Below are 64,975 nucleotides of genomic sequence, written 5' to 3' on the forward strand. Positions count from 1 at the left end.
TGTAGGATATATATCTTGGAAGCTTGTGCCTGAGCCCTGGGTATTTGCACTCGAGGCTTCATGTTGTAGTTAACTCTTCTCCAGCCAACCTGGTTATGGTTCCCCTAGGAGCCTCTGAACACTGCTCCTTAACTGAGCACAATGGGTGCTGCTGACCCCTGCAAAAATGGCATACGCATCCCCAATTGACTGAAGCCCAGGGCCGGCTCTGGCTTTTTTGCCGCCCCAGGCGAAAAAGCCTCTGGCCGCCCCCCCCCCGGCGGGGGCTCGGCTCTCCCCCTGCGGCCAGAGCGCCTGGGGCAGGGCGGCGAGCCCCGGCGGGGGTTCGGCTCTCCCCCCGGCGGCCAGAGTGCCGGGGACAGGGCGGCGAGCCCGGCTGTGGCCCCGCTCTCCCAGGCGGCCAGAGCGCCGCGCCGCCCCCCTCCAGGAGCCGCCCCAAGCACCAGCTTGGGTGCCTGGTGCCTGGAGCCGGCCCTGCTGAAGCCACTGCTTCTTCCGAACTCCCACGCTGCCAACTCTCCACATGTTGTGAGCCACACAAGTGAAAAACCAAGCCTCAGATTTAGCAATGCAGAAAGCTACTTCGAGGCAACCGCTGCAGTATCAAGATTGGGCCCTGATTCAGCGAGGTGCTTAAGTATGTGCCTTACTTTAAGCACGTGAGTAGTCTCATTGACTTCAGTTGGACTCTCCACAGGCTTAATTATTTTGCTGAATTGGGACCTATAGCAGGAAGATACTTTTCCCTTTTAAGGTTTGAAAAGAAAACATCTTGTGCTCTGTCCAGAGTCTTATCTGTGGTCAGAGCTACCGCTGGGTATTATTTGAATTTCATTTACAGAAAATATATCCTAGTGTTGGAAGAAAGTGTCCTTCGTTGAAGTTCCTGTGAGGGGCACGGATAATGGCTCTGGCTGAAGGGTAATTTTTAGTAAAGAATCTTTAGCTTGAATATGAACTACCCATGGCTGAAGATTATATTGGTCTATGGCCAATGAAGCAATGTCTGCACTTGAAGCTACAGTATGAGTACAGTAGTTGTACTACTCTAATGGAACCCTTCTTGAAAGGTATTTCCTAAGATTCGTTTCCTTAGGGTTGGAAAAGCTGTTAGGAAGCTAAGAGGAAATCTGTTATCTAAGGCTAGTTCCTTTCTATGGGTGAACTATAATCCATTTAACAGCAGCTTTAGCTGTATCTTTGCATTTCAATAAGCCTTAGTTTTAGAGGAATTTTGTTCTGTTCAGAAATTTTAAATCCACTTATTGTTTTTTAACGGTTGTTATGGAGCTTGCAATATTGTGAGATACAATGGATATATAGAAGTTTGCATTATTATCTGGCTTATTAATTTTTCACTTATTTTGAAAACATTTTGGGGAAACAGAATATTAACTGTGATTTGAGAGTGCAAAATTCATTTAATGCTCAGGATATCTTTTTCAAAGGCACCAGCTGAGAACACATTCTCCTAGGACTTCATATTCAATAAGGAGCCTTCAGAAATCTTAGATAAAAGAAAATGCAATAACCTCTCACCCCATACACATATATGGAAATAACTGAAGATTACTTTTTAATAAAATTTCAAAGAGATCCTGGCACCTACCTTCTGTGCATTTCTTGACATAAACAGGATTGTCCCCAACAGCAACAATACATCTGTCTTGAAGTTTTAGTGAAATTACAGTAATCTCAATACTTTACTTATTTTCTTGTATAAACTACATGTATCACCACTTCTAGGCGCATGTATGTCGAACATAAAACACAACTCACTGTCACAGTATCAACTCCGGCTGCCTATATTGGTGGACATATTAGAAATGCCTATGACAGAGAGGGCAAAAGGATTAAAAAACCCCCACATATTAATGTAAATTTAAATTCAGATCCACCAACTCAAGCAAACTCCTGCTAGGATAGGATTTGAAACATGCCCTGAAGGATAACCACCACAGGCTGGATCAAGCCAATACAGAAAGTGAATTCCAGAGTAAGTGTGAGGCGTGATGTCTCAAGTAAGTTTTATATTCGTTTCTATCTTGTTTTTATTCACACGTGGGAGGGTCTAGACGGTATTTGTTTTTCAAAAGAATGTTTATGGGGGAAAATGTGTTCTTGTTTTCAATGAAATTATTTTTAAACATTTTGTTTAAATACCTGTTGGGGTATTTTATTTGTTGCCTATTAATGCAATAATAATACGTTGCACTCCTTTAGCGTGTCACAACCATTTAATAAGCCTAACTAAACCCATGTGATAGGGTATTATCCCATTTTAGTTAAACTGAAGCAGAAAAAAGTTGTGACTTATCCAAAGTGACACGGTGAATCAGTGACAGCCCTGGGAATGGATTCTGGGAGTCCTGACCAGTCCCATGCTTTAAGCGTGTGGACAACAGTGCCTCTTGTTTTTCACATGGGCTGCAGTTCTAGGTGATGAGTTACCGGTAGATGACAAATAACTTTGAATTTTTTAGTGTAATAGCTGCAGCAGTTCCTGCTATAGCTATATTTATTTCAGGTGCTATTCGTATACAGTACATTGGCAGCTGTGCTGTGTAAAAGCTGAACAATTTATAAAAGATGTCAAAGAAGGAACAAGACACTGTCCTTTTAAAATTGTCTTCCTTGTTGATATTTAAGGTCTCATGACTGCAACTCCTAATTTATAAAGTTTCAGTTTCAGTTGTTTGGACCTTTGTTACATTCAAGCTTAGTTGAGAAGAGGATTACGGATTTATATGATTTCCTGCATTCAGGACAATTAATCACCAATCCTATAAATCCAAGGATTTAATACTTTTGAGATTTCCAGTGAATTTATTCCAAATCTCTGTATACATATACAGAGCTATTCATTATTTTTTTTTGCCATAATGCTCTGATTGTACTGTTAATAGCTGTAGAATGGCTGAATTGTATTGATTGTCTGATTTAAAAAGCGACAAAGAGTCCTGTGGCACCTTATAGACTAACAGATGTGTTGGAGCATAAGCTTTCGTGGGTGAATACCCACTTTGTCAGTATTCACCCACGAAAGCTTATGCTCCAATACGTCTGTTAGTCTATAAGGTGCCACAGGACTCTTTGTCGCTTTTAACAGATCCAGACTAACACGGCTCCCCTCTGATACTTGTCTGATTTAAGTTGCTGCTCCTGCAATATGTTCCATACAGGTAGATCCCAGTGCCTGTTCAGAGCTCCATTGACTTCAGGGATCTGTCCATGCAGTGCCTAGCAGGGTGGAGGTAGTTAGATTGTAAACTCTTAAAGTGGAGGAAACTATAACTTCTATGTTTGAAAGCACCAAGCACACTGCTGTCACTCAGAAACAACAAATACACCCCTACGCCTATATAACGCTGTCCTTGGGAGCCAAAAAATCTTACCGCGTTATAGGTGAAACCGCGTTATATCGAACTTGCTTTGATCCGCCGGAGTGCGCAGCCCTGCCCGCCCGGAGCGCTGCTTTACCGCGTTATATCCGAATTCGTGTTATATCGGGGTAGAGGTGTATGTGAATATGACATTATTCAACGAAGTATATAGCTAATTAGTATTTCAGGTACTGGTATATGTTTAGCCACAGGATCAACTCCCACCGGTCGTGTAAGACATGTAAATGATCTGAAACCTCCTCCCTCAGTGAGGAGGATATTTCTTGCATCACTCAACCCTCCCTTATAACATCTCCCAGCTACTGTGATGTTTGGATCTGGCTCAGAACCTCATGGCTTAGGACCTCTGTACCATTGACAACTTTTATAAGACACTGTACCTGACTGCAGCTCACTTCTAACATGCACCCAGTGTTGAGGTTTTGAGTTGCTTACATTTGTTCTAGATTAGATGAATAATTCATCTGACTTTTTGGTTAAACAACTTTGGAGGTGTCCAAGGAATCAGTGCTCACTAGTGCATTTTGATTCCTTTTTGCACAGCAGGTGATCTTCTGAAAGAGCAGTATGTTGTTTACTAGATTAAAGTATTTAATTTTATAGGTAGAAATCCTGGAACCTTGTTTACAGAGAAGCTTGCAATCCTCTTTAGCTCACACCTAATCTAACTGGGTTGTCACGTAAAATCTCTGCCTGCACACGGTTTTTATATGCAACAATAGATCAAAGCCTACAGGAACAGGCTCTTACATATTTTCTTTATAGTCAATTTTTAACCTGAAAATAGTGTAGTAATAGGATTGTATTTAGACTTTAACAATATATATGCCTTGTCCATGAACACTAAAACTGATTTGTGAGCCTAGCTAGGTCAGTTAGTAGCACATCAGACTTTTAAGCTGAGGGTCCAGGGTTCAAGTCCCTGGTCAGGTGGTAAACTATTTACTAAGTTCTTAAAAATGTGTGTCTTTAGGGGGGAGGAATAGCTCAGTGGTTTGAGCATTAGCCTACTAAACCCAGGGTTGTGAGCTCAATCCTTGAGGGGACCATTTAGGGATGTAGGGCAAAAATCTGCCGGGGGAGTGGTCCTGCTTTGAGCAGGGGGTTGGACTAGATGACCTCCTGAGGTCCCTTCCAACCGGACATTCTATGATTTGTTAACGACAATGTATTTTAAATTGCTGTATTGTTTGCAAGAGAACAAAGAATCAGTCCCTATTTGAAGGAGAAAGTCTGACATTGAGCAATGAACTTGACTAATTCTAAATCCTTATTAATTTAACGTAACCATATAAAGGTGATGGCCGTTGTTGTACCCCAACAAACTTTCCAAGGCTTATACAGAAGAGTAAAGACAGTGTAGAAGGCAAAGGGCAAATTGAGGGTGGGGAAGGTGGTAATACTCTTGTAGTAGATGTTCCAAATCTTGATCACACATGGTCATTGGGTTCCTTGGATTTGGCTCCCACTCAGTGGGATCTGAATATATTGTGGGCTTTGCTAGGATTCTCAGGTATGGCTTCCCCACAATGCTGCTTGGATGGCCTGCTGGACTTTTAGTGCTTGGCTCCCCCTTGAAATGACTCAGATACCTTGCTGGGCTCAGTTCCTTTTTGGTCCAGGAGGGAAAAAAAACTGGTATGTTCCAGGACCACCTACTCATGGTGTCAAAATTTGAGGCTGCTATTAGTAAGTGGTACAGATCTTCATAATATGATTGCCTCTTTCCTTTCTTACGTGCTTTGAGGAGCAGGGAAACAGTTAATAATGTTGACATTTAAAGAATCCTCATTGCACACCTAAATTAATCCCTCATTGAGATGAAAATGGTAGTCCGCACCTCTTAAAGGTACAATATGGTCTTAGGGTCCCTGCTAGTTCAGGCAGACATAGCTGCATGGGTCACATTTTCAAGGTCACGTCAGCAGGCACAAGGGCTAAGAGAACAACAAGACAAATTTTTGTGCTCCCTTCTAATTTGAAAACAACTAGAACAAGTTTCCAGATTTTGTATGTGAATATTTGCTATGTTTAGAGTAATAAAACAAGCCAAACCACAAAACCCTACCATAAGTGACTGAAAAATTACTTCTCAACATACAGACGTCCCCCAACTTACGCAATTGTTCCGTTCCGGAAAGCCTTACATAACTCGAAAATCCTATTTCTGGCTTATGGAACTTTTTCCATAAGTGTGAATTTGCGTAAATTGGGTCTTGCGTAAGCTGGGGAGTGTCTGTAGTTAGTTACCATCTGCTAACATTGTTGTGGCATTGCAATACCATGTCACATATGGTTCAAAGGGCTGATTTGGGGATAGGAGTGAAATAGTACATGTCTCAGACTCGCTGTTTACAAGCCAACCCTAGAAACATTTGTACCTGCTTTCCAGAAACATTATAATTATACGAGTGCTAGTACAGATGCAAGTGTTAGCATGAAAAGGGCTCAAGTTTTCATGACGTGATAAATATGCCCAAACCCTGTTACGCTGGTGCTTATACCATTACCAGCACTGTTGGAGAAGAGGTATAAAATTTTCTTGTGTAGATAAGACAACTTGTCTTCAGAGTTTCTGAATAAAAACTGTGAGGACTTCAGGATCTGACCACCAGTTTGGGGTTTTTTTTGTCTCCAATAAAGAAAAGAAAAGGCAGAACTGTCTACTTATGTTTTTATTCTGTGAGTTCTGCTGTAATTTAAAACCATAAACAAATCAGAGGCAAGATGGTAAGGAAGCCCTTTTTCTGAACCTTGTAGAAAGCTGGATGTCCAGCCACAGTCACAAAGGCCTGGTCTATGATTTCTAGCAAAAAAAAAGTTTAAAACACATATTGCTCAGTAAAAGAGTGCTAGGTTCCAAACTTGGTGTAAAGAGGGCCAAATAAATAAGAGACAAGATTTATCGAGTGATGAACCCAACAAAATTGTATAAGATCTAGTTACAAGAAAAACTCAACAGGTGTATCAATTATAATATACAGACAGTTATGTAAAGGAGCCCGTCCTGTGTGACAATGATTTAAAAACTGTCCAACTATAGCAGCTAATACCATCGTAATTCAAAATTACGTTTTACTGGTTGACTGTTCTGAAGAGCTGCTGGTGTCTAGACTTTTAGAAGAATGTTCTCTTAAGACTTCCAAAGAACTAGTGATATCCAGACTTTCTGAAGAAATGGGTCTATACCCTTCTGTAGAACTGATGATATCCAAAGTTTTGGAAGAATGGGTGCTATAGCCTTTTGAACTGGCATCTCTTATGATTATCTCCTGCATGGATCCGAATGTTAATGGAACAAAGCCTTCACTGTCAGTTGTGAGAACAATCCAGGTTGAACCTATGAGGACATTAAAATATCTATTTATTAACAATACTTTTTTTTGCAACTCAGTATATTTTAGGCATAAATAATATTACCAAATACTGACCCTTTGATGCAACACAAAATCTGAACATTGACTTTAACAAGAAAAGAATGTTTACTGTTTTTTCTAGCTAAGCCTAGAGGTGAGATAAATTGGATTTTCTCTGAAAGAAAAAACATGTATGGTTGTGTAATATGCTACTGACTGAAAATCAGACAACAGCTGTGCAAAAGCCAGTTCTCTCAGACCAACTTTCCCACCAGAAGCCACAGCTACAACACATATATCTTGACACAATTTCAGATTAGGAATGGGAATGAAATTCTGAACAATGAGATGCAGACGTGCCTTTTTCTTCTTTTCTGGTCTCCTGTTCAAATGAAATATTCAGAGGTCAAGCCAATATTTAGTGCCAACAGAGCTAAATAAGATCAACTGCACACTATAGTCTTGACATTTGAGTTAATATTTTAAGTAAAACCCAACTCAACCCCCAATTTGGCATCAAAGCCCCATCCTGGATAAAGGGCTAGCCTTCTGGTCTCTCTGAGTGCAGCCCCTCTGTTGTCAGGCCTTTTGCATTTATCTGTCCCTGGGTGGAATTCTACAATTCTCCCACTCTTACACCAGGACATGAGCTATAGTACTCTCTGTATCAACTGTGGTTACCAAACAGGTCTGACCGGGTTTGGCACCTATAATTCCTCCCTTGGGGGTGTCTGTGCAGAGAAGGGCAACAAAAACTGCTTAAGGGTATGGAACAGCTTCCATTTGAACAGAGGTTAAAAAGACTGGGGCTGTTGAGCTTAGAAAGGAGACAACTAAGGGGGGATATGATAGAGGTCTATGAATATCATAAATAGTGTGGAGAAAGTGCATTAAGGAAGCATTATGTATCCCATCACGTAACACAAGAATCAGGGGTCGCCCAACGAAATTACTGGGCAGAAGGTTTAAAACATAAGGAAGTACTTCTTCACACAACGCATAGTCAACCTGTGGAACTCATTTATTCCTGAGCGAATTCTGTGCCAAAAAATTAAAAATTCTCTACCAAAAAATTTAAAAATCTGCAAAATTCTGTATATTTTATTTGTCTAAACAACACTATATAATCACACCCATTTCAATTATTTTGGTAATTTATTTCAAAATACCTGTCAGCAACTATGTCTGTAACAATACAGACAACAAAAAAAATCTCCCCTGGAGTAGAGAGTTAAAGAAACCCCTATGACAAGCCAGTTCCTGTTTCTCTGTCCCCTCCTCCCCAGAGCGCAGCTGATGGGCCAGACACCCACACTCCCTTCTCCAAGAGCCCACCTGTGGGACGCCCCCCCGCCCAAACACACACACCCCGTCCCCCCGAGCCCAGCTGCAGGGCACCCCCCAGCCCAGACATTCTCAACCCCTCCCCCACAGAGCCCAGCTGCGGGGCATCTCCAGCCAGACACCCACACCCCAAACTCCCCGGAGCCCAACTGCAGGGCACCGCCCCAGCCCAGACACTAGCACCCCCTACCACCCAGAAATCCAGAGAGAGAAACAGACTGATGCTGGGTCCTGGGCTTGTACTGCATTTCCTGCACGCTGCCTCCTTCCTCCAGGGCTTGCCAGGAACTGCAGCTGCCGGGAACTCTCCAGCTCCCCCTCCCCCGCCCCTCAGCAGTGTCTTCTATTTGCAAGCCAGGCTCTGCTCTGTCCAGCGGCTCCTAGTGGCAGCCAGCAGCACATTTCTATGAGGAAAAAAAAGGAAATTCTGCGCAGAACATTAATTCTGCGCAAACTGCGCAGTGGTGCAGAATTCCCCCGGGAGTAACTCATTCCTAGGGGATGTTGTGAAAGCCAAAAGTATAACTGGGTTAAAAAAAAACCAATGAGATAAGTCCATGAAGGACAGAGCCATCAATGGCTATTAGCCAAGATAGTCTTGGATGCAACCCCATGATCTGGGTCTTCCTAAAGCTCTGACTGCCAGATCCTGGGACTAGACTACAGGGGATGGTTCACTCGATAATTGCCCTGTTCTGTTCATTCCCTCTGAAGCATCTGGCGCTGTCCACTGTTGAAAGACAGGATAATGAGCTATATGAACCATTGGTCTGACCCAATATGGCCATTCTTATGTTCTTAAACAGCCTAGCAATCAGGTCAACAAACAGAATTCATAAATCTTTACAGAGCAATTTCATCACCCGCCCCATCCAATTCAAATTGGATATGGCAATACTAGGGAAACAATTATTTACTGTATGTAACTAGTGATTTTGAAAGCAATGTTAGTATTTAAACATGACTAAAGATTTCCCTACCTACACTGGCAGTGACAAATATGACCAGTAGCTCAAAGGTTCCACAAAGTATTTTTATTAGATACTATGATATGCTTAGACATTTCCATAAAGATTTATTTTATAAGGTGTTACATAAACACCCATAAAAGATGTGCACATAATGTACTAAGCTTTTCATTTCAGTTCTTAGGTTTAAAAGAAAATTTCAAATTAATGTAATAAAAACCAACAGAGAGCTTGTTTATGCGCGCACACACACACACACACACACACATATATGCTGCTTCTAGCCACATGGTTTCAATATAATGAATTTAAATAATTTTAGAAGGGAAAAATTCTTCAAGTCCTAAATCTCTGGGCCTGTTGCTATTTCATGTAGTATTCTTACTAGTGTTACACTACCTACATGCTTTCAAACTGTAAAAATGTTACTGGATTAGAGGTGTATACTTTTGCTAATTTTCACATCCAATAAGCAAGTCTTCTCATATTTTATCTCATCACTTTTGCAATCACAAAATAAAACTGGTTTGAAAAAAAAAAGTGAGTTCAGTAAGCACATTTCCCAGCTGCTCCATTTACTTCTATTATGTAACACATTGCAAGAAATGTCACAAGAAGATTATTAAAAGCAAATGAACTTTAATCTTATGCTTAATACCTCATTTGAACCTCACTTTACAATTCAGGCATTTGAAGATATTACTACTAGTATGAGTAATGTAGCCAGTAATATTACTTATGTTCATTTAAAAAAAATGACAAAACCCATGATTTTTTTCTACTAAAAAAAAAACTTTAGACAATATAACTAATCATGCCTTTTTGATAAGACATAAAAAACAGAGGCCCTAGCCACTGGTGGTCATTAAAGATTCCATGGGCCTTCTTGTAAAAGAAGTTATGTTAATCTCACTGTCCTGGACAAATTTCAGTTTAGTAATTAGATGCTGCATTTCCAAAATCTGTCTGCTTTTCCCTAGTGGACTTAGCATAAACGTCTGTGTGCGCCACTGTGTGCTGTTCACTAATCACCATGTTTCACCAGAGAGGTGGCTGCATTTCAGTGGTGGCTGAAGAAATAACTTTTTATACAGTATAAAGGTTTTTTTTAATCTCTGTATTAAAGGTGCTATATGCTGTAATAACAAAATTGTATTAATAATCTTTCCTAGAATGTAGGCACTAGTGAATGATGCACAATGATTTTATCTTGTCATAGGAATATAAAACATATCTGAACTCTAACCACCATGTATCTGAAAAGTCAGTACTTCTGAAAGTATGAAGCAGTAGCCTCTGTCTTTAAGAGCTGAGCACAGCGACATGCCAATGGACTTTTCCTGCAGGTGTTAAACTCTAGTTGTTGGGAAATACTGTACAGAACATTTCCAGCAGAGAAACATTTCATATCTCAAAGATGTATCTTTTATATCTTTGCCACAAACAAAACAGGTTGGATGGGGGGTATGTGTGAGGTGAGTGGATAATGGCAGGGAAGGTAAAAAAAACAATAATATAAGATTGACAATGGCTGGAGAAATCAATCAGAAAAATAAGCATAACAAAATCCCCAAATCTGCCTTTGCGGTGTTAAAAAAGAATGACAAAATTGGTTATATGAGAGTAGATGATGAACTTGACAGGTTAAAATACTGAACAGGGATTCTAAGAAATGATTAATTCAGACAACCAGACCTGTCAGTCAGAATTCTCTTTGTAAAAGCTACAAAGTCTGAATTAAAAAATGGGATAAATATGATTTTCCTGCACCTCCACCTGTTAGTTAAACAAAGGCAAATGAACACAACAAAGCTTTGGACAGGAAATCTAGATTTTAGGTAAAAAAGAACTAATTTTAATACAAGAACATAAATTGGGTATTTTTAATATCTTTTCATTGTTTTACACCTTGTCTTTTTTCTAAATAAGACTGTATTTGTTGCTAATGCAAATTGAGAACATCACATATCTGAACTTCATTGTATTGGATGAACAGAACTTACCATGTTGCATTTCAACAAGAGAGATACTGAAAATCTGCTGAACTATACTTAGACGGAGTTTACCATCACATAGAATAACAGCTCGCCTTTCATCTATCCCACTTCCAGAAAGCTGCTTCTGTAGATACAAGGAAGAAACCATTAGGTATAGCTGAGTGTGTTTTAGTTACAGAGCTATTAAAATAGGACAGTTTCATCAAAACACCATCACACAGATTTGTTTTCAACAATAGTACCACTTGCAAAAATCAAATACTACATTTGTCTGCACCAACTAGTTTGCAAGGGTTATGGTCTGAAATCCCTTTACTTATGATGAAAACATCAGTGAGCAATGGTATCAAAGTAACTACAATATAAGGTTAGTGCGCATGTGGATGGAGAATGAGAGATCATGCTACATGGCTGACATGGAACCAATGGTAAGAGTTCATCCTCACTTAGCCCAATTTTTTGTTGCTGTATTTGTTAATATTTGTTTATTGGCAACTTTCAATTTATTCCTTTTTGAAACTAAACTGACTTTATTTACAGTCAGTTTCCCTTTCTTCTTCAAATGCAACAAGGCTTGTGTAGTACATACCGTAGGGGAAAAAATGTTTACACCCAAACAATTGTTTTCACCGACTTTTTAAAAACCTCATGAATTTATTTCTGTTTATTAATGGAGTGTGTAAACGCCCCTTCCCCCCCCGCACTCTCTAAGACTGAATGTAGTCTAGTGCTAGTCTACCTTAAGTACCACTGCCCAAATACAGTCTTCAGAACATGTCTCCCACATGGCAGGTGAACGGGTTTTTAAATCTATCCAGAAGATAAGTCATTATCAAGGCTATGGAGAGTCCTGTGGCACCTTTAAGACTAACAGATGTTAGTCTTAAAGGTGCCACAGGACTCTCTGTTGCTTTTTACAGATCCAAACTAACACGGCTACCCCTCTGATACTATCACGGCTATATACTGTGAGCGAATGTAACTTTATCCTAAATAAAATAACCAGAGCACTTATAAGAATTCCCTGAGAACCCTTAATGTCTCTGTCAGGGCAAACATTACGAGGCAAATCTTGTCCCCTCTTCTGTGCTGTCGAAGGACCCATACTGAAAAAACAGTTCAGTTACATTTCATGGGGGAGCTTGGAGGTGCACAGGAGTTGTTTATCTAGCTACCACTGTCCCACAAAGCCATTTCATTGCCTGGGGTTAGACTCATAGACTCATAGACTCATAGACTTTAAGGTCAGAAGGGACCAATATGGTCATCTAGTCTGACCCCCCGCATGATGCAGGCCACAAAAGCTGACCCCCCCACTTTCCCTTAACTCTGCTGTTGAAGTCTCCAGATCGTGATCTAAAGACTTCAAGTCGCAGAGAATTTTCCAGCTTGCGACCCCGGCCCTATGCTGCGGAGGAAGGCGAAAAACCTCCAGGGCCACTGCCAATCTACCCTGGAGGAAAATTCCTTCCCAACCCCAAATATGGCGATCAGCAGAACCCCGAGCATACAGGCAAGATTCTCTAGCCAGACCCTCATTTTACCAGCGATGGCCGTTATTGCCTAATTGATTAGAATCCCGTAGTCCCATCAAACCATTCCCTCCATAAACTTATCTAGCCTAATCTTGAAGCCAGTGAGGTCTTTCGCCCCCACCGTTTCCCTCGGAAGTCTGTTCCAAAATTTCACCCCTCTGACGGTTAGAAACCTTCGTCTAATTTCAAGCCTAAATTTCCCCACGGCCAGTTTATATCCATTTGTTCTCGTGTCCACATTAGCACTGAGCTGAAATAATTCCTCTCCCTCCCTGGTATTTATGGGAAGAGGAAAGAAGAAAAAATCATTCCTTCATCGTTGGCATTCCTTAAACCTGCAATCTGGCAGTGCTCAGATAGCCTAGGTTTGGATGAATCTGAGTAGCAATTGATGCTAAACATGATATTGTGGTGATCCATGTTTATTGTGTCAATGATTTCCATAGTAAATATACTCATTTTACTGGTAAAAAGTTATATTTTCTAACTGTTAGGTTTCACACTAAACCTGTGATGTGAAGGGCAAACTAAGTTCTTTCCTTTTCACAAAATTATATGTGAAGAAGGATCTACAGGACACATTGTATACTTAGTTAAACTTGTGCAACCCCTTTGCATAGGTACAACTCAACTGGCTAGATTTCAATTTCAGATAGATACGGTAAATCTTTGGTCTCGGATTCCAACAATTGTTTAAACTCTTAAAAAATTAATGAGGGTAGCGACTAAAAGTGGGAGTAGGTTTAATTGCCTAGAATTTTTAGATACGAAAAGCGTTTCTTTTTAAATATGGAAAGAGCACTAGAACTTAATAGAACTTAATCAGAAGGCCCTGATCCTGTAACTGAATCGGTATATGCGGACCCATGCACTGAAGTAAATGGGAATCCACAAAGGTGCAGGGGCCTGGATCTGGCTGTAGGATATGAGCATAAGTGAGAAGATGGGGGTAATGAGTAGCAGATACTCATTAATAGGGAAATCATATAATTTACATTGTTTAAAATCTGCAGAATAATGGAACCATTGTTGGCATAAATTGAACCCTATTAATAGTTAAACGATAACATTATCTTCACTTCTTTTTTAAAATATGGCCCTATGTGCACTACGTGCACCAGTGATGAAAATAAAGTATGGGTGAAAAACACTGAAGCAATATACTTGTGAAATGGCAATATTTTTAGTTTAAAATCTCATGAGATATCAAATATTTTAATTTTTTTTTATTTCATATCAGCAAAATCTGACAATAGACAATTCTGTTAGCACCATGACCATAGATAGGGACTGGTATACAAGCTAGTAAAACATCTCTTCTGCATAGGAATTAAAGTCCCAATCCTTATTATACCACATAGAAATTAAGGCCCTAATTAAACCTAACTGAACGTAATGGGATTTCTCACATGTAAAGTCCAGCACATGAATAACTGTTTGCAGGATTGGGGCCTTACTGGGCATAATCTGGAACGAGACTCTTGCAGAGCTATACATTTTAAAGATATCTATAATCTTAAAATATATGGCCACAAGCAGATTTTACACTGAGCTTTCAGCATTAAACTTACCTGATAAGTGATGTTAATAAAAGAGGGCTCCTGAGAAGACGGGTACGCTGGAAGAAATTTCTTCCTGGATTTTAGAAGTTCTGTTAGCTCAGAAAGGTGATGCTGTACTTCTGTAAAATTGCCACATAATTTTTCTATGTTCTTAGATAAATAACTTGCTTCTTTTTCATCTAGCAGAATGTTATTTTTAGGAGAATTTGAAATTTCTGGAACTACATCCGCCTGCCCTTTTGGAGACGCTGGTCTGTTAGAAAATGCAGTAGGTGTTCTAAGCCCATGTAGGGCCAATGATCGATTAATTGGTTCAACATCCAAAGTTTCCAGAGCTGGAGGAAAATCCATGGAAATCTTTCTTTCTTCGACGTCTCTCACACTTGACAACAGGCGTTGCTCATAAGTAGGGCTTTTAATTTCTTCAATAAGTTTTCTTCTGCTACTAGGAGATTGAATAATAGCATGACCTGGTATCAGGAGTCCGCTGCTTAGAGGATGAACTTCTGTATAGAGAATTTCTGGTGGCTCTCTTTTCACAGGTATGTTCAAAAAGGCATTCAAACTGGAGTTACCACTTGTTCCTGCAGATGCTGAAGAACCCTCTTCAAATATTATTTCTTTGATCATCAAACGGATGACATACTTGTCTGACCTTGAAGATGGCAGAAATGCAGGGTCAGTGAATTTCTGCTTTCCAACTAAAATCAATAACAATTTATCGGTTAGGAAGCATAAGCCCTTTGGTCTTTCACTTTTCTCAAGCTGAATTTGTTGAATATTGGGTAAATGGGATGAAGTCAAAGAATAGACCAAAATAATGTTACAAGTATTGGAGGCTACTGACACAGTATGAGTTTTATGATCAAAAGCCATTATGTCGGGGACCAGAATGCCTGGGATGCTGACCTTTCTGGTAGTGGTAACCTTTCTTTCAAAAGTCACCAAGATCAGGTGTGAAGAGTCCTGGCCGCTTCCTGTTAGGTAGTCCTTGTGCCTAAGATGGATGAGAGGACTGGAACTAAGTCTTTGTTTGCTGGAAAGGATATGGGTTAGATCCACAGGAGCTGATGAAGGAGAAGGTACTGAAACAATGGGCACAGATTTTTCTGAGTCTAGTGATTTCCCCCCCACATCTATGGAGAACTCTTCATCACCACATAATACAGTAGACGGTGAAGGAAAAGAATTTGTTTCACCACCAGCTGGGACTTCAAATGCAATACCTGAATTTAAGCCACAGATCTTATCTAACGGAAGCTCAGTAGCAACAGCAACTTGGGAATCCAAAGTAGCTTCTACAGCACAGATGTAGCCTCCCACATCAAATACAGGGCAAAACACGCAAGAATTTAAAGTTTTCTGAGCATCATCCCATATATAGGAATGAAGTGCACTGCCTATAGCAACTACTAAGCGATTGCCTTCCTTAGTCCAACAAGCGCAGTGGATGAGACCACTACCTTTTATATCAGCTTTAATTCTGGAGTTGTTGCGACGAACCGAGTGTAAGACTGAGGCATCCCGTGTAGTAAGCACAGCCAAGATCTCTTTCTTTGGATGCCACACACAGCCCTGGGGAAGCACTGGAAATGGCTCACCAGTTTCACAAATCTGAGAAACCAAGAGTTTATTCCTTTCTGAAATGTTATAGTTCAGCTGCCAAATAGTGATGTGCTTTTTATGCTGAACAGCAAGCAGAGCCGTGGTGTCTGTAGCATATGGGCCCCAGTAAAGTCCATGAACATGTTCAAACTGACCAATAACACTCGAGTCACCAAACTTTGGTTCTCCATTATGAAGGTGTAAAGCAGTCAGTATCACTTGCTTCCCATCCGTCCAGGCAATACCATGCACAGGGTGGATTGCCTGATACAAAGCATTAAGGCCAGTTCTCAGAAGTTTTCCTTTTCCCAGCTCCATTTTTTTCTAGTGAGAGGCATCTATAAGTATTAAAAACAAGTGATACATTAGTCTAGAGACTTTGATCACAACTCTACAGTTAAATGAATTATATTGTATCAGGTAAGTCGGAGATGGGGAAAAAAACACTAAGTCATCTAATGTATATCATCGGGCCAATGCAGCATTGTTCCTTTCAGTACATTTTCTAGTATTTGTATCTGTCCTGGGGGCAGTGTTGATATTCTCATTAAACTCCACCTGTCATAGTTCAGGGCACCTGCACCTGTATTACCCTTCTGTGGTCCAGCAAGGCCACTCGCTCTCAGGCTTCCAGCCCCCAGTCTTCACCTCTCCTGGATGGAGACCCGCATCTCCCTCCTGATCAGGGTTTTCCCAGCCTGCACAATTCTCTTCCTACACTGTGAGTTCCCCTGCAAGTCAGACAGCCAAAGGAGGCCTGCTTTGCTTCCTCCTCAGAGGTTAAAAACAGTATAATTGCCCATGGTTTAACTAGAGCGGGGTCAGTCAATTGCGCCTGTTTGAATTCCAGTGTGGGAGCTGGAAGGCTGAACTCAGCTTGGTCATTGTGGCCCACTTTCCCCCAGCCTGAGGTCAGCACTCTGCATGGTGCCAGGCCATGCACTCACACTTTTAGACATCCAGCTAAGGGTCACTGCTCTTCCAGACAGCTGGGAGCACCATTCTCCACTCCAGCAAGCAAAGAAAGTTTGCTGAAGGGGTTGCTCAGCAACCACCCACCTTCCTCTTCCCTTTGCAGGGGCAGAAGTCAGTGACTCTCTTACACTGCTCCCCATAAGAGGAGAGGCAGCAGCAGAGATTCCTGGCTGGGCTCTCTGGTCCAGTCAGCTCTTGTCCTGGCTTTGTGCCTCAGCATAATTTTGAATTGGTCATAGCTGGCTCTGATTGGCTAGTAGTGCCAACATCACCCACAATACGGTTACTCCTATCAACAGACCAACTGTGTAAAGGAAAGTAGGGAGGCAAAAATATTGGGGTGTTGGCAAAAATATTGTGGTTCAACATACAGCTGTGAACACGACCAATAAAACACCATGTTTTAAACGTCTTCAAGAAACAAAAACAAAAATTAGCCTCTTTCTTGTGTGCAAGCTGAGTGGAATACAAAACTAATAAAAAGTGTTCAATTAACTCAGTTTTAATACTCTCATGTGTCACAAGTAAAGACACTTTTACAAACGTGATTGTTTGATAGTGTATATTAAAGTCATTGCAAGCTGTGTGACAAAATGCACTCAGTGTGCAGTCTTGGAGATTTTTCTACAAGGCGCTGCTTTTTTTTTTTTATTTTTACTTTTTTATTTGTCTACAGAGACCAACGCAAACAGGACAGTTAAACAAACCAGGAAAGATCTCTCAGGGTAAACCAATCCTCTATATAATAATTAATGGATTTAACCTCACGATAGCACTTCTGAGGTAGGCATTACAGTCTCCATCTTATAGATGAGGAAACAGGCTGTAAGGTTTGTGGCCTGATTTTCAGTGGTGCCAAGCATCTGCATTGCCCAAAGCAAGTAGGTGTTCATCATCTGTGAAAATCCATTAGTGCCTTGCACAAGGCCACAGCAGAAATCTGTGACAGAGATGGAAATGGAAACTAGTTCTTCTGTGCTTTAATAACAAAGCCATGCCCAAATAAACGTTAGTCTCTAAGATGCCACAAGGACTCCTTGTTATGTTTGACAGTGTCAGTCTTTACATCTCTCTGCCTCCATTTCCCCATGCATCTGTGAACAGCAGGCAATAACACACCTTCCCTGTCCTATGGCAAGGATCCTGGTCCATGTGCCTACAATGGGGCACGGTTATTATCTTGGGAACGAGCTGTCTGCTAGCAAGGAAGACTCTTTCCCACAAGCACTTTCTCAGACTGTAGGTGCTGGGGCGGTGGTGACAGAGCCCACGTGCTGAGTGAGATACACCCCTCGCCCTGGTACTGCATCGCGGGGCTACTGGCTGACCGGCTGTACCCTGAAGTAGGCCACCCCCACTGCGCCTATATCCCTTGCGGCATCAGGGGGAGTTGGCAGGGACGGACAGATTCGTAGCCCCCTCACCCCCCACAGCAGGGGGTGGGCAGGCAGCAGGAGGGGTTTCCTCTCTCCTGGCACCTCCCACCCAGAACTACACGCCCACACTATCCGGCCCGCCCACACGACTTTCTCCGCCCGCCCGGCTTCTGTTCCCCACCCCTTCGCGGGCCCGCCCGCACCGCTTTCCCTCCCATCATTTCCCTTCCGCCCCGCTTCCCTCCCACTCGGGCCCATTACCCCGTTTTCCTCCTCGCTCCTTCCTCCCCACGCGCTCACGCCGCACCCTCGGGACCGGTGGGACATCGGGGCACCTGCCCGCCAGCGGCTCCTCTTACCCGAGCGGCTGCTGGGCCCGGCTCCCAGCGGGTGAAATGGCGGCGCTGGCTCGCGCTGGCAGCCGCCGACCGAGGTCCCAGCCCCGGCCGGAGTGGGACTGAGTCGTAGCACCCGCTCTCTCGCCGCGGGGCTCTCAGACGCTCTACCCCACCCTTCGTCGTCCCTATGCCCCCTAGCGGCACTCTAGCCTCCTGCGTGAAGCTCTGTGATCTAGTAACGGACTCTCCGTAGTGGAAAACTACAGCGCCCAGAATGCAATGGGGCGGGCGCGTGCCTTCCCCCCACAGCCCCATAGACTCATAGAGGCGGAGCCGGAGTCAGTAACCCGCCCCCTGGCCCCTGAAGGGGGTGGGGCGGGACTACTCTCCATCTCACAAACAAGTCTCCTGGGTGTTGGGCTTGGCCAGTTCTCCTCTCCTGAAGCTCCCGCCCTGGGGACCACCTGACTGCCCCGTTGGATGGTGCGAGAGCCCAGGGCGGTGCCTCTTGACTCTTGTGTGGCCACGGGGTAGCAGGCCTTCCATGTGCTGACCAGGCCTAGCCCCGAATCACTCGTCCCCTGCCGAGGCGCCTGACCTCGCCACGGCCTGCCCCCCGCCTCACGCTTCCCTGTGTTTCCCGTGGGCGCTTCACGGGCTGCGTCGAGAGGAGGGCACTAAGGGTCCCTGCACGAAGGCCTTGGTGGTGCGGTATTGGGGGTTGAACACAACATCAGGACTCTGTTCTTGCATCTCACACAAGATAAAGGTGCAAGAAAGGACACACACCTGATTTATTTCTCCCCCTTTTTGGATCACCTTTAACTCAAAGTGGGGAATATAGGGAATGCAGTATCTTTGGTCCTGAATCCTCAGTCATAATATTACATAATACTTATATAGAGCCATCTGAGGTCTCTACAAAGACACTTAAGTCTTACCCACACTTCCTGCAGTTGTAAACTTTGCAACTTTGTCATCTCTTGACTGGACTGCTTCAATGCAGTCTAGAGCAGTGGTTCTCAAGCTAGGGCCGTCGCTTGTTCAGGGAAAGCCCCTGGCGGGCCGGGCCGGTTTGTTTATCTGCCGCGTCCGCAGGTTCGGCCAATCGTGGCTCCGACTGGCCACGGTTCGCTGCTCCAGGCCAATGGGGGCTGCAGGAAGGGCGGCCAGCACATCCCTTGGCCCGTGCCGCTTCCTGCAGCCCCCATTGGCCTGGAGCGGCGAACCGCGGCCAGTGGGAGCCGCAATCGGCCGAACCTGTGGACTCAGCAGGTAAACAAATGCCCAGCCCACCAGGGGCTTTCCCTGAACAAGCGACGGCCCTAGTTTGAGAACCACTGGTCTAGAGAATACACTTTGCAGCCTTTTGAAACTTGAAGCAAATCCAAAATGTGGCAACTTGATTGCTAAGTAATTTGCCAGAAGCATGTTACACCTTTGCTTTGGGATCTGTGCTGGCAGACATAAAAAGGTCTAAAATTCGCAACAGAAAAGAAGGATGCTAAGAAGGCAAATGTGGTACAAACTCAGCATATCGAGAACAAAGTGAAACAATATGGCAAAGAATGTTAAGAGAAGAAATGCTATACCAATGCTAGGAGTCTGAGTAACAAGGAAGACGAATTGGAAATTCTCATTGATGAGAAGAAATTTGGTACAATTGGCATTATTGAAACCTGGTGGGATGAGTTGCATGATTGGGATATTAAAATCACTGATTATCCCGTGTTTAGGAAGGAGAAAGTAGGTAAAGGGTGAAAGAGTGTCACTCTACATTAAAGACAATATTACTTATTTTAGAGTTACTGACAACTCAGAACCCCAGGATCTGGAATGTATGGATCAATGTGGTAACAGCCGAGGAGAGTGTTCTGGTGGGGGTCTGTTACCACCAAATCAAACTAGATAACAAAATGAATTACTCCTTAAGCACCTGTCTGTAATGTGTGGAAAGAAAAATAGTGTTAATATGTGGTTCTTCCACTTGGGAGGAAGACATATGCCAGAGGTCTCATGCAGCCAGTAGTAGAACATTATTAGAGCTTCTAAAAGTTATAGATGATAATTTTCTAAAACAAAAGGTATTGTGCCTACCATGAGGTAACTATTTTGGACCTCATTATGATGGATAAAAATTAATTAATCCTTGGACTGAAAGTTGGTGGTTTCCCAAAGACTAATGACTGTGACCTGGTTACATTCAATATGATAAAACAAAGGACAGGCCAAACCAGTGATATACATTTAGTGCTTCAAAAGAGCTAATTTCCCCAAGATGAGGAAAATTATGAGCAAAATTGACTAGGATGAAGATTTTAGACAAAAAAATGTGAATGAATATTGGGAATTTTTAAACAAAAGTTTACATCGCCAAAAAGCCATGATTCCACAACCAAAAAATAGGACAACTTTGACTAAAAATCTATCCTGGTTCAATGGCAAAGTGAAGGCAAACAGTTAGAAGAAAAAAAGCAATATATAAAAAATGGAAAAGAGCAAAAATAGCAATTAAAACAAATTAGAAGTTACAAAATGTAGACAATTGATAAGGGACGCTAGAGATATTAGGGAATAATCCATGGCTGGCAAAACTAAGGACAATAAGGAGGATTTTTTAAAGTATATAAAGAACAAAAGAAATCCTAGCAATGGTATGGGCCCATTACTAGATGGAGATGGTAAAATTATTAATAATAATGCTGAAAGGGCAGACATGTTCAATAACTATTTTTGGTCCATATTTGGAAAGAAGCGGGATGATGTTCTTGTATCACATGACAAAGTACTTTCCAGTCTATTAGCAAGCGAGGAAGATGTTAAACCAGAGTGACTATGGATAAACATTTTTAAATTAGCAGGCCTGGATAACTTGCACCCAAGTGTCCTAAAAGCGCTGGCTGAGGAGATCTCAGGCCCACAGATGTTAATTTTTAATAAATCTTGGAATACCAGGGATATACCAGGGGAGTGGCAGACTGCTAATGTTGTGCCAACATTTAAAAGTGGCAAGCAGGATGATCTAGGTAAGTATAGGCCATTTAGCCTAACATCCAACTCAAGGAAGGTAATGGAAAAGTTGAAACAGGATTCAATGAATAATGAATTAAAGGTTAGGAATATAATTAAAGCCAGTCAGCATGGTTTATGGAAACTAGGTCTTGTCAAATGAATTTGCTTTCATTTTTTCAAGAGATTACAAGTTTGGTTGATAAAAGTAACTATGTAGGTGTAATATCCTTAGACTTTGTAAGGTGTTTGACTTAATATTGCACAACATTCTGGTTAAAAACTTAACACTATACATTATCTAGAAAGCACATGTTAAATAGATTAAGAACTGGCTGACAGATTACAGATCATTATTGAATGGTAGTGTTTCTAGTGGGGCTCTACAGTGATCACCATTTGCATCAATGATCTGGAAGTACATATAAAATCACTGCTGATAAAATATAGGGAGACACAAAGTTTGGTGGAGGGGTAAATAATGAGGACAGGGGAATCATAAAAAGCAATCTGGATCACTTGGTAAAATGGGCTCATTCTAACAAAAGGCAATATTATACATCTAGGCAGGGCCATCCCTTGGGGGAGTGCGGGGCCCAGGACATAGGCGCCGAGTTTCTAATCTGCCGGGTGTGTGTGCTCTCCCCTGGCTATGCCCAGGCCCCACCCCCACTCCACCCCTTCCCACAAGGCCCACCCCTGCTCCGTCCCTGCCCCACCTCTCCCTGCCTCTTCCTGCCCCACCTCTTCCCCACCCAGTTCCACCCCCTCCCGTGAGCGCGCTGAGCCCTCGCTCCTCTCCCCTCCCCCCAACGCCTCCTGACTCTGCGGGTGAAACATCTGATATGCGGTAGGCGCTGAGAGGGAGGGGGAGGTGCTGATCAGGGGGGCCTGCTGGCGGGCAGGAGTTGCTGGGGGAAGGGATGTTCTGGTAGGGGGGCTCCTCCTCGTCCCCCCTGCCCGCCTGCCATTTGCCTCCTCACTCTGCTCGTCCGCCCGACTCACCTCTCCACCCCCTCCTGCGGGGCCCCCCAAAGTGCGGGGCCCAGGGCAGTCACCCCAATTCGCCATACCCAAGGGATGGCTCTGCATCTAGGAACAAGGAATGCATGTGATACCTACAGAATGCAGGACTGTATCCTGGAAAGCAGCAACTCTGAAAAGGATTTAGGAATCATAGTGGACAAGCAACACCATCATTTGCCAGCCAGTACGATGCTGTGGCAAAAAGGGCTCATGTGATCCTTGGATGTATAAATGGCAATAGTGAGTAGGGAGGTGATTTTACCTGTGTATACCTGTGGGAGTAGGGAAGTGATTTTACTTGTTGGACCAAAACTGGAATATTGTGTACAGTTCTAGTGTCCACATCTTAAAAACTATGTTGAAAAATTGGAGAGGATGCAGAAAAGAGCCACAAAAACGACTTGAGGACTGGAGAAAATGCCTTTCAATGAGAGACTTAAAGAGCTCAATCTGTTTAGCTAATCAAAAAGAAGATCAAGAGGTGACTTCATTACAGTGTGTAAATACAGGGAGAAAATACTGGATACTATAGGGCACTTTAACCTTGTGGCGTACGGCATGACAAGAACCAATGGCTGAAAGCTGAAGCCAGACAAATTCAAATTGGAAATAAGGCACAAATTTCTAAAAGTGTCTGTGATTAACTATTAGAACAAATTACCATGAGAAGTGATGGATTCTCCATCTCTGGATGTCTTCCAGTCAATACTCGATGCCTTTTTTGGGAAGATATGCTCTAGCCAAACACGAGTTATTGGGCTCACTACAGGGGTAACTGCGTGAAATTTAATGGTTGTCAAACCAAATGATCTAATGGTCCTTTCTGGCCTTAAACTTTATCAATGACAATCGATTGGCAACTGGATGGAGTAGAAGGTGTTATTTCTGTCCTAGAAAGCTCAAAATAGCATGGGTGCTTCCTACCTGACATGTCACTTGTTTCCTTCTGACATATTGCTTAGCTGAGATCAGCAGGAGTGCGCAAAATGAATGCAGGGAAGAGGGTTTCCTCCTCCCCTTAATATGGCTACGGTGGAAAAGATTTGTCAAACAGCAAGGTCTTGCAGTGCAACTTGAAACTGGTCAAACTCCAGTCTGATCTCCTCTGCAAGCTCATTCCATAGCTGAGAACTTGCAATGGAAGTAGACTGGGGGGCGTGGAAGGATTGGAGCAAAGGGGTGAGTTGGACTACTGTATTTTGCACAGAATAGAGATTCTTCATTGTTGCAGCTTTCAGACCTAGATACTGTCAGTTACAATAAACCAGTCTTGAGGTGAGTAAATAAATTTCTAATGTTAAAAAAAATCTGAAACCTCAAATATCCTCCATATCCTGCCTCTCCACAAACACACATAGATCCCCACAACTTTTCAGGTTATCATAAACCATCGAAAAGGGCACAAACTCCATTTTGTTTTTCCCTTTGCAGGTCACCTTTAAAAGTAGAGAGGACAAAACATTTGTAGATGAACAATAGAGAACAATCCTGGCACAGAGATGAACAGGAAATTAAGTAGATGCATTAGTTTCTTCCATCTCTCCCCAGGACGGGAGGAATGGACACAAAACCCATTTGAGAGATGCTAGTCACTTTGTTTATGTTTTAGCTCTGAAAGGTGCCGAGATACCACAGTGTCATAAACAACAAGGAGTCTGGTGGCACCTTAAAGACTAACACATTTGGTTTTTACCCACGAAAGCTTATGCCCAAATAAATCTGTTAGTCTTTAAGGTGCCACCAGACTCCTTGTTGTTTTTGTAGATACAGACTAACACGGCTACCCCCTGATACTTGATACATATAAGAACCTGAATAGAATAGAGTAGAATGTGTAGAATATATGGTTTTGTGAGATTGATACTGATGCAGTTTGAGGACTAATGGGTGTTTTCAAGCCATTGATTAATAAGAAAACTTTTGCTAACTTGTTTAAACAGGAAGTGTGGCTAGCCTAGCAAGTTTCTTAGCACTAGGCATTTAAGAGATTTCTACTGTACTGTTTTTCCCCCTATATTTAACATAGTGTTTAGCCACTAGGGGGCTTTATTTGTCAATATCAGTTTGTTGAGAGAGAAACTAATTCAGGAGTACAATCATAGTTCTGTAATAGGGTGACCAGATGTCCCGATTTTATAGGGACAGTCCCGATTTTTGTTTTTTTTTCTTATATAGGCTCCTATTACCCCCCACCCCCTGTCCTGATTTTTCACACTTGCTGTCTGGTCACCCTATTCTGTAACCTTACAGTGAATTGTGCTTAGATAATTTGCATACCTGTATTCTCCAAAACAAAGGTTTGATGTATCCTTAGATTGAATGTTAATGGTAATATTCAGAAATTAAGGTTTTAAAACATTTTGTTTCTTCGGGCTGGAAGACCTCATTTTAACTGTGTGCCAGTAGATGTCTTCATAATAGGTATTTCTTTTTTCTTCTTCTTATATCTACAATTATATGAGTATTCAGTTTAAAAGTTTAAAACATTTTTATTTTTTTAACATGTACAATATCTTATATGCAGAACTGTAAAACAAAGTCATACATAGATGAATCGAAGAGTCCACAAAACAAACATTATAAAATATTTAACATAAACATTATAAAATATTTTAAATGGTATAAACATTATCATATGTCATAACAAACATTATAATATATTTACAATTGAAATTAAATCAGATGTAAGATCAATACACTGAAATGGAATTGTCTTAGCCTACCGGAGTGCTGAGATGCTATATAGTTAATAACAACATTGTTTCTCAGTTATGCAAGTCCCTGGATTCGGTTATGAGTATATTATTTGCATAACCACTGAATGGTTATTTCACAATTACAGTACAGTATGTGAATCCCTGTACTCTGATTGGCTGGCAGCCATTGTTAGCCAGACAGCAGTGATTTGCATAATCACTATGGTTATTTCTTAACAATTGTACTGCAAATAAGCAAATCTCTCTGCTCCCCTTGGTTCGTCTCTTCAGAATTTTTAATCTGTTTGCCAACAACATAGATGATGCTTCAGTTTCTTCTGACCTTCAGCTGATGCTGAAAATCCCCAAGATTTACATGAAAGAGAAGGAAAAAATGGGGCAATTAAAATACTGTTTAAAAAACAAAAACAGTGGAATTCATTTTCCATGTTCAGGCTCAGTCCTAGCACACATTTTGTCTTTGATAAATAATAATAATCTCTCTCACATTCAGTCAATGGGAATTTTGACATTGGCTCTAACCTTCCACTCATCCCTCAATACCTGTAATTTAACAAAGTTGTGGTTCCCACAATAACGATCATAAATTTGTTGACCTGTAGGGAAGAAAAAAGGTTGGGGAAAGGAGAAGTTATAGATGAGATCCCAGGGGAGGGGCAGGAGAGAGGTAATCGAGGAAGGAATAGAGGGGAAGGAGAAAATAAAAAGGTTATTTAACATTTTTTAAAGTATCACACTGCTGGTACCTACTCCAGTTTTATGATTTGTACATATTTTTTCTTCACTTTTGTTGTAAAATTGAATGTTTAAAATTTTAGCATAATAATAACTTGAGTGATTCCTGTTAATGTCATCATAATTATTTTCTTTGAGCTTATTATCCAGGATATGGTTATTACCTCATAAATCAGGTTCATTTTCAAGTTATCATTATAGTCTACCCTGTGTCATGGTTCAGGCTCCCAGCCTCCCTGTGACAGGCTCCACTAAAGAGAATGAACCAACCCAGATCCACGTGTGGTTGGTTAATTGGATAAGTAGCTGGGTGGTAGTTAATTAGTTAAAGGACGCCAGGGTCTTATAAAGGGTTATGAGGGCTCAGGCAGGAGCCCAGAATAGACAGAGGAAGCTCTTGGGGAGAGAACTCCTTGGGGAAGCTGGGGAGGAAGCTATTTCCAGTGGTGTCTCCTGGGGAGAGGAACTGTGCCCAGAACACAAAGAGAAAAAGCACCAGAGGAGAGAGACTATAAATCTCTCCAGGCAGGAAGGCTTGGGAGATACCCTGAATTAGCAGGGGAGAGACTGCAAAGCTGCAGGCCGTGGGGAAGCCTGAGGACTTACAGCAGAAGAAGGCTTGTTTACATACCATACCATAGGAAAAGACTTGTTTACATACCATACCATAAACTACCCCTCCTCCTTGAAGGCTGTATACAAACTGCATTGAACTTGGGAAACAGAGGCAGAAATTTAACCGTGGTTCCACACTAGGGCTCCTGGGGTGAGTGGCTGCCATTCCATCTGAGGGGAGAGTTTACAGGGGCACTGTCAGGTAGTTTAGGCCCCAAATACAGGGCAGGCTGTTTGGAAAAAATGTTAAAACTTAGTATCAGTAGGCTTGTTTTTATTTGTTTATATTATTAATTCAGTAAAAATAATTTTGGACATGAAGTTGGGCTGGAAGTGCCACATAGGGAACATAACAATGATGGGTACATTAGATATACTGTTATCCCTTGTTGACTCCCGCGACTAGTCAAAGTTTGGGTCCCTGGGCATGTCCCGGTTGGGAGTAGAAATTGCTGATGGAGTCTGTTGTTTTCTTTGATGCAATCTTGTTTACTTATAAGGAATGTACAAAGTCCTCTTCCAAACACAGGAGGGACCAAAACCAAAAGGAACAGTTTCTTAGCTTATAGGCCGATGCTTCGTTCAGCCATCGCCTCCGACCTCAATCTCTCTCTAGAGTTCTCCAGGGTCTCACCATACTTACAGGCTGCTTGCTTGGCTTTCTTGCTCAGGCCCTAAGTATCTCTCATTCTGCTGTCCCTCACACTCGTGCACACGCTTGCCCAAACGATACTCAACAAAACTTCTCCACTCCAGCCATTGATTCAAAACTACCTGGTGGGTTCACATTTTTCATAACCCCTTTTTTCTCAGCTGTGGGGCTTGTGATTCTCTTCATAGTTATGTTAATTGAAGGGTGTGCTCACACCCAATCTCAAAGAGGTTGATGTAGTCACCAGTACCTCATAGCACAACAATACTTGTATGTAATTTAAGAACACCTGCTGATGATTAGTTGAACCCTTGTGTTTCAGAGAGAGGATCATAGAATTCTAAGAGGGTTCTTTTATGTTTCAGAGTAACTGAACAAAGAGTTACAAGCCACTTTCCCAAAACTCAGAAATATATGAAACAAAGAGCAAACAGGTTTCAGAGGGGTGGCCGTGTTAGTCTGTATCAGCAAAAACAACGAGGAGTCCTTGTGGCACCTTAGAGACTAACAAATTTATTTGGGCATAAGCTTTCATGGGCTAAAACCCACTTCATCAGATGCATGGAGTGAAAAATACAGTAAGCAGTATATATATTACAGCACATGAAAAGATAGGAGTTGCCTTACCAAGTGGGGAGTCAGTGCTAACGGAGCCAATTCAATCATTGACCCCCCCACTTGGTAAGGCAACTCCCATCTTTTTATGTGCTGTAATATATGCTCCTGCCTACTGTATTTTTCACTCCATGCATCTGATGAAGTGGGTTTTAGCCCACAAAAGCTTATGCCCAAATAAATTTGTTAGTCTCTAAAGAGTGAACAGTTTGTAACAAAAGGATTTTCCTATTGTGAAAAGTAATCATTGCAGAAGGCTAAAATTCAATTATATGGCTAGAGCCTTTTATCATGTCCAACTTTTCATTCCTTTTCTTCTGAAAGTTAACAAAATTATCACAAATATCTCCATAGGATGTTATATTCTCTTAGTATGTTGCCTTCTTACAAACCATTCATGTTTTTCCTGTTTGTAAAGGTTTAAGTATTAGTTTGATTTAAAGGAAATAATTGGGGTCTCTAATGTGAAATTCTGGTTTGCCTTTTTTTCTGGAGCTATGAATCAGTTTTGTGTCTAGTATTACACGGAGATATATTCCTTTCTTGGCTGCATACACTCTCGTCTGTTAAGATAGCATGGTGTCTGCTGACAAGTTGGATGGATCCTTGCCAAAGGACACAGGTTGTCAGGCACTGATGGTTTTCGGTGGCAAGTTTTCATAACATTGCAAATGTCATCTCCTCTGCAGGAAGTCTTTTTGTGCCAATACTGAAGTATTGGCACCGCATGCCACCAAACATTTGATCACACCTGGCTGCTGATACGTATGTGTCAAATAATAGTGGCGACATAAAGTTCAAGGACAATTTTGGCTGTCTGCAAAAAGAGGTTGTATTGCAGTAAGCACATCCAAATGTCAGTAACAGCAAGATACTGGCAATTCTCTAATAGATGATAACACCAGGGGAAAAGTAAATCTAAGCAAACTGAATCTGGATTTAACACAGACATTGTGGAATGACCTCAGGTTGGTAAAAAATCAAAGGCACAAAATCACTACCCCACAACCGTGTGTGTGTGTGTGTGTGTGTGTGCAGTGCTCTTTTGTGTGAGGTAATGGAAAAGCAGCTCATATGTTCAACTTGAGTAACATCTGTTATGGTCTACCGACGCTAGAGCACTGCACTATGTCAATGCTACACTTTAGGTTTACTAAGGGTTACTCAGCCCCTCATCCCTGCAGATAGAGACGGTGAGGGGGAGGACTATTTGTGTGATGTTCTGTCTTTGGGGTTGAATAAACTAGATCCTGCTGTTGAAGATATAAGCTTTCTAGGATTTATTAAAACCCTCCTTCAGGGGAAACTGAGGCAGGGATGCAATGGTGGCACTGCACTGAGCTGCCAGGGGGAACTCCAGGGGTGAGGGCTCCCATTACAGCCAGCCTCCAATCTTTTTTTGTTAGCCACTGTCATTGGCCGTGTCTTTGCTCTGTACAGTAGCATGCTCAGTACAATTGCATGGTATAATCTGACCTTTAGTTTGGTGTGGAGACCTCTGTTTGACCAGATGTTGTTAATCCTTTCAAAAGTGGTGTTTGCTTTTCCTAATCTCGTATGAACATCTTTATTTTAGCCACCTTCAAATGTCATCACACTTCCCGGTTACAGAACTCTTCTACCTCTTCGATTTCTTATCCAGTCACATACACCTTTGCATCTGTTGTCCAGTTTCCTATCTTCATAATCTTGGTTTTATCTGCATTTACTTTCAATCCAATTTTGGCTGCTTGCTCTTCTCTCTCTGACATAAGGGCAATAATTCCATTCCCTGTCGTATTTAGTAAAGCAATGTTGTCGGCAAAGCCAAGATCATGTAATTCATCTCCACGATCCCATTTTACACCTTTTGTTGCTCATCACACAGTCTATTGCTAATGCAAAAAGGATTGGTGGTAAAACAGACCCTTGTCTAATTCCAGTTATAATATCGAACCACTCACCCAGCCCAGTATCTGATCTTACTGCACATCTGCTTCCATCATATCAACTCCTTATTATGTTGATCAGCTTGTCTGGTATCCCATAACTGCTAGCAATATTCCACAGTGTCTCTCTGTGGACACTATCTCGTGCTTTCTTAAAGTTGATTAAGATGGGGTTTTGCCAAACAGTAGCTTTGCTGATGATCTGTTGAAGAGTGAGTATCTGTTCACAACATGAGCTACATGGATGGAACCTAGCCTGTTCTTCTTGTAACATTTCATCCACTGTCTTGTTCATTCTATTCAGCATAACAGTAGCCAGTACTTTGCCCAGGATTGATAATAGCACAGTACCTCTCCAGTGCATACATGGAGTAAGATCACCCTTTTCTGGCAGTGCTACGATGATACTGCTATTCTAAGAGGTGCAGCACAGAGGGAATGGGTGCTGCTAAGGTGGCTTTAAACCATCTTTGTGTCCTCTTGACCCCTGGTTATTCTGGGGGGTGGAGTGGCCCCTGGCATAAATTAGGGAGCCTAAATTACAGCTGCCTCCCTGGGCTGCCCTGTGGACTGCACAGCTGCCTGGAATTTCCACAGTGCTGCATGCTACAGCCCTGCTGTTGACACACACTTCCTGCTTCCAGCCCCACACCCAACACATCTCCTACACCAGGGCTTGTAAAGAGTCCTCAGAAAGCCTCTCAAGGAATTGGCCCCCCAGCTGGATTTGAGATTTTTAGAGCCCTAGATGTAGGGTGACCAGATAGCAAGTGTAAAACATTGGGACAAGGGGTGGGGGGTAATAGGTGCCTATATAAGAAAAAGCCCCCAAAATCGGGACTGTCCCTATAAAATCAGGACATCTGGTCACCCTACCTAGATGCTGCTCTGGCCCTTTTACCCAGTGTTAAGGGACAGAGGCTACCTTAGTATAAGAGTCCAATGGTATTGGTCTTGGAGAGGCCACATTTTAAAAACCTCTAAAAATTACCTAACATTATTTTTACATACTTTTCCCCGCTAGCAATGCTTGGATTTTAAGGCCCAAGATCTTGTGACCTACCAGTATTAGCCATATGCTATTGGGAAAGGGGTAGAAAAATTCTTGCCTTTAAACTGATGGTTTAAAGCTTCCATTGCTGGCCCTGATATGTGATATTGAACCGTAAACCTTTCATTGGTAGAAGACTGAATATTGCCCATCTTGAGCCATGGGCCTATGTAATTTTGGAAGAGAAATCCCACACTTTGGGGGAATAGAAAGAAACATGTCTTTTATTGCTCAGTACTGTGGAATGTTAGAATAAGTCCCAGGAGGAGATTCATTTATGGGGCGAGTGCAAGTGAAATGAGTTGTATGATAAATGTGGTTTATCACATAGATTTTACCATATGTCTGCTATATAAACAATGTTACCAAGATTCCCAAGGTGCAGGGAAAACACTTCTCAGAGATATTCACAGAGACAAAATTTCAGACTGTGAAGATAAATGTTTATAACAAACTTAAGGACTAAAATGTGTTGGGAAAAGATTACATAAAAATTCACCCTTCATTCCTTTAGCGCAAAGGATGAAACAGGTATGCCTCTCTATACTTTCTGTCAGTGCATACCGAGTAGGAGAAGCAGGAGCCACACACAGGATGGACTGTAACACTTCACCCTTCCCTCCCTACTTCCTGGAAAAACAGTGAGAGTTTATTCAATTCCTTTGTTGTTCCTTCTCTCATCCTCATAATCATTATAGTTTGAGCTCCCACAAATCTGTCCATCTGCTCCCAGGATGTGCCTGTATTACGTAGTGTCTTTGAATGTCTTTGATCCTTGCTTTACCTTTTTTTTTTCTCCTTTATTGCATGCTAAATAGTTGTTTTCCTAGGTTCCGCTATACAAATCCTCATGGCAGATGAGACACTGATATAGCTCTTTTAACAGTCATGCGTCTTCACATAAAAATCATGTATTTCTCCAAAATGCTGCAAGTTTCCCTAGGATCCACTGGAGCAGCAAACGCTTGCCAAGCCAAAAAAGTGATAGCTTTCTGTGTATGTTAATAAACAGAAATGAACTTTAAAAAACTTCCTTCAGTAACACCAGCTTTTAGTGCAAAAGGTGTACCTGTTACTGCTGAGTTGCCCCACCCACTCTTGATATTTATCCATTATTTTCATCACATGATTTTAACTTGCCACTCCAAGAATATCTTGAACAGAATTAAAGTACCAGCTACAGAGAAACAGTCTTTCCCACCCACTGCTCAAAACCTGCCACAAGCCTTATGAGTGTCAGATGAAATAGACATGAATCTAGAGCTGATCCTGCAGCAGGGACCATGGAAGCCCAGATAGGATCTAACTACTGTGGAACTGGGCCACATGTATTACAGTTTCAACGCACTGAATATATGGGAGACAGTTTTCTAGTCATGCAGTTTCTGATACTGCAGAATGTCTTTTTTTATGTCTCATAACAGAAGGGCATTCGCATTCTTCATCCTGAAATTATGTCACACTGCTTGGTGGTTGTATAGACATGCTGTTTTTGCAGGAGTGACTTCCACAGACTTCTGAACTGTCACTTCCATCCCTTATGATTATCTCTTGTTTTGCTTTGAACATTAATGGAACAAAGCCTTCGCTGTCTGCAGTGAGAACAATCCAAGAAGAACCTATAAAGAAATTGAGCATTAAAGAAAATGAACGTACTGATGTGATTACATACAATATACAATCACACTTTAAAAGTCCAGCACATTAGCCTTCCTTTTCCTCAGCATTAAAACCTTGTCTATACTAGCAAAATTCATATCTGGCAATCCACTGTAAGTGAAGCTTCTCCAATGGTAACATTAATGGAAGTCCTAGTGTACAAAGGGCTCCGGCATTTTTACTAACCCTGCTCAGTGATAGTGAAAAACAAATTCAGTTTTTGCTAATGTGGATGTCCCCTAAGCACCCCCACTTTCCTCCTCAAAACTTTTTTGTCTAGCCTTCCACAACTAACCTATGCTCCAACGCCATCTACTTCTGCTCATCCATCTGCTCATTCCCTCCTCCCAAATGATGAAGAAATGACAAAAATTAAAATAAATTATTAAGAAACTACCTATGCTATATTTGTTTTGGGGATAAATAGAAACTTCCATCTCCAGGGCTTTCAATCCAGCACTGTTCAGCAGCTCTAAATTCAGGTGACATGCAGAAGAAAAAAAATGACTTTGTACTTTTCCCCACTCCTAATTATGATTAGGGCTGTCGATTAATCACAGCTAACTCACATGATTAACTCAAAAAAAAAATAATCGCGTTTAAAAAAATTAATCATGATTAATCACAGTTTTAATCACACTGTTAAACAGTAGAATACCAATTGAAATGTATTAAATATTTTGAATGTTTTTCCACATTTTCATATCTATTATATTCTGTGTTGTAATTGAAATCAAAGTGCATATTATTTTTTATTACAATATTTACACTGTAAAAATGATAAACAAAAGAAATAGTATTTTTCAATTCACCTCATACAAGTACTGAAGTACAATCTTTGTCGTGAAAGTGCAGCTTATAAATGTAGATTTTTTGTTACATAACTGCACTCAAAAACAAAACAATGTAAAACTTCAGAGCCTACAAGTCCACTCAGTCCTACTTCTTGTTCAGCCAATTGCTAAGACAAACAAGTTTGTTTACATTTACAGGAGATAATGTTGCCCTCTTTTTATTTACAATTTCACCTAAAAGTGAGAAGAGGCATTTGCATGGCACTTTTGTAGGCGGCATTGCAAGGTATTTATGTGGCAGATATGCTAAATATTCGTATGCCCCTTCATGCTTCAGCCACCATTCCAGAGGACGTGCTTCCATGCTGATAATGCTCGTTAAAAAAAAATGCGTTAATTAAATTTGTGACTGAACTCCTTTGGGAGTGGGGGTGGGAATTGTACGTCCCCTGCTCTGTTTTACCCGCATTCTGGCATATATTTCATGTTATAGCAGTCTCAGATAATGACCCAGCACATGTTCATTTTAAGAACACTTTCACTGCAGATTTCACAAAATGCAAAGGTAGCAATGTGAGATTTCTAAAGATAGCTACAGCACTTGACCCAAGATTTAAGAATCTGAAGTGCCTTCCCAAAATCTGAGAGGGATGAGGCGTTGAGCATGTTTTCAGAAGTCTTAAAAGAGCAACACTCCGATGCGGAAACTACAGAACCTGAACCACCAAAAAAGAAAATCTGCTGGTGGCATCTAACTCAGATAATGAAAATGAACATGCGTCTGTCCGCACTGCTTGGATTGTTATTGAGCAGAACCGTCATCAGCATGGACACATGTCCCCGGGAATGGTGGTTGAAGCATGAAGGGACATATGAATCTTTAGCGCATCTGGCAGGTAAATATCTTGCGACGCCGGCTACAACGGTCCCATGAGAATGCCTGTTCTCACTTTCAGGTGACATTGTAAACAAGAAGTGGACATTATCTCCTGCAAATGTAAACAAACTTGTTTGTCTGAGCTACTGGCTGAACAAGAAGTAGGACTGAGTGGACTTTGTTTTATTTTTGAATGCAGTTTTTTTGTACATAACTGTACATTTGTAAGTTTCAACTTTCATGATAACGAGGTTGCACTACAGTACTTGTATTAGGTGAATTGAAAAAGGCTATTTCTTTTGTTTTTTTACAGTGCATATACTTGTAATAAAAAATAAATATAAAGTGAGCACTGTACACTTTGTATTCCATGTTGTAATTGAAATCAATATATTTGAAAATGTAGAAAACATCCAATATTAAAATAAATGGTATTCTATTATTAACAGTGCGATTAATCGCACGATTAATGTTTTCAATCACTTGACAGCCCTAATTATGATATAAAGAGGTCTTGAAAGGATCCCATTTTCATATGTCTGTTTTTTATTATTGCTTGGTTTTTACCTTAGAAATATCAGGAATGTCAAGTCTTGTTCTTAGTGGGTTTGTGGGATGACTTTTTAGAGGTCTCAGAAATGTGGATTTTGAGCTTTCTTACTCCTCAGTTGAAGAGGTGGGTTGTTGAATCTCTGACAAAGATGTATTTTCTCCCAAGTGTTTCTCGGGCATTTGTATTAAATAGGTGATAACAATAACAACAAGATTTTTAAACAGACTGAATAAAAATCACTTTCCCTCTCAATTAATTAGGTTTCACTTGTATAGTATTTCTGAAATCATAAATCTACTAGTTTGCCAGATGTCCACAGATTCTCAGGAAAATATAGGGTAGACAGATCTGAATTTCTAATGTTTAAAAAAAAGCAGAAAAAAAGAAATAAAAAAAGAAAATCAAAACCATTCAGGTTTGCTTCATGCATCATATAGATGCAGAAAATAATACAAATCCATTTTCTTTCCTTTGTAAATCACGTTTTAAAATAAAGCAATATTTACTGTGTATGTTTCCTGCTAGTGGGTCTTTTCCTTAATGGGCTACCCATTAGGTTATCCTAGGACATAACATACACATATATAACAATTTGTCTGTATATCCTTTGTTTTATTCAGTTGGACATTTCAGAAGAAAGAGCACTGACAGCAGTACCACTCTGGGAACCTGTGTGTGCCATATTATTGATAAGGCCTACTTGTCCTGTAATTATGGAATAGAGGACCTTGAATAGCATCATTTGATATATAGGAAGGTAGGTTATGTTTCATTGCGTATATTTTAATAGTTCTTATACATTTTGCTTTTCTACACAAAATGAAAAAGATTATGGAAAAAGGAAGTATAAAAACCCTAAAATGCTGTGCTTGATTTTTTTTTTCAGTTGCAACATTGTGTATTTGGCAAAGCGAAATCTCCTTTCTTTATGCTATTAACTAAGCACTTTCACAAGCTGCTTCACTATTTCATGTTGTCATGTCACCTATAACGTCATAAGAAGATTGTCATTCCCAACCATGAACCTTTAATCTTTTTCTGTTAATACCTTCTTTCTAATTCTGGACAGACTTTGGAGTCCATAAACTAGAGGGCTGTAATTGGAAATGCTGCCACACAAATCAACAGAACTACATTATCAGCCAAACTGATAAAACCTGCTTTTTTATTATTCTCTTGTGAGTTTTTATCCCTATTCATCTGAAAGTTTGAAAAATCACAATTGCAATAAGTTAACACTCGTGTTATATTATATCCCACAAAATGTTTTGTTACTTAGAGATAGGGTGGTGCAAAAAGTAATGTTAAAAATACGCTTTTACCTTGCATAATTATTACAGATGACCTGCAGAAGACTGAGACCTCCAAATATGTGCTGTTACCAATGCTGTATTTGACAGGCTATATTTAGCGAGGGTAATGGCATTATGCTACTGGACTTAAGCATTTAGGGCAAGGCTAAGTTCATTCCTGATGCAATTCCATTCATTTCAGTGGGTTTGCATCAGTATGAATTTGGCCCACTGTTGCAGATTAGCATTTCAAAATGTTAATTCAAAAGAAAAAAATTTGGAAACCATCGCTGCAAACTAAGGACATTTGTCAAAGTGTCCCATCTAATTATGTGGCGTTAGAGGATGGGATGGAGCTGAGTAACATTTTTGTTAACCCTTCAGTGTACTTTGTGTTTTGTTGCAAACTGGAAAAATCACCCCACATTTGTGGTACAGTCTGCTAATGTTCACAAACATGTCACTTGTGCCCAGGCCATCTGATGGTTTTGTGTCAAAACTATGCAAAACTTGTGGTTTTACAGGGTTTCAATGCAAAACGAGGTGAAACTCAGCAATTTTGATGGATTATACTTTGAGCTTTGCAGCTCACCTAAATCCCAAACTCAAAGGAAAATTCAGGGAGCGCAACCTCCCCCCACCCCCGGTCAGTTCTTCAATTGATTGAAGAATCACATAAATCCCTCTGCTCTGAATCTGGTAAATTTTGCATGGTTTGAGAGGGATTCTTGGTTCAACAATTCCCTTTGTTCTTTACAAACAGACTCCTTTTTTGAAGAGTGTAACAGCACACTGGACAGAAGAGACATCTGGAGGTGCTTCCGTGTTGTGGAATTTGTCTTCTGTAAAACCTGGGGCATCAAAATGAAGAGAGTCGATGTTAACTAAACTATCAGCCTTTCTATAGGCTGAAAAGAGGCTCTCTCTCAGGCTTTCTTGTTCATTTTCATAATAATCTCTCCATGTCTTTTTTTTATTATTATTTTTAATTAAACAGGTGAATTTGGTGCTCTTAAAATCAAGAACTGGTAGTGCTGGCCAAAGATGGGAATTCATCCCCTCCTCCCCATGCTAAAGCCACTTTGTGTTGCTGCAAAGGGATCTCTGAAAATACCAATTCCATAGAGGGCCTCCCCAGTAGGTGAACAGTTGGCATAGTTGCCTCTATTCCACCACCTGCAGCCACCTCCAGTGTAAAAGGTATGCTGATAAAGGGAGAGATGTCTTATGTCCCACCCATGCTTGGCTGCTAGAGCTACCCAGAGAGACCATTGCAGCCAGGGTACAAGTTAAAGCAGCCCAAGACCAAACCAGTTTCAGGGATCCCCAGTGTCAGGGAGACACCATTCTCAGTTTTTGCACTGGTCTCAGCATCAGCACCAGGATGAATCAGGCCCAGTGTAAGCAGCTGCTGGGCAGATTTTCCTACGCTAGTCTGTCCTCACTGACAGCACCCGTGCCATCCCTCTGCTGGTCTCTGTTTAGCAGTGAGCTGCCAATCATAGCATATTACATAGTCAGGAAGGTTTCTAAGGTACAGAATGGAAGTTTTGGTCAAAATGAGAGAGAGAGAGAGAATCCCGTCCCAGAATAGCCAATAGCCTGGTAGATATGGGAGAGCCAAGTTCAAGTATCTCATTCAGAGCAGGGGTTTAAACCTAGGTTTCCCTCATCCTAGGTGAGTGCCCTAACGACTAGGCTATTGGGGCCAGGATTGCTTTGGCTCTCTGAACATTTTTGAAATGTTGAAAATTTTCATAGGACAGGAAAATCATCTCCCACCCAGCTCTAATTATGAGGAATATTTTTATTTGTTGGTGGCAACTGGGCTGGGAGGTAGGAATTTATTGTTGGGTGTCCCTGTGGGAGGGAAGCCACTCAAAGAGATCACAGCTACAGACCAAGGCAAACATTTATAATGTATAGAACGTATGATAAAACAAGCCACAGAAACCATTTCAGAGGAGAGGAGGAGAAATAAATGCCCTGCGGTGGCTGAGAAGCCGATAAACATTTGCAGACAAGGATTGGATAGTTCAGGGACCAGGGAGAAGATTTTCCTGGCTCCTCCCCATCTTTACAAATAAATCACTGGTGGAAGGTAAAGAGAAGAGTTTGGCAGATTAGAACTCCTGCGCTAATTTTAGATTACACTAATCCCAAGAATTTCCAGACATAAAAAGTGTAATATCCCAGGAATGATTCCCCCCCCCCCAACCTCTCGTATCATCAGGTACATGGCATGTTTGTGGAAAGGGGTAAAGATGCCAAAAGGCTTTAAAAGGAAGCATCCCTGTTTACAAAGAACTGATTGCTCTGATTTGGGGGCAGCATGGCAGGGCACACTTGCTCTTCATAGAATCATAGACTATTACAGTTGGAAGGGACCTCAGGCGGTCATCTAGTCCAACCCCCTGCTCAAAGCAGGACCAATCCCCAACTAAATCATCCCAGCCAGGGCTTTGTCAAGCCTGACTTTAAAAACTTCTAAGGAAGCAGATTCCACCACCTCCCTAGGTAACCCATTCGAGTGCTTCACCACCCTCCTAGTGAAAAAGTTTTTCCTAATATCCAACCTAAACCTCCCCCACTGCCACTTGAGACCATTACTACTTGTTCTGTCATTGCCTCCTTACTCTGTCTTGCCTCTGCTTAAGTCCACAAACAGCTCAAAGACATTTTTGCTGGTAAAACACCCCATGCAATTTACAATATTTATAATTTACAATATTGCTTTCCACCATCCTTATACTCTGTACAGCCTTACTTACACCTACTGTCCTAGGGAGTCTTCAGCTCCTGAGGTAAGCAGGGAAGAGTAATCAATCCAATCAGTCAGTCTCTCTCTCTCTCTCTACTTCCTTCCATCCCACTTCCTTCCTGTGCCTTTTGTACCATTTGCCTAACGGCCTAATTAGCCTCTTAGTTCTCTCCAGCCCGTCAGTTAGGCACAACTCTTCTTAATGAGGTCTTCTCTGGGGTAATTAGATCCGCAGTGACCAGAGTGCTGGCTTAGGTGCTGTTGCCCAGCACTCTGTCATAGGCAGCTATGCAATCATCCCTAACATTTAAGTACACCTCTACCCCGATATAACGCGACCCGATACAACACAAATTCAGATATAACGCACTGCTCCGGGGGCGGGGGCTGCACAGTCTGGCGGATCAAAGCAAGTTCGATATAACGCGGTTTCACCTATAATGCGGTAAGATTTTTTTGGCTCCTGAGGACAGCGTTATATCGGGGTAGAGGTGTAATTTTGGGAGATGTTCTGACAGGGGTACTAGAACAAATTTTATAGTGGTGTGCTGATGATGGAAACCAGGTGTTTGGTGTTTGTTATTACTACTTCAAGCCAGGACTACTAGATTCTGCCATGTTTCAGACAAGAAAAACAAGGGCTTATTGGGAAAAATGTCAAAATACCTATATATGTTTCCAAGTACAACTTTGATATTGAAAGTGTCGTCTGTAACCCAGCCACCAGAAATATACAGAACATACCATGTTTCATTTCAATAATGGGTAGATCAAAAAGCTGCTGGACTAAATTCAGATGGATCTTGCCATCACAAAGGAGAACAGTTCTTGTTTCTTCAGCAACAGCTCCATTTGAGAAATACTTCTGCGGACACATACAGGTAAAAGAAAAGGTCATGTTAGAATACTATCCACTTTTTACTTCAAGAATCAGGCCCTACAGCTCCTTTATCATTTTGGGTTTTCATCTTCTCTTTCCTCCCAACAATGTATCTATATATTTATGGGAATAAGGCACCCATATTTAATTGCAATATTACAGGTTCTGTCTCTGCTGCTTGCTTCAGAGTTAGAGTCTCTAGGAACACATAAAGACCAAGAGTAGTGACCACACATACATTCACCAGTACAAAGTCTAGTCTATTTTAAAAGTTTTAAGTTATGATTACCCAAGCACATAGAAATTCTATAGAGACCTATGCACAAGTTACAAATATAGTTATACGCACATTCTTAACAACAGTGTTAGGGTCCGATGGGTCTCTCATGGCTTGATCATCAGTAGAGGGATGGTTCCTGCTGGAGTCTCCCAGAGGGAGCTCAGTTTTCCAATTCTGGGCATCCTCTATTTATAATGTGATTCTGTCTACACCTACATTCTGCGTGTGTCAATAAAAGTGTCCACCCTCTTTTCTCTTATTGGTCAGTGTCCCCTGGAAACTTAAGGGACCCCAATTTTCTATAGGCTGTGTAAGTTCCCTTTGTTCTCATTAGCATTGATGCACAACCTGTATCCCGTGGTTTAACACATGTGTCTGATATACCTGAAATACCTTTACGGTATTTTTATGATCTAATATTAATCTTCTGAGTAATTTTGTGCAATTTTACCAGTTGGTACCTCTTTCCGCATAATCTTAGGGCATCGAGTTATTTCTTGGTCACTTATGTCATTGTTTCTTGTCTCCAACACCTAAGATAGCTAAGCTAAAGTCTTGCAGGCCTCAACCTACAGGTCTTGTGTTTCAGCTTGTCTTACTCATGTGTACTTGGTTCCTTACTTACTGAGTTCCTCTAAATACTGATCAATCTTATACTTTTATAATCCTACAAATTAACTCTAATTATCATACAATGAATATATGTAACATAACAAATTGATTAATCATAACATCACACAATAAATGAATACTAAGCTAAAATCATTGGCTACAACATGCAGCTCAAAACTGCACCAGCTTCTTTGATGCCATATTGCCTTGCAAATTTAACTACTCCTGGGGGAATTCAGCGCTACTGCACATGCACAGAATTTATGTTCCCTGCAGATTTCTTTGCTTCCTCGCAGAAAAATGACTTTCTGACAGGGAAGCAAAGGGAAGCCACGAGAGTAGTCATGCGACCCTTCCTAGCAGTGTGTTTCAGGTGCCCAGAGCAGCCAGCAGAGAGGTAAGTCACTATGGGGCAGGGGGCAGAACTGAGGAAGACCCAGGTGGTGGATCCTATCCTGCGCTGGGCTCAGAGCTGGGGAGGACGGGACTTCCTCTTCCCATGCATGGCATCCGGGGCCGGGTCAGACACACCCCCGGATTTCTCCCTTAGCTTCAGGAAGTTCTGCAAACTCCCTCGCCCCCCCCTTCCTGCATCCATCGCTCCTCAGCTGCAGGGGGAGGGATCCCTGTACAGGGAGCTGCTCCCCCATCCACCCAACCCCTGTGCATCCAGACCCATTCATACCCAGACCTTCCCGCCGAGCCCCACACACCCCTCACTCAGAACTCCCCCAATAAGCTCCCTGCACCTGGACCACCCCTATAAGCCACCCGGCTCCCCACCCCACTGAGCCCCAACCAGCTGAACCTGGATCCCCACCCCACTGAGCCCCACTCCCCCAGCATCTGGACCACCCACTGAGCTCCCCACACCCAGACCTCCTGCCAAGTTCTATCCCCACACACCCAGACCCCCCCCCGAGCCCCAACCACTTTCATCTGGACCCCCCTGCAGAGTCCCTTTACCATTGCACCCAGAACCCCCCAACAAGCCCCTGTGCATCCAGATCCCCCCTGCCCTTGGATCCCCACACACTAAACCCCTCAACACTTGGATCCTGCCTTGATGAGCCTGCCAGCCCCACACCTGGTACACCTAGTAGGGAGAGGAAGAGCCATGGGGTGTTTCTGGGGCAGGCCTGGTCCTTGTGCTGTGTCAGAGTTGGGTACAGCCTCACCACTGAATACGTGTCCTGGTGGGGGAGCTGCACAGTGATCTCCCACCTCTGTGCAGCCAGTGGCCTGTGCTCCCCAATGCCATGCTGGAGCCTCCACATTTATTTGACAAATAAAATTTGCAGAATTTTAAAATATTGTGTGCTCAGAATTTATTTATTTTTTGGTGCAGAATTTTTAATTTTTTGGCACAGAATGCCCTCAGGAGTATGTAATGTACTGGGCCATGTGTATAAGTGTCTGTCCTCTTCTGGGTGAATTTCAGTCCTGCTTAAGTGGGTCTGATCATGTCATCCACTAGTGATTAGCCTACAGAGCTTACAAGCCTAATGCTACTACAACTAATAAGCAGTCTCCTTAATTCCAGTTGTACAGGTATGTGTTTGTCACACATTTGGCCCCAATACAATCCATCTCACAGCTCTAGCAGAACAGAGGGACTGTAGATCTGCCCTAATCAGGCAGCTGGGGAATCTGTCTTGGCATGTCTGGTACAGCTTTCTAAGGAGGGGTGGAACTTATACTGGGAGCCAAACCAGACAAACCAGAGAATGGGGGAGTATAAAGATGGCATACAGCCAGCCTTGTCCTCCTCTTTGGTGCTGTGTTGGGTGGACTTTAGCTGGACTAAGGACTGAGGCCTCTGAATTCTGTTCCTACTGATGACCGCCCATTTTAGTCCAGATCCACAGAGATATTTAGGCTCCCAACTTTCATCAAAGTCAATAGAAATTAGGAGCCTAAATACCTCTGTGAATCCGAGCCCAAGTCCACAACACCACAGCATGAGGAACAGCTGATGATTGTAAAGTCTAAGTAGCTATGTAATTGATAGATATGCTTATATATAATTTGCTGTCCACTATTATTCAGAGACAAATTTCAGCATTACTGCTTTTCAAGTGACACTCTGCCATTATTAAATATCTATGGTTTGGATTATTTCCCCCTAAAACATACTACTGTATTTTTCTACTTTGAAGTTCACTTTATTTCCTGCCCTTATTTTCCATTACTTTAGAACCTATTTTATTCCTCTGGCATCACCTGTGTTTGCAACACCTCCCAATTTAACATAATCTTCTAATTTAATTACTATGCTGTTGACCCCTTCCTCCAACTTTTCCTTTTGTGTATTCAACATGAAACCAACTGCAGCACTGTAACATTTTAGGACAGAAAGAAGAGACACCATCTACCCTAGACCTAATTTGGGTTCTGCTCTAGTTAGTGTTTGCACTTTGTATCCTTTGATATTTCTTCTTGATGTCAAACTTCTTTTTAAATCAGTTCACAGCTGCATCTTCTATTTCTGTACTGAGTAATCTGTTCCACATGTTAATTAACCTTTGGCTTAAATAAATGTCTCCTAATCTCCTTTAATGCTCAATTCTTAGTTTCTATTCAAGCTCTCTTGCTGCTTTTGATTCTGTCCACATCTCAAACAGTTTTTCTGCAGCCACGTGCTCTTTACCCTGCAGCGTTTTAAACCCTTCCTAAACCACGTAGTCTCTTTTCTTTCATTGCAGCACATTAAATCCTCCTGGTTTTCAGGTAACCACACTGGGTTATAAATACCATCACAGTGCCACTGAACTTCTGTGAAATTACCTTTTCCCCATTCTATTTTAAATAACTCATGCAGATGAGTAGCTTAATATTATTTAATTTGTGTATTATGGTTGCTCTGAGAGGTCCTATTAGGATAGGTACTGTACAAATGTCTCTAAATTAAAAAAAAATCCCTGCAGATATTTGTATTCTTGTCCCCATGCTAAAAATAATTAGCAATTTGTTATTGTGTAATGACTGGAAGAAAAAAATCCAAGTAATTTGAAATACTTCAAATAAGTCCCCTTTCAGTCTTTTCCTTTCTGATCTTAAACCACTGGTAATTTCTTTAATCTTTGTTTGTAGCCATAATTTATGAGACCTCTTCCCTGGTCATTTTAGTTCCCCTGAAGTTCTTGCTTTTCTTTTTAGTAATACTATATTGCACTTAGATTTATACACAGGGTTCAAGAGACTTAATTTTCAGCAATGGGTATAATGAGTGTCCCTGCAGACCTTTGCAAAAAATTGATATTTGCATATGCAGAACAGATATTTGTGCACAAAAGCAAAGTGGTGGGGGTTTTTTTTTGTTCTTATGAGCTTGTACGATTCAAACACTGCCACATTTTGCCTGAATACTGGTAGAAACAAAAAAACGTTGTCTGATTTGCTCTTGCATCAATAACTTATAAACAATGATGGGCCTGAGCTGAAAAATTCTGACCCAACGGTGATCCTTCATAGAATTTGAGGGGTTTTGGATGTAGTGGAGGCCCATTTCTTCATACCAGTTATCTTCAAGTCAAGAATGATCAAGACAAATTCATCCCAGCTCCATGTCAACTGACTACAAATCAGTTGATTATAATTAGTGAAGTTATGTTAGGGATGAAGTTGGTGCATTATGTTTTTTGCTTAATCCTGCCAGATCTTATTGTAGCCTCCCCCAAGAAGTGAATCACAATTTTATAGTATGACCCACTCTTTATAAAACCACATGGACGGTCTTAGATCACGCTGCTCCGTCCAAGATCCCTTATCTGATTCCTACCCATGATTTTACATATTTTCCTTGTACAGATTTCAGAAATCCAGGTCTTCAGTTTCAGGTTTTTTTTCTTTTCAGTGCTTTTAAACATTAGTGTTACATTAGTCTCTCTCCAGTGGTCAGGCACTTCTGTTTATAGAGATAAATTAATCTCTGTTACCTGTTATGTCTGACTGTTGGAGAATTCTGTTAGATCATGGGCTTCCTCTGTTTTTAATTGCTCCAAATTATTTCAGCCTCTTCTGATTTATCATTTAGTTTAAGTAACAATAATGCACCTTTTCTTTGAGGAACACATAATGCTTTACATACATTAATCAATTTAGCCTCATAACATTCTTGAGAGGTAGTTGATTATTATTCCCATTTTATAGATGATGAAACCAAGGCACAGAGAAATTAAGTGATTTACTGAAGCCCATACAGGTAATTTGTGGCAGTGTAGAGAATAGAACCAAGATCTCATGCCTCTCACCCTTGTGCTTTAACCCCAAGATCATTTTTCCTCCAATTCCATCAAGTTTCACTGTCTGTTCCTAGAAGCTGTATCTCTGATTCTGATGTATTGCTCTCTCTAGGAGGCTAAAAGGGCTTGTAGTTTTCAGTTTCAAAGTCTTTACTGTAAACTGCTTTATCCATAAACAAAGTTTATTGGAGGACTAAGGGGATACGTATACAGAAGTGACAAATATTTCCAGATACTCAAGTGGATATTATCTGGCCAGGCTTCTTTTGGCCAACTTCCTTTAATGTATCTGGTTCCATCTCTCCCTCAACAAGAATCTGGCAACATGAGCAAACCTTTCCCTCATCTGTCGCAGCTTAACCGCCACCAGATTTTACAGCTTTGTAAAAGGATCACATAGCTTGCAGCCAGGCAGTCTCTGTACTGCCAACCCAAACTTTCCAAATTCATGAGTCAGGACCCAAAAATCACAAAGCTGCCTTCAAAATTTAAGATTTAAAAAAATGGATTGGATGTTTTTTCTTTTTGTTTTTGAACCTTTAGGGTACCCTCAAGTCACATGTTCAAGCTTTTCTCTGCAACCATGAGGGCTAGAAAACTTTTTTTTTTAAATGAAAGCTGAAAATCTCATGTAACCACATGCCTCAATGAGCTGAAGCTTTAAGTAAAACATTAAATAGCGCTAGACTCACAATAAAATTGCAAGAGTTGGCAACACTAATTTGCCTGCCACCTCCCAAAGAGCTATTGTTATTCTACCTTATTCTTCTCCCTTTCTTGACAGCTTTCCAGAAACTCAGCAGCTAATGGTTTTTTACTGCTGTCCTGGGTTCTGCTTCACTGAGCCTTCCTGAACAGGTAAATTTGTAATGTACGTGATAGGAAAAAGTTGAAATACTACATTTATACTATGGTAGATGTGCTATATCTTGACTAGGGCTGTCAACCGATTAAAAAAATTAATCACAATTAATTGCACTGTTAATAATAGAATACCATTTATTTAAATATTTTTGGATGTTTTCTACATTTTCAAATATATTGATTTCAATTACCACAAAGAATACGAAGTGTACAGTGCTCACTTTATATTATTATTTTTTATTAAAAATATTTGCACAGTAAAAAACAAAAGAAATAGTATTTTTCAATTCACCTAAAACAAGTACTGTAGTGCAATCTCTTTATCATGAAAGTTGAACTTACAAATGTACAGTTATGTACAAAAAAATGCACTCAAAAATAAAACAATTTAAAATTTTAGAGCCTCCACTCAGTCCTATTTCTTGTTCAGCCAATTGCTGAGACAAACATGTTTGTTTACATTTGCAGGAGTTAATGCTGCCCGCTTCTTGTTTACAATGTTACCTGAAAGTGACAACAGGTGTTTGCATGGCACAGTTGTAGTCGGCATCGCAAGATATTTATGTGCCAGATGAGCTAAAGATTCATATGTCCCTTCATGCTTCAACCACTCTTCCAGAGGACAGATGTCCATGCCGACGATGGGTTCTGCTTGATAATGATCCAAAGCAGTGCGGACTGACGCATGTTCATTTTCATTATCTGAGTCAGATGCCACCAGCAGAAAGTTGTTTTTCTTTTTTGGTGGTTCGGGTTCTCTAGTTTCCGCAACAGAGTGTTGCTCTTTTAAGACTTCTGAAAGTATGCTCCATGCCTCATCCCTCTCAGATTTTGGAAGGCACTTCAGATTCACTCACATTGGTGCCTTCTTTGCGTTTTGTCAAATCTGAAGTGAAAGTGTTCTTAAAATGAACATGTGCTGGGTCATCATCCGCGACTGCTATAACATGAAATATGCAGGTAAAACAGAGCAGGAGACATACAATTATTCCCCAAGGAGTGAGTGCAGTCACAAATTTAATTAACGCATTTTTTAAAATGAGCGTCATCAGCCTGGAAGCATGTCCTCTGGAATGGTGTCCGAAGCATGAAGAGGTATACGAATGTTTAGCTTATCTGGCACGTAAATTCCTTGCGATGCTGGCTACAAGAGTGCCATGTAAATGCCTGTTCTCACTTTCAGGTGACATTGTAAATAAGAAGCAGGCAGCATTATGTCCTGTAAATGTAAACAAACTTGTTTGTCTTAGCGATTGGCTGAACAAGAAGTAGGACAGCGTGGGCTTGAGGACTCTAAAGTTTTACATTGTTTTGATTTTTTGAGTGCAGTTATGTAACCAAAAAAAAATCTACATTTGTAAGTTGCACTTTCATGATAAAGATATTGCATTATGGTACTTGTATGATTTGAATTGAAAACTATTTCAATTGTTTATCGTTTTTATCATTAAAGACTAACAGATTTATTTGGGCATAAGCGTTCGTGGGTAAAAATCCCACTTCTTCAGATGTATCTTCACTCCATGCATCTGAAGAAGTGGGGTTTTTACCCACGAACGCTTATGCCCAAATAAATCTGTTAGTCTTTAAGGTGCCACCGGACTCCTTGTTCTTTTGTGGATACAGACTAACACGGCTACCCCTCTGATGCTTGACATTTTATCATTGTTTATCAATTCAGTATTTCTTTGTTTATCATTTTTACAGTGCAAATATTTGTAATAAAAAATAATATAAAATGAACACTGTACACTTTGTATTCTGTGTTGTAATTGAAATCAATATATTTGAAAATGTAGAAAAGCATCCAAAAATATTTAATAATTTTCAATTGGTATTCTATTTTTTAACAGTGCAATTAATACCAATCAATTTTTTTAATCCCGATTAATTTTTTTAAGTTAATCGCGTGAGTTAACTGCGATTAATCAACAGCCCTAATCTTGACTTTAGTAAGGCTTTTGATACTGTCTCGCATGACCTCGTCATAAACAAACTAGGGAAATACAACCTAGATGGAACTACTATAAGATGGGTGCATAACTGGTTGGAAACCCATCCTCAGACAGTAGTTATCAGTGGTTCACAGTCAGGCTGGAAGGACATATTGAGTGGGGTCCCACAGGGATCAATTCTGGGTCGGGTTCTGTTCATTATCTTCATAAATGATTTAGATAATGGCATACAGAATACACTTATAAATATTATGGACGATACCAAGCTGGGAGGGGTTGCAAGTGCTTTGAAGGATAGGATTAAAATTGAAAATGATCTTGACAAACTGGAGAAATAGTCTGAAGTAAATAGGATGAAATTCAATAAGGACAAATGCAAAGTACTAAATTTAGGAAGGAACTATCAGTTGCACACATACAAAATAGGAAATGACTGCCTAGGAAGGAGTACTGCAGAAAGGGATCTGGGGGTCATAGGTGATCACTAGCTAAATATGAGTCAACAGTGTAACACTTGCAAAACATGCAAACATCATTCTGGGATGTATTAGCAGGAGTGTTCTAAGCAAGACATGAGAAGTAATTCTTCCGCTCTGCTCTACACTGATTAGGCCTCAACTGGAATATTGTGTTCAGTTCTGGGCGCCGCATTTAAGGAAAGGTGTGGACAAATTAGAGAAAGTCCAGAGAAGAGCAACAAAAATGATTCAAGGTCTAGAAAACATGACCTATGAGGGAAGATTAAAAAAATTGGGTTTGTTTAATCTGGAGAAAAGAAGACTGTGAGGGGACTTGATAACAGTTTTCAAATACTACAATGTTGTTATAAGGAGGAGGGAGAAAAATTGTTCTCCTTAACCTCTGAGGCTAGGACAAGAAGCAATAGGCTTAAATTGCAGCAAGGGTGGTTTAGGTTGGACATTAGGAAAAATTTCCTGTCAGGATGGTTAAGCACTTGAATAAATTGCCCAGGGAGGTTGTGGAATCTCGATCATTGGAGATTTTTAAGAGCAGGTTAGACACCTGTCAGGCATGGTCTAGTTCAATTGTTCTCAAACTAGGGCCACCACTTGTTCAGGGAAAGCCCCTGGTGGGCCGGGCCAGTTTGTTTGAGAACCACTGGTCTAGATAATATGTATTCCTGCCATGAGTGCAGGGGACTGGACTAGATGACCTCTCAAGGTCCCTTCCAGTCCTACAATTCTATGATTCTATGATTAATGATTATTCTTTGCTACTGTCTTCCCCCATTCAGTGACAGGGCGTGTTCCTATCACACTAAGAATCTTTATTTTCTGAGTCATATTTGTCTCTTCCATTCATGAGTTTCTTTCACCAAACCTTAGGAGGTCTTGAGGAAAAACTATTATCTCAAATTATTTCTTGTTTCGAAAAGTGCAGGTTATTCAAAAGATAACATTATTCAAATCTGAAAATGAAGTGAGAGATCATAACCAGATATTGAAGTATGAATACAATCAAACCTCAAGAAATCTTGTAAGAAAATTGAGGAAAAGTGGTGTGCTAAATATATAAAAATTCTAAGGTCATTTCCAGTTGAGGGCTTGAAATGCACTAGCAGTAACTGTTTTCCAACACATGGCTGGGAGGCTACAGTGGTCAAGTCCATGCTATCTATTTGTAACATGTGAGCTAGTATATTTATGGGCGGAATTGTTTACTAAAGCAAAGAGCAAATAGGTTTTTAAAAGCCCTTGGATTACATGTCTTATCCAATTTGTTTGTACTATAAGTAAACAACATATTTTATCCCCACCCATCACTCTGCCAATATCTTCAACTCTATCCTTTCCTCTTCTTAACCCTTTTGCTTAATTTTAATCTTGTACATCCTCCTGTACCACCCACATTCATTCACCTTGGTACAAAGATCATCTCTATGAATTTAAGTCCAGCTACTGATGAGATGATGGTACAAATCAGTGTACACTGTCCACTCACAGTTGTGGGTAGCCCAGCTTACTACCTATGGACCAGATTGTGATACTCACTCACCTTAAATAGTGCTTTATTCCACCAATGATCCCATTAAAATCCATGGGGCATCTCATGTGTACATACTCCTTAGTGTCACTAAGAGTGGCAGAATCTGTTTCTATGGAAACAAGCTATGTAATGAAGAAAACATCCTTTTTTTTTTTTAAGGCAAAAAATTTGCTTCATTCTCCCCGATCTACCTACAGCCTAGTACCTTCCTCTATTTCTTTCAGCTGTAGTAAATCCATGAACCATTTTGATAATCAGGAGGGCAGTTTTGAATTGGATTGAAGAATAGAAAGGAAGCCATGAAAATGATGGAAGATAAAGGTGATGTGACTCTGCTTCCTGGAGTGACAGACTAGTCAGGCAGCCTGAAGTTTAGAGAGCAGAGATTTAGGAAGACCATAAAAAATGGAACTGCAGCAGTCAAGATAGGAGGTGATTAATGCTTGGATAAGGATGTAAGCAAAAGCAGAGAGGACATGGTAAGGACAAATTCTGATAATGTTCTGAAACTGGTGATAAGCAGAAATACAGAAATCCAAGGGAGATGTGGAAAGTAAAGTAACGTTGGAGGTTAAAGATGACTCTGAGATTGCTTGCTTTGGAAGCAAAGTTAAGGCCTGAGTTAAGGAAAGTGATAGCTGAATCAGAAACTTGGGGGCAAAAGAGGGCCATCTTACCCAAAAGAGAGTCTTCATTATTCTATGTATTCATTAATAGTCTCTGCTGTATTCATTAATAGAGTTATTATTGTGTAGCTCGGATCTAAAAGTCAAGACAGGAATATAAACAGCTTGGTATCCTATATGTCAAGGTGCTGAGTTCTTCTAGTGAGATATATGCACTGACTGCATTAGGAGTTGATGGTACTCAGCACCTCATGTACCCCTTCCAACCTGACCATCTTGCAGGATCATGCCTTTAGAGTTGATGGAGATGGAAATTTGGGTGCCATGTACAAAAGCCTTGAGACTTTATTACCAATAAAGAGATTAATTTAGTACCGCCAATCTCTCTCGCCTAATACTGTATACCTATTCCTTAGCTCATTCACTTTACTCCTCTAACCTTGGTCTCCTGTCTATCCTCTGTCCTTGCCTTCCCACTATTGTGTATAATCATGTCCCAGGTTTTGTTGTTGTTCCCTATACTCGTCTCATAACTTACTGTACAACCTTGCTTTTCTCTTTATTTTATAATTGATCAGGTCAGTGTACATGTACAGTGTCTGAAGGGTGCTTATACAAGTATAAATTGAATTCTATACACTATCAATGAGTGTTAAGTGGGAAATCATGATAGCTAATAATCCAAAATACATTTGGTTTTCTGTTTAATTTTGTGATATACCCTGTCAGTGATACCAATTTCTGAGACAATACTGCTTGTGAACAAAATGTGAGCTTAACAGTATTCTTCAAGTTACAGCAGATGAATCTTATCCCTGTTAGTGAGGTTTGCCTAAATGGCAGTCACCTGGAATCCTGATGGTCCAATTTCCTACTGTAATTAGTTTCTAAATGGGGCTAATTACTTGTTCTTTTTTTCTGCAGAGAAACTGAGTGATAAAATATCTTGTTGCAAAAAGCACTCTCCGAAACAAATCTATACCACATTATTTTACTTACTCTTTTTTTACTTATTTAATAAAAACCTGTTACTGAGTCTCTCTGCCTGCCCTCCCACAATACTCACAAAACCATTCATCTCTACATGATGCAGCTGCAATAATATATGAAGGCCTGGAAGAATTAGATTTTAATTTTTTTGTACTTTTGACAGATAATATTGCTGCTTGTTTTAAAGGTTTTAAAATATTTTTATCAATTTACATTTTCATAGTTGCAGGAAACTATGGGGAGGGGTCAGACAAGACAATTGTGTTTTTTTACAGCTATAAAGCTTTAACTTTTCAAATCTCAACATCTACTGTCATTAAATAATTGTTGTCTGACCATCAAATTGTCAATATCGTATCAAAATATACAAAGTAAATATCCTTAAATGAAACTCTAATAAGTTCACAAGCTGCATTTTTCTTACTTTGTCTGTCCGTACATTTTGATTATTATCAATGGAAATATTTTTTGTCTGCATGTGTACAGTGAAATTGATGTTTACCAGCATTTGCTGATAAAAATCTAATAGTTCCAAGCTTAAATATATGCTGTTCAAGGTGAATGATGGCATCACCTCTATAGCTGAAGGCTATTACACAAGCTACAATTGCGACAGCTCCAAAGTTTGAGTGGTCATCAGGGATCCCACTTTTCAGTGATAAAAACCCCAAAATTCTCTAATAAAAAAACCATAAAAATCCGCATTTGTCTGCGATTAAAATGAAACGCTGAACTTTAGTTTCCCTAGCCACAATATACGTAGGTATCAGTTGAACACATTATTGATATAGTTACAATTTTTAAGTTGACAGCTGAAGTCCTGCTGCATCCGGCTGACAGTCCACGCCCCGTCCATTCTCCTAATTATCCAAATTTTTGATGATCAGTTCTGGCCCTGGTCCCAATTAGATTAGATAATTGGGGTTTCACTGTATATGGGTTCCCCCCCCCCACAAAACGTAAAAACTAAAGATTCTCTGTAAAAGTGCAAATTCCACATTTTTCCAAGGCAAGCGGATTTCTAGGATCCCTGGTGATCATGGCTCTCGCCAGTGTCCGTAATTTACATAGGATATAAGCCCGGGGACTACTGAACAGACATAAGTGTCTCAGAAGTTACAGTTAGTATTGTCATGGCAAATCTGTAAAGAACATAGACTCCTCCTTACAGGTAGTGTAGCATTACTAAAACAAATACCATTTTTGGAACTTACTATTGGAGAGAAATGGAAATTGTTAAATAATTTAGATTCAAATTTATCTTAGACCATAGTTTTCTCAATAGTTTGGTGTATATTAACATTGTCACATAATAAAGTTCATAATTGGTCATTAATTACTGCTGGTTTTTACTTATAATGATTTAAACCTTACTTTTATGTTTTTAAGTAGCCCTATTGTTATATTGTGTTGTAGTTATTATTGAATGTATTTTATAATAAAGTACTGCCCAGATGCCTGCCTCAGTCAGGACTGGGCCCACATTGTGGTGAGTGCTGTACAAACCCATACAAAGACACAGACCTTGCAATGACTAGCTTACAAATAAATGCTGTACTACAGTATTACAGTACTGCAGTGTTACCTATATTTAGAATGTTTACCTCAGAAAGGTATTTATACATAAGGCAGCAAGGCCATTTCCTGAGCCTTTTGCTCGATGAATACAGAGCCTGGCTGTAACTCCATGGCTCAGCTGGTCTCTGAGCTCAGAGAGTGCTAATCAGCTCGTGAAGCAGGAACAAGACTCAGATGTCTGAATCCAAACTAATCAAAACATTTATTTTCTGAGAAAATTATTGGCGGTCTCTGAGGCAAAATATATCTCTGTCTGTCTGGACGTCTCTTTGCCATCAATCTCTTTTTCATTATCTTTGACCTCATATTGTGATCTTGCTACATCTCAGAAGCTAAAAAGGGTTAGACTAGGTCAGTACTTAGATGAGAGACCTTCAAAGAACACCTAAATGTGGAAGAAACCTATTCATTAAGCTGGAGAGACAAGGTGGGTGAGGGTAATATCTTTTGTTGGCCCAACTTCTGATAAAAGATATTACCTCACCAACCTTTGTCTCTCTCATATCCTGGGACTAACATGGCTACAACACTGCAAACATTCATTAAGTGGCTCTTTTTCTGAATTAGTTTAATGTGGTGTTGTCTTTGGATGAGCTAAGAAACCAACCTGTTCTTTTCGTAAACAAATAAATGCATTCTCCAAGGGGGTCAGGCTGGCATCGTTTTACCAGCACCAAATTCACTTGGATTTAAAAGAAAAGCAACCATATTTCTTACTACTTGTGCAAAAATAGGTATGTGCAATCAAGCACTTACGTCGTAATTCAAATCTTACGCCGGTGCTGGATCCCATAGCCTAAACTTCTATTTGGAAAAGAATTGGCACCACTCATTCTAACCCAAAAGAAGGGGCTTCTTGCAAGACAATGAGATAGTAAATGTTCAGAAGGCAAAAGAGCTTCAGTTCACTATAAGGCACAGAAGCTTACCTTTTGGTGAATATAACCCTAAAATATTTAAATTAGTACTTTTTTCTTTTTATATTGGAGTTTATGCAATATATTCAAGTTAAATTATTGACTAAACGAGATCAAACACTTTGCTTTCCCCCAGAGTGCCAACACATGAATACTCCAAAATGGCAAGAAAATAATTTCTAAAATGTTATGAATGATGTTTGAATCAAGTAATCACTTCCTTACAGGATGTGTAGAGGAAGATTCTCTCCTTGGATGTGCACGTGGCTGTCATTAGTGTAACAGGAAACCACTGGCGCACATCTGAGAATCAAATTTGACCCAGAGATATATAATTTTAATACCACTACATAATAAAAATTAATATCTTATATTTCCATAATGCCTTCCACACCAAAGGATCCTAAAGTATTTTCAAAAGCTACAAGATATACAAATAAATGTATCTAGTTTCCTATTATACTAATCTGAAGGGTGTCTCAATAATAATAATAATTAATTAATAATGGACCAAATATTGAAGTCCTTACTCAGTTAAAACTCTCACTGAAATCAATGGAAGTTTTGTCTGAATAAGGGCTAGATAAGGACTTGATGATTTGGTATATTACTTATTAATTAATAAAATAATTAGCAGTTAGGTACATACACATTTTTTAAAGAAATCGAGTTAAAATGGTAATATTTTTAAAAAAATTAAACTGTCCTGATGTGTAAATATTGTCAGTGAAAAACTAAACTAGAGTTGGGCCAAGTTGCAAAGTTCAGCTCTTTCCCATCTGAACTTTGCAAAAGTCTAGATCTAAAGTTTTGTTTCAGCCCATCAGAGATACTGGCTAGCTGCAAACTTTGGATCTGAACCCAGATCTGAACTTCATAGGCTTGTTGGTGGGAGTAGCTGTCACATCCAGTGGGAGTGTTTGTGGGCCCATCTCTACACTGAACTAACTCATTTACATCTGAGCAATGAAGGAAGAAAAGATCCTGATTTCTTATGCAGAATCTCCTATAAAATTCAGCCAACTGGTTGCAGAAATGCAAGTGATTGTTTCAATGGCATGTTATTTCACAACTCTGAATCAAGTTGAGTGTCAAGCTCTGATGAAATCCGCTAATTGGACTGTGAAAATTAAAATACATCCCCTTGCTTTAAAATAAAATGTTTAAAAAGAGAATTTTAAAAAAGCTACCTCATAAGAATGTTAAATTAATAAAAAATTACCTGATAAGTGATATGGACAAAAGGTGGCTCCTGAAAAGATGGATATGCTAGAGATAACCTCTTTCCATTTTTAGTGGAGTCTGTTAGTTCAGAAAGGTGCAGCTGTAACTCAGTGAAGCTGCCACAGAGTCTTTCTAGATTCCTGGATATGTGACTTGCTCCTTTTTCACTTGGCAAGTTGTTATTTTTAGGAGAAACAGAAATTTCTTGAAACACATCCAGCTGCACTTTAGGAGAAGCTGGTCTGTTGGAAAACCTGGTTGGTGTACCAAGTCCAAAGAGGGCCACTGACCGATTAATTGGCTCAACATCCAACGTTTCCAAAGCAATGGATGGGTCACCGGAGACCCTTTTTTCATCAAGGTCACTCACACTTGATGATGAGCTTCGTTCATAACTGGGACTCTTCACTTCTTCTATAAGTCTTCTCCTGCCACTAGAGGATTGAATTATAGTGCTACCTGGTATTAACAGCTCCCTGCTCAAGGGTTGATCTTCCATGGCAAGATTTTCAAAGAACTTCCGTTTTCCAAGAGTATTTATGGAAGATTCAAAATTAGAAAGCAGATTCTGGGTGGCATCCGACGGCGCTGAAAAATCTTCTTCAAATATTAATTCTTTGATCATTAAACGAATCATGTACCTTTCTGAACTTGAAGATGGAATGAGAGCAGGGTCAGTGAATTTCTGCTTTCCAATCAAAATCAACAAGAGTTTATCTGTCAAGAAGCACAAACCCTTCGGTCTTTCACTTTTCTCCAGTTGGATTTGTTGAATATTGGGCATGCAGGAAGAGGTTACCGAATAAACCAAAACAATGTTACAAGTATTGGAAGCTACTGCCACAGTCTGAGCTCTAGGGTCAAAAGCTATTATATCAGGGACCAGAATGCCTGGGATGCTGACTTTTCGGGTGGTCGTTACCTTTCTCTCAAAAGTCACCAAGATCAGGTATGAAGAGTCTTGATTGTTTCCTGGGACATAGTCCTTGCGTCTCAGAGGAATGAGAGGACTGGGATCAGATCTCCGATGGTTTGCAAGGATATGGGTCAAATCCACAGGACCTGATGAAGAAGAAGCTACTGAATCAACAGCCACTGATTTTTCTGAATCTATTGATTTTCTTCTTAGGTCCATGGAGTATTCCTCATCCCCAAGTGCCAGAGTAGACTGTGAAGTTAAAGAACCTGTTTCAGTACCAGCTGGCACATCAAAAGTAATGCCTGCATTTAAGCCGCAGATCTTATCTAATGGAAGCTCTGTGGCTACAGCAATTTGGAAATCTAAAGTAGCTTCTATAGCACAGATATAACCACCCACATCAAATATTGGGCAAAAGAAGCAAGCATTTAAAGCTTTCTGAGCATCATCCCATATGTAGGAATGAAGGGCACTGCCTATAGCAACCACTAAGCGATTACCATCTTTAGCCCAGCAAGCACAGTGGATGAGACCACTGCTTTTGATATCCGCCTTAACCCTGGAATTATCAGAACGAACAGCGTGTAAAACCGAGGCGTCCCGTTTAGTAAGCACAGCCAAAATATCCTTCTTGGGATGCCACACACAGCCCTGGGGAAGCATTGGGAATGGCTCACCCATTTCACAAGTCTGAGAAACCAAGAGCTTTTTCTTTTCCAAAATGTTATAGCTCAGCTGCCAAACAGTGACATGTTTTTTATGCTGGACAGCAAGCAGAGCTGGTGTGTCTGCAGCACAACATGAGCCCCAGTAAAGTCCATGAACATGTTCAAACTGACCAATGACACTTGAGTCACCAAACTTGAGTTCTCCGTGATGAAAATGTAAAGCAGTCAGTGCCACTTGCTTCCCATCTGTCCAGGCAATTCCGTGCACAGGATGTATGGCCTGATACAAGGCATTAAGGCCAGTTCTTAGAAGTTTTGCCTTTCCCAACTCCATCCTTTTAAACTTCCTCCCTAGAGGTGATTGTTCCAAGGTAAAAAATCCACAGGATTCATTTGAGCATCTTGATAAGGAAAACGAGTCCCTCGGCTGTTGAGTTGTTTCCCGGTAGGTGAATCAAGCTGATTTTTTTTCTAATAAGCAAGGAGCCTGAAATGCAAACTCCTTCACTCTGTGACTCTACAGCTGCTCTTCTAAGTATAAATCCAGGTGAAAGCTGCTTTTACTATGCTTTTCCCTGGGAGGAGTTATAATCTTCATGGGATGTCTAACAAGGTTTAGCTAATTACTGTATGCTTCAGTGACATTTTCTCAGTAGCCTATTTTCAACTCTTAAATGCTGGGAGTATATTTAAAAATAACACTCTAATACCTTGACCTTCAGTGAACGAAGGGCTTCTTCAGTGAATGGAGGAGAGAGATCCTATGGTGTTAAGCCTTGGCATTAAGCTACAGCATGAAATAATGACCTGACACTTCTTTACGGACAGGCTTTGAAGGAAAAAGTAAGATTTAAACATATCCATTAAGAGTAAGGGCCAGATTCCAATCTCTGATATGCAGCACATTTCAAAGATTCCTAAGGGGGTGTAGAAGGGGAAATAGGAGAGAGCAATCATACTCACTGGTTATATGAAATGTGTGAGAGAGGGAGACAAAAAGATAAGCAACATAAACTAGAAGCCAGGGCACCTGATCTAATTAGTGTTTGTTTCTCTGGATCAGATTCCCCGGCTTCTCATTTATGTCACTTCCCTTTTGGTCTCCCACGTGTTCATTTCTGCATATCTGTGCCCACCTCTTGTGAGCCTACAGTACAAGCCAAAAAGGGCAGGTTGTGGATTCTCCATCCCGGGCAATTTTTAAATCAAGTTGGATATTTTTCTAAAAGATATTCTCTAGTTCGAACAGGAATTAATTCAGTGATGTCCTATGGCGTGTGTTAAACAGGAGTTCAGACTAAATGACCCAGTGGTGCCTTCTGACTTTATAATCTGGGTCTTTTTCTCTTTTGCAACCTGTTCCACTGGGTGTCTTTTGGCTGGGATCTCCTTGTTGCTATTGTTCTTACTAATGCACTTGTTGTGTCTTTTGCTCTTTACACAACAATAGTGATATGAAGAAAGCCCAGTTGGGTTCCAAATAACTGTGTGTACAAACACTTAATAGATCATGAAAGGCCTAGCTATATACAACCTGCAGCTCTGGCTGGTTTCTGGAAACTTCTAAAAATATAAAACATGGTGAGCACCACCAAAGGGCTCACAGACTATAAACTGGTGAGCCCTTTGGTGGCGCTCACCATGTTTTATATTTTATATTTCAAGGAACACTACCCTATTCCTATACATTACACTACTATTGGCTTCTTCTAGTTTATTATGTGCAGATTGCATTTAAAATCAAAACCCTGTCAGCATTATTGAGGAGAAGTCTGAAGTGATGCACGGCATAGATGCCCTCAATGAAAATTAAAAAAACTTTCAGCTGAAATACACAAGTTGGAGGAGCATACTTTATCTCCAGTTTCTGAATCCTTGCTGATCAAGCTTTGTTTTTGTCTACACCTGCAGTTAAACCATGTTCATCACCAATTCCATAATATACCCAAGGCTCAGGGTAAAACACTGCAGTGCCTGAGATTAGGAAGCCTGATTGTGCTGTGTTTCCATCATTCTCCAGGGATGATTGAATGAGCTATTCAGAGGTTCTGCCAAATATAAAAGTAGCTGTTTATCCACAGTGATTGCAGTAAATAAGGACTGAGATTACATTAAAATTTCCCAGCAACTCCACAGACTTGCAGAGTCCATACAGATTTTTGTGTGTGTTTTTAAGTCAATGGCTTGTTAACTGTTTCCCTACCTTCTGGATTTATTTCACTAACCCCAGTATTGGTATTCTTCAATATGATTGTCTCAACTAAACTCTGAATGGCACCTTTGTTATCACAGCAGACTATATTGCAGCTGGATGGTAGTAGCTTAAAATGGGGGTCTGATGTACAAGCAATTATATAAACTTCCTCTGCTTCAACATGGCTGAACTGTTCATTTTCAGATTAAAGGTTATAACAGTCTCTCTAGTGGGAAAAACCTGCAGGAGGGACAATGTTGTACAAGAAACTCTAATAGTCAAAACTTTTTGAGTATGCAGCTCATCGTCCCATAAGCCATGTAGGGTTTCAAACAGACAAAGCAAGTAAGGAACATACAGCCCTCCAATCATGCAGGTGTGCTGAGATCCATGGGAAAATCAAGTGATTCTTGGGCCATTCGTGTGGAAGATCAGGCTCTCTCTGCTACTCTTGGGACTTCCTCATCTCCAAGGGCATATGTCTTCCAGGAGCCGCACTGCCATTGCCTTCTCAACCATGCCTGTGCCAAACCTTCCCACCCACCCATACCTCCAAGGGGCTACATGCTACAAAGACAAATTTGTGGGACTGGCTGCTGACAGACATCCCCACAGGGGATGGTGCTGTGTAAAACGTCTGCAGCTGGCCATGAAGACCCTTCCAGCTGGCTTGTTACAGCTATAGGGACAACAGACTTACTGTGTTTATTTCTATCTCTGATTAATTTACCAATGTGTTCAACTATTATGACAAACTCAATAAAATTTCACTAGGGTGGTAATGAGATTTCATAACACAATCAACGGTGATTTAACTATAGAGCGTTTCTAGTTCTTCCATTGTTAAGTCCAATTTTTTTTTCAAACCCTAGCACCACCTAACTTCACCTTAACCAACAAGCGCACCAGATATTTCATATATTAGATCACATCGAAGGATAGAATTTTGAAGTAAATTAGAAAAGGCATTTGGTAGCTCTGAGGTTAACAAATTTGATCTATTAATTCATTTCAGGAAAATTCAGTCCAAGACTATATTATCTTTTCTGTTTAGGTCTTTTCAAAGGTTTCTGAGCCAACTGCTATCAAGGAGAACCCTGAGGGTAGTAGTAATAATATTAGTTAGATGTTTGTTTATTACCATAGCATCTAGTGTCCTAGTCATTACCAGGAGCCTTTGTGCTAGGAGCTGTACGACCACAGAATAAAAAAGATGGTCCCTGCTCCAAAGAGTTTATAAATCTAAGTATGAGACAAGACACAATGGATGGGTACAAACAGACTGACGGGGGAGCATAAGGAAACAATGAGCCAGTGTTGGTCAGCATGACAGGCAGTGATCTCAGCATACCAGGAGCAGCCTAACCATTGTCGAGTTTTTTGTAGATGTCATGGCAAAGAAGAGTTTTAGGAAGGGACTTGAAGGAGAATAATGAGCTAGTTTTGAGATGTTTATGGGAAACGCTTCCCAAGAGTGAGGAGCAGCATGGGTGAGTGTATGAAGGTTTGAAAATTTAACAGGCGAGCGATGGAGTCTGGCATCTTAGGCTATTCGGAGATAGGAGTCAACCTCTCTATAGTGAATGAGAGATGACAAGTACAGCTCCAATGGAAGGGTGGTGTGTGTGGAGGGCCAGTACTCATGGGAAGGCACAGGACTTGCCCTCTTGTGAATCCCTTGAATTCTACACAGATTCCTGGGAGTCCGCCAGGTTTAGGGCAGGCCCTGAGACCATTCCTGTAGGGAATGGGGGAACCCCACCACCAAAGACATAATGTCTGAGGATCTTTGCAGAGGGATCCTAATTCAGGCTTCCTTCTTCTCAGACCCTTCCCACAGGCTTTTCTGTGGGAGGGAGTAATGTGGGCAAAAGGTGTCCATGCCAATGTATGTACTCTGCAGCATCTTTGACGGCATGCAGTTTGCATGCATTTTCAGGGGTTAAATTAGACATTAGGGGGTGCCTGAACAGCTGTATGTATATAATAGAAGACTACTGAAAATGATAAAGGAAAAAAATAATTGAAAAGGCTACAGAATTTAAAACAAGTGCATTCTCAGGTTCTACATGCAGGCAGTATATGAATGAAAGTCTGATACAATGTACTACGACTCATCATATTTTGCTTCTTCAGCCAGGAGAATAAAAAGTAGAAGTAAATAGACAATTTCTCTCATTCAGACTGCGTATATTTCTATAACAAGAACAAGTATTTAATATTTTTTTCATATGAATTTGGTGTGCCCCGATCTCTACGACACCCACACACAAAACATAGACCTGTCATTGGGAATTGTCATGGCAGCACCATAGATTTCCTTTAAAATCTCCTCTCTTACAGCAGCAATGTTAACAATCTGTCACTCACTTAAGACCACCGTAGTGTGATACAAAAAGTGAGGATGGCTGTCAAGTGCCTGCATAGATAGTGAGCCAGATTCGGATCTCATTAGTAGCATTGTAACTTCTGATTCACATTGGTGTAACTGAGATGAGAACATAGCCCCTTGTTTAGAACATTTTATATTCCACCAAGCTGGCAGTTTTCTCTCTTACATAACCGTTCTTATTATAAACAACACCTTGTGAAATACAGAGCACGTTATCCATTCAATGTGAATTGAAGGCACTCAGGTCCAGATCCTCAAAGGTTACAAAGGATGCCTCCCCATGAGATTTAGATGCCTTTGGGGATCTGGGCCTCAGAGCCACGTGGGAAGTTCTCAGCATCTCATAGGATCAGACTTCATTTTTTTTCTTTACTCATGGTAAAACAGAGAATAAAGCAATAAATCTTTCTTGGCCAAATCCTGCTCCAAATTAATTAAATCAATGGTAGAACTTCCATTGACTTCAACAGAAGCAGGAACCAGCCCCATATTGAATAAAATCTTAACAGTAACAGATTCTCCAATATTAATCCAAAGGTATAAATTGTCTAATACAATGTGATATTTTTAACTTCCAAAAATACTACTCTTGAAAGCAACCCACTCCATTTTTAGTTATTTTAGTTGAGCTATCATTTAATGTAATAAAGTCAAGAATCTTGAGTAACTTTCTTTAATGCTCGCATTTCTATGCCATTCTGAAGGCATCTGTTTTTAAAAATAGCCTAGCTGTCACAAGCTAACTGAAACAGTGTGAGAAAATGTGCACAGTTAATAAAGATACATAATAAGTAACCTGTCAGAGCAGATCTACTGGTGACAATATGTAAATCATATCCTCCTGAGGGGGATATTTCTCTCTGCCGTTACTGCTCTCTGAACTAGACTTCACCCACTCTGCTGCCAGGAAGATTTTGTGTGTGGATAGCAAATTAGAGTGAGACCTATTGTCATTTTTTAAATACAAGTGTTTCTTTTCTTTTGGCAAGGTAGCTTACTTGCCTTTAAAAAATGTTTATATAAATGTAGGACCTCGGGTTTCCCTCTGCAGATTATACCAGAGTCAAGGAGTAGATACTCCAAGTTGAAACTCAATTTCCTTCTAATTCTTCTCTCAGATAGGAGGAGATGGCGGGTGCGTCTTCCTGGAAGTTGCTAGGAGTAGGCGTTGGCCCCATCTCCCAACCTGTAATTCCGTGAGAGCCCAGGGGAATCTCAGGGAAACCACCAGAGGCAAAGAACATCCACATGGAGGCATTTTCCACCACACTGCTCCTCTTTGATACACAAGGCTCTGGCAGAAGCCATGCTGTTAGGGGCTCCCTTGACCTTTGGTGCACTTGGCACTCCCTTTGGGTGTGGTTCTGTGTATGGAAGGAAATACTGCACACGTTATAGTGGGACAGTCCAGCAAGTGTGTAAGGACCTGTTAGTCCCCCAACACTTCCTGTAACCAGCCTGCAGAGCTAGAACTTCATGCAGTACCTGAAGAAGGGTCTCTGCGGGATTGGGGAGAAGGGGACCAAGCCATGGAGAGGGTACTTCTCCCCGACACCCAGCAGAAAACCATGGGCTTAGGCTCTCTGCAGCTTGCCAAAGTGCTGTACCTCATGACACAATACATCAGGAAGTAGGAGGAGGGGCAGATGAAGTAAGTTACTTAAATAATACCACACAGCTACTTGGTTGTTGTGCACATGCCATGTTACAAATATGTTTCCTGATATGTACAGAAATCCTCATCAGCACCAGCCCACTAATATCCCTTTCCAGAGCATGATTCCCCCTTTACTAACACCCTCCCAACCAGGGAATGCCCTATTATCCCTCCCTATCCAACCTCCCTCCCAACTATCTGATCCTCCTTCACTTTCTCCCTCACCATATACCATTCCCCAGCCCTCCCTCTATGGAAACCCCAATCAAATCATCCTCTGAGTACTCCATACTTCCCCTTGACAATCAAACTTCTCCACATCACACTCAGAAAGGAACATTTCCTGAGCGTGAACTGTATTCAGGTGTGGAATAGGCTCTTAAGGAAAAGGATGGGAGCCTGTTGCTTGGAACTGTTAAAATTGGACTGGGCAGAAGATTACCAGGAAACATACTTTAGGGAAGAATCTTGTCTCGGCAAGGAGAGGGGATTGAATGATCTAATGCAGGGGTTCTCAAACTGGGGGTCACAAGGTTATTACTTGGGGGGTCGCAAGCTGTCAGCTTCCACCCCCAAATCACACTTTGCCTCCAGCATTTATAACTGTTAAACATAAAAAATGTTATGGGGGGGTCACACTCAGAGGTTTGCTGTGTGAAAGGGGTCACCAATGCAAAGGTTTGAGTACCACTGATCTAATGGATGTTCTCCGTTTCTAACTCATCATTCACCGGCCAAATTATCCCTGGCTTTAGTGACTGCTTTCAGTCTGTCACTTTGTTTTTTGTTAAAAAAAGAACATTTTCTAACTTTTTGTTTGCTTTCAGTGAGAACATAAATTTACTTACTGTGAAGTGATATTTCATTGAATACACCTCATTATCAAATAATTTAGAGGCATTTTGCTTTGCTACAGTTTGCACACTCAGATCATTCTCATTTGAGAATGCTTGTTGCGACTTGTGAAAAAGAGAAGAGGATAATGACATTTCTAGCAGAAGAATTATACCGTTTTGATGACAAATATTTGCTGGACCTTCTAAATGTCACTTAGATGACCTATTCTTCACTATCAACCTGTTTACTCTAGGCAAATTATTTACTGTTGGCGGGGTGCACGCAGGAATTTAAATTTTACCGCTTTTGGAGGGGCACTTTCTGCATCCCCAGGGCTGGAGGAGCTGTCACGTCCCACTGTGGCCCTGCTGCCAGAGGAGCTCTGTGCCCTTACTGATTATTGGGGGGCTTGTGCCCATGCTTGCCCCCCTTATGCACACCCCTGATTGTTAGCAAGGAGTGTCCACTCTGGGAGTTGACCAACCGGGTGTTGAAAATAGGTAGGCTGATAGTGTAGACAGGACCAAACAGGACAACACCCATTACAGAAATTGTGCAAGATGACAAGTTCCATCACGAATGCAGAAGATGGTTTGGTCCTGTCTGTTCTAGCAGTTAAATCATGTTCAATGCTGGCTGAGAAGGTCCTAGGAATCCATCCATCCATCCATTTTCAACCAGTCATTTTCCTAATGTAGAGAGTACCTGGAAGAGAAAGGTGTTTAAAATATGCTATGGTTTCTGTAGCTAGTGAAGACCAAACTTGAGACATTGCCTACAATTTTAGGGAAATCTTCCACCATTGCATGGGTATATTTCCCCTGGTGTTAGCAATGGTGGGAGTACTTGTGTAGTCTGGTTGCCAGTGTTTTTGCCATAATTTCATCTAGACTTTCTCCATGTATGGTGAATGTATGGTAGTAAAAATGCTGGTGGCCAATCTACACTAATGCTTCTACCGCTGTTGTTGTTGACAGAGCTGTGCCAATGGTATGGCAATGGTGGGAGATTTTCAGATAAATCTCAGTGTAGATGCATTAGATACCCTTTACCAACCCATCTTTGTCTACATTAGAAATTACTTACCAGTTACTACCAACAGTAGACAATTATCCAGTGTAGATGCATGCCTCTATGCTTGGTGGTTTATAAAGTGGTTTCAAACAGTGACATATTAGAACCATTGTATCACCTTGCTGGTAAGAATCTTGTTTTTAAATAGTTCACCTCTAAGCTCTGTCTGCAGTAGGAAACAGAACCATTGTGGACAATGGTTTTAACCAACTTGTCCCCCTGAACTAGTATTGAAAACAATTTATGTGCAGGTGCAGACCCAGGGCCGGCTCCAGGGTTTTGGCCGCCCCAAGCAGCCAAAAAAAAAAAAAAA

The 64,975-nt window shown here is 40.9% G+C and overlaps 2 protein-coding genes across 3 annotated transcripts; both read right to left on the bottom strand.

Moving 5' to 3' along the window:
- Positions 1 to 6,096: 6,096 nt before the first annotated feature.
- Positions 6,097 to 18,625, bottom strand: LOC112102662 (WD repeat and coiled-coil-containing protein-like). 2 transcript variants are annotated; one of them, XM_024194062.3, is made up of 4 exons: positions 18,482 to 18,625; positions 14,176 to 16,109; positions 11,076 to 11,193; positions 6,097 to 6,744 (listed from the first exon to the last, which is right to left on the bottom strand). In XM_024194062.3, the coding sequence occupies exons 2-4, from the start codon at positions 16,087 to 16,089 to the stop codon at positions 6,473 to 6,475; spliced, it is 2,304 nt and encodes a 767-aa protein (XP_024049830.2). In that variant the 5' UTR covers positions 16,090 to 16,109; positions 18,482 to 18,625; the 3' UTR covers positions 6,097 to 6,472. The 2 variants fall into 2 exon arrangements, with proteins under 2 accessions (XP_024049830.2, XP_024049831.2); XM_024194063.3 differs by lacking the exon at positions 18,482 to 18,625 and adding an exon at positions 18,384 to 18,454.
- Positions 18,626 to 32,260: 13,635 nt separating this feature from the next.
- On the bottom strand, positions 32,261 to 56,842 carry LOC112102669 (WD repeat and coiled-coil-containing protein-like). The gene is made up of 3 exons (XM_029911881.1): positions 54,920 to 56,842; positions 39,489 to 39,609; positions 32,261 to 32,427 (listed from the first exon to the last, which is right to left on the bottom strand). The coding sequence occupies exons 1-3, from the start codon at positions 56,840 to 56,842 to the stop codon at positions 32,261 to 32,263; spliced, it is 2,211 nt and encodes a 736-aa protein (XP_029767741.1).
- Positions 56,843 to 64,975: the final 8,133 nt, after the last annotated feature.

This window comes from Terrapene carolina, unplaced genomic scaffold (genome assembly GCF_002925995.2).
Source record: "Terrapene carolina triunguis isolate 2854851 unplaced genomic scaffold, T_m_triunguis-2.0 Scaffold42, whole genome shotgun sequence".
NCBI lineage: Eukaryota > Metazoa > Chordata > Testudines > Emydidae > Terrapene > Terrapene triunguis.

Excerpts from the sequence above, each read along its gene's own strand:
- LOC112102669 (XM_029911881.1), bottom strand. The coding sequence starts at position 56,842 with ATGGAGTTGGGAAAGGCAAAACTTCTAAGAACTGGCCTTAATGCCTTG. Across the intron at positions 39,610-54,919 it reads TTGTCCATATCACTTATCAG|AAGTATTTCTCAAATGGAGC; the intron begins GTAATTTTTTAT and ends ATGTGTCCGCAG. Across the intron at positions 32,428-39,488 it reads CATTATTGAAATGAAACATG|GTTCTTCTTGGATTGTTCTC; the intron begins GTATGTTCTGTA and ends ATTTCTTTATAG.
- LOC112102662 (XM_024194062.3), bottom strand. The coding sequence starts at position 16,089 with ATGGAGCTGGGAAAAGGAAAACTTCTGAGAACTGGCCTTAATGCTTTG. Across the intron at positions 11,194-14,175 it reads TTATTAACATCACTTATCAG|AAGCAGCTTTCTGGAAGTGG; the intron begins GTAAGTTTAATG and ends TTGTATCTACAG. Across the intron at positions 6,745-11,075 it reads TCTTGTTGAAATGCAACATG|GTTCAACCTGGATTGTTCTC; the intron begins GTAAGTTCTGTT and ends ATGTCCTCATAG.